A 71,888-nucleotide genomic window follows, 5' to 3' on the forward strand; every position below is an offset into this window, starting at 1 on the left:
CCCGAATAAATCTTAGATAGTTAAGCCACGGCACTAATCATTCCAGTGTATCATTGCCACCATTCCCTGGCGCAGTCGGTAGACGGCTACCTGCATTAAATATTCTAATTGGTGAATTTCATCCTTTAATCCCCTGAGTGTTGGTCGGACCATATCCCTTTGACAAAGATCATCTTTTTGGATTTGGGAACATCTGTGCCTGGTTTAACTTGATGCAAGGAAATTCCTTTTGTACATTATGAATAACCGTGAGGGAGTATTGAACCTGAAGTCCTCATGAAAAGGTTTCAAAGGAGTGACCAAACGAGCAAAAAGGGCAGCTCTTGATGCTATTCAAACTCATGTTGATGGCACTGACCCCTACCTTTTGGAGCTCAAACTTCAGAATATGAGAGTGGAAAGTCAATCGGTTCCAGGATGCAGAAGAGGCAGGGATGTTTCATCCGGATGCGGATGACAATGATATCGACAAGGACCTGGACGCCCATGAGGACAATTTCGATAAAGCGCGACTTAAAGTAAGAGGTTTTTGTCAAAATTTTGATCAATCTCTTCTGAGTTCCTAACCTCAAGCTTCGCTGATTCCGCCCTCTTAATCTCAATCTTCTGGTCTCCCCAATCTGAATGTGAAGCGTCCACCTATCTTGGAGGAAGACAAAAATCTGAGGTCATTTCTTCAATGGTGTCCTTTGTGGAAGAATTATTCCAATTTGATTGCCTTACCAAAACAAGAACACACAACTCAAGTATCCTTGTTGTGGGAGTGCTGCAGTCCCGGGTTCCTTCAGATTGTTGAACATTCCTTGGGCATTCGACTGGACACTGGTCGAGAAGTAGATGACATTTTGGGCATCATCGAAGATCACCTAAGGAGTCTCCGCAGTGTTCACTTGGACAAACGTGATCTTCTCCAAGTGAGACAGACGGATTGGCAAGACTACACCAGCCTGTGCAATGTGATTCGGGAATTGGCACAATTTGCCGATTTATTATGTTATATGATCTTTATTGCGACTCTTGGTCATGTCATGGCGTAAAAATAACTATAAAATAAAATCTGATGTATATACATTATACAAAGGTTTGTTGATAAAACAAGAAAAATGTCAAGAAGGTAAAGGCAATAAAATAGTTGACTAGAAGGTGATATCACAATGAGTATGACCAGATTTGGTTCAATGCACATGAAAAAAGGTAAGAGTGAGTTACAGATAGTACGACGACAGGTAGGTAGAGGTAAGTGATGAAAATCTTGGTTATTGCAGTAGATTGGATGGGCCAGATTGAACAGGTCCTTTGTCAACTCCCGCCGCTGATGGCATTTGGCTGGGAGACGGACAAAGGTACGTGACCGCCAATACTCCGAAGGGATGTAGGGCTAAGGACAATAAGGTGTTATTAAGTCCTTGACCGGGAAGGACAACTTGTGTCCAGACATCACCTCCCGACATATTTAGCCCATATCACTGAAGACCGACTTCTTATTGCGTTATTGCTCCAGGCCATGAAAAGTGAGTCAGATAGAGCCCATCTAATGGAGAAGAACTTCAAGACGTTCGGCGAAGCTCACCACTATATTTTGGAAATGGAAACGTCTCGTCAGGGAGCCAAGGGAATGACCGATTCGCCGACTTGCCTAAACGCTGTCAAGACAAAATTCAAGTCCAATTATATGTCCCTGAAAAACAAGAGTTTTGAGAAGGCTGTTGCTTGTGGATTTTGTCCAAAAATGTCCAAAAAACAAATGCCCGGCTCAAAATAGTAAATGCCGAATTTGTCATCAAATTGGACATTGGGACAAGGTGTGTTGAAGCAAGAATATCATGACAAATAAGTGCTCATCTGAAACTCGTGTTGGTTCCATCAAATTTCAAGTTGCTTTGAGGGGTGGAATGGATTTAAGATCCAATGAGATTGAAGGTAAAAGTTTTACCGTCTCATTGTCACGCCAAGGTGAACCCGGTCAGAGTGATTTTCTGTGCCGATACTGGAGCATCTCGGTCATGGGTGAGTCGGTACTCCAGAAGACCAAACTAAAGGATATGGTCGTTTTATCCGAAAAGTTCCATGATCATATCATTGGAATCGATAGAGAGCCAGTGAAACAGAGTAGAATGTTCCACGCTGACTTGGAGATCAATGGGATTTTTGCATCCAACGTTCCAATTGTGGTATGCCAGGATTTGCAGGATGCGTTCCTCGGTTTGAGCGCTTGCACGGCATTGACCATTGTTGATGACAATTTGCCAAGTCCGAGGTCTCAAATTGCTTCGTTGTTGGTCCCGAAATCCGATCGATCTCTTCATCCAATGCCTGAAATTTGGAAGGATTGCGAGTTATGGATTTCACAATTGTCTACGGAGGCATCTGTTTCCGATATTTTTGGAATGATCGAAAGCAAGTTGAGGACCATATACTCTCGCGCTTTTGAAACTGGAGCTCTTCGGCCAATGACGGGTCCAGTTGTGGGTGATCCCATGATCATTCGTTTGAAGGATAATGCAAAGCCAATTGCAATTCATGTGGCCTGAAACATCCCGTTTGCTTACAAGGATAAGACTAAATTAGCTTTGGAAAGTATGGCGGAGCAAGACATTATTGGTCCGGTGGGCGATGATCCTACAGAGTGGTGCCACCCAATTGTTGTTGTTCCGAAGGGTGATGGGGATATTAGAATATGCGTTGACCTTACCCGTTTCAATACCGAGGTCAAGAGGAGCGTACATCCCATCAAAACACCAGCTGAGGCTATCTCTGGATTTAACCTTGGACAGAAGCATTTCGCCAAGTTAGACTTGGTGAAGGGATATTGGCAGATGCCTCTCCCCATGGAATCCCAACATTTAACGACGTTTTTAACACCATTTGGGAAATTCAAATTCGTGGATAGAAATCCCATGGGTGATTCTTTTTCATATCGTCGAGACGTGGCCATAGCAGGTTGGAACATTCAAAAAGTGGTGGACGATATGGCACTTGGAGCTCCTAACATACCTAACCTTACTCAGTGTCAGTGATATTCTGGAGAGGTGTGTTCAATTTGGATTGACCGTCAATGCCAAGAAAAGTGCTGTGGCTGCTTCGACTATCAGTTTTGTTGGTTTCATTATTTCTCCTGGAACAATCACACCGGGCCCTGACAAGATAGAAGCCATCCAAAAAATTTCCATTCCCGCCACCTTAACCGATCTCCGATCTGTTCTCGGTTTGACGAATCAACTGGGTAAATTTTTACCAAATCTAGCCTGTCTGACCTTTCCATTGAGAGGTGTATTGAAAGCCAAAAATCAATTTCAATGGCTTTCCCATCACACCAATGTGTTTGAGGAGACAAGACAAGCATTGACGTCCCCGCCAGTTTTGGATATGCTTGATCCATCATTGCATGCCATTCTCCTGACGGATGCTTCGCGACTTGGATTGGCATATGCATTACTACAAATGCGAAATGAAGTCCCAAGGCTTGTTCAATGCGGATCACGTTACCTGAAGGATTGTGAAACGCGTTATGCAGTGATTGAACTTGAAGCTTTGTGAATTTATTGGGCGATCAAAAAATGTCATTCATATCTCGCTGGCATCAATTTCAAGGTGGTTACGGATCATAAACCCCTGATCCCGATTTTTAACCGACAAAAATAGGTCAAATAGCATCCCTGACTCCAATCGATTGGGTGGGAGAATTCAAACTCGATTACACACTAATGACGTTTAGTGGTTGTATCTCACATTCGATGCAAAATACCCATCCCAATGTGTCAAAACTACATACAGGTAGGCTTAAAAATTAACAGAAGTGATCGTAAATACTAAAAAAGGTGATTTAGAATAATACAAAGAATTATATTTTCTGCCATTTTTTGCCACTTACTTTGGACCAATTTCTGCCACTTACTTTGGACCAATTTCTGCCACTTACTTTGGACCAATTTCTGCCATTTTCTGACACCAATTTCTGCCAGGTGGTAGAAAATGGCTTGTAATAATTTCTCATCCCTGTCCTTAAGGGGACCTCAAGAAGGCTGTCCTTTTTGCGACGATCAAGGAAGCCAAGTCTGGTTATGTGGCTTTATTCAAGAACGTGGCCTCAAAATTATCAATCAAGGGAGATCTCGTTCTTCGAGGAAGAAGGATCGTCATTCCACCCAATGCTGTTAGGAACATTTTGAAGAAGCTTCACGCTGGACATCAAGGCGTAGAAAAGACGAAGAGGAGAGCTTGTCAGATCATTTATTGGCCAGGATTCACTTCAGATATAGCTAAAACTGTGGCTGCTTGTCCGGAATGTCTTTATTTCCGCCCTTCCCATCAACCCGAGCCCCTCATCCAAGATGATCTACCTACAAGACCTTTCCAAGTAGTTACTGCGGATCTTTTCACCTAAGATTGAAATGATTACCTGGTCGACAGCTGCAGGTTTTCTGTATTTCCAACTATCCTAAAATACGCTAATTCCCGTCTTCATCTCAAATCATGAGAGATTTCCTGGGAGTATTTTTATGGCGGACGCTTGGTCCACCATCTAAATGAGTCTTGACATGGTAGTTGACTGATTTATTACTAAGAGTTCCTAGCTATATATACGTATCACAGATAGCACGATGTGAGCGAGCACATGCTCGCCACATTTTCTACATTCGGTGTGCCTAACGTCCTACATACGGACAATGGACCTCAATTTGTCTCGTCACAATTCGATCAATTTCTTACCAAATGGGGCGTCCAATGGAAACCGTCATCACCATACTACCCGCAAAGCAACGGGCACGCAGAAGTCATGGTGAAGTCTATGAAATATATGTTGGCCAAGACGGGAGGAAACATTCATTCTGGGGAGTTTGCAGAGGCGTTACTCGAATTCCGGAACAGTCCTCAGAACGATGGTCTTTCCCCTGCTCAGAGTATTTGGTTGGCCCATTCGCTCTCAAATTCCAGTTCTGGAGGACATTCTCATGACAGCAACCAAAGAGGAGGATTTAGATCGAGCTGAAGCAAAACGGATCAAATTGGATCGAACCCGCAAGATCTCTTACGATCAGCCCTCGCACCATTTGAAGTCTTTGGCTAATGGGAGCTTCGTTTCCGTCCAGAGTCCACAATCGCGGCGGTGGGACAGATCGGCCAAGATCCTCAAATTTTACGGCCGGAGATATCTTGTGGAGGTCGAGACTGGCAAGAAATCTTGGCGAAATCGGCGATTCCTTCGCACAATTCAAGATCCGGCTTTTCCTTCGCAACCAGTTGGGTTCTCGGAAAGTCGCTAAGAACCTGAAAGTGTCATCAGAAGATCCACCGACCGAACGCGCAAAGCACCAGATCGTTTAGTTTATCATTGAGATTTTCAACGTTATTTTTTTTTTTATGTGTTCAAAATCTGTTGAAAATCTAAAATGGGGAGTTGGAGTGATTGGTAATGCCAGGTTGATTCACGATAGTCAATAGTTCCGATACGATTACTCACGACTCTTCTCCTTCTCCTCACGACTCCTCCATCTTAATTTCTTCCTTCCTACCGAACAGTTCTCTTCGTACTTCCCGAATAAATCTGATATAGTTAAGCCTTAATCATTCGGAGAACCAAAAGACTTTGCAATACTATCTTGACATACAGGGCAACGAAGCAAAATAAGAATAAGCTACCTCAAATCAAACTAGTAAACATACAAATCTAATATGGAGAGAGTGAACAAAAAATAAGGGACAGAGAAAAGCAAGAAATCAAGCACAATTGTTAACTAGGAAAACAACACTAAAACACAGAAATAAACTCAATTGGTTCAGCGCATATGAAAAAAGTGAAGAGGGGTGTTAAAACCAATTAACTCATCCAATCAGACCTACCACAGGCCTTGACGCGTCAATTAGTATGACGGTAGTGAAGTGAAGTCACGATACATATCTCCTACACTTATTTCAAGGGGAATAACACAATACAAAAACAATTTAGTAGAGGCAAGAACTCCTCCATTTTTGAGTTCTTCTTGGTAGAGGTAAGCGACGAAAGTCTTGGTTATTGCAGTAGAGTGAGTGGGGAAGATCAAACACATCCTTTATCAGCTCCCGCCGTTGCTGGAATTCTTAATATACCAAAGAATTAAATCATGTTTTTGATATACCTTAACCTTGGGAGAAAGCCAGTCGTGTACATGGAATGGGACAATATTTAAAAAATTCAATTAAGTAACGTTAAGTGATGCCTTACATTAACTTGGAGATTGAGATAGGAAGGGAAATTGGTCTGAAGTTATGTGGTAGGATTGCATGGAAGTGGCATAGGCCTGGGATGAGTCCCTGCCTATTCGTGCTCAAAATAAATTAATGGAAAATATTTGTCACGAAACTAAAATGTCATTTACATTCGCCCCCTTACCGACATACGACGTACTGCATCAAAATGTAGGGTAACGTCATTTTGACCGTCACAGATATTGATGTCAGATAATAGTACTTACTCTTAACAAACCAAGTTGTTCTGTCCCTATATAATTGATCCAGTGGGGCTTATTGTGCCTGAAGCCAAAATTTTGAGACAATGCCCGTGTCTTGGCTTTCTTGGAACAATTGTTGTAGTAACTGGCTCGATGAGGAATTTGTCATTTTGATAATTTTTGTTGCGACCCATTAGGGCCTGGGATGTTCCCATTTGTGTATGAAAAATGACTTTATCACATTCTTTGTCCAACACATTTTTATTCATCTTATTTGCGAATATTGGTTCTTAAATAAACCATTAATCAGATAAATCAATGTTTTGAAATTTTCACTACCAATAGTTTAGCCCTATCTTGGTGTGGAAGGTAACAAAAAATGTCACATAATGAGTGTATGCAATGTAAAAAGTGTTCGGAGCTAAGTAGTTACTAGTCAATGAATCCTTTTTCTAGGAAAAGTTTTCTTTGTGAAGGAAAATTAACCCTAGAAGCCTACTTCAGAAAAGGCAATCATCGGAATGATCTGGAAGTTGGAATTTACATGGTTTATTACATTTTGATAAAAAAGCTAAACGATGGCGGGACAAAAATGGGTCAAAGTTTTATGGAGCATTATGCATTTAAAAAGATATCATTTCGCTCCCTGCTGACCAATTTATCATACAAAACATTTTGACTCATTTTGATCTTTAAAATTTACTTCAGTAACAAGAAAACCAGATCGTGACAAGGAATTCGTCTAAAATGCTCTAAAATTTAGGTTTTGTAATCGAGGATTGCTCAGTCAAATGTTTTAATGTCATATTTTGCACAATTTGGAAAAAAATGCTCCATATATATCAAACATCCATTAAAGAGTTAATGTCAAAATAGCGGTCTATGAGGCTAGCAAAGGCCGGAGAAGGTTGAACTCAGTCTTAAACAACAAGTTTCTGACCAAATTTCACATGAACCCTGTTGTTCCGTCCACCAGCCAGGGCTGAAAGGTCCTAACTTATTGAATTCCAGTTGTGAATGGAAACATGGAACTCTTGACCCAAGCATTAGGTAGAAATGCCTTGATAGCTCTCAAAGATGGAGAGCACCTAGTACATGGGCTTCAATTTCATAGACCTATCTTAAGGCCTCCGGTTATAGCCCTAATCAGGGTATACAAGCAATCGTTCGAGCTTCCTTTATCACGGCCTCAAACAATCATCAAATGATTAAGGATACAAATCGCTAGTTACCTCTACTCCCCATTGGTCCCAGATCAATCTCGGTTGTCTGGCATACACCTGGGCCAATCTTCAAGGCTAACTATCCTGCAAAATGTGGTCACTGTCCTAGTCTAAATGCGTCTATCAAAGTCGACCTCTACTCTAGAGTCTAACAACTGATTTCTGCCACAAGAGTGATGAACTTTAGATACAGCTGTTGAAAACAAATCACTTGCTACCTCTACTCCCTATGATGCTAGCACAATCTGGGTCGTCTGGGAAATCTAGGCTACTCTTCAAGGCAAACTGTACAATCCAATCTACTTTATTCATCAAAATACACCGCCTATCAGCCGTCTTGCTCCGGTGGAAAAGTGGGGAATTGTTGGGCCAATAAAAAAGGGGATATTCACATCTGAAACAATGGGTTAATAATTACTGATCGATGTGTGGCGAGATAGTCCAACGGAGATGCTTGGATGTCGTCCACTCGACGGGATTGAAGGTCCACTTGCAGAGTGACGAAGTGCTGTACTCGGAAATCCAACGACTTCGCAGTTTTCACAAGACGTCGCGATACATAGTCTTAAAACATTTTAATGAACCCAGTTCCGTTAGCAATCATTCATCCCGTACATAATTCATCCATATCATATCAGGCTGATGTACTCGATTGTGCACGGAACACCTGTCCTCAATGGCTAGCTAGATCCGCAACTCTAATACGTGGGAGGTTTAGATTTATTTGAATTCACGGTTAAATGATAGTCATAAATGTTCCATCTTGAACGGCAGGCAGGGATTACATCCTCGGCCCAGAAACGGTAAGACAGTCCGCATAAAAGAGAACCACTATAAAGACACAATCCCAACATCACAAATTGTTTTTAGTTAACATACAGCCACATCCATCACATTTGATTGAGTAGCTCACTGAAATTGGATCACGGATTCCCCTTAGGAACCGGTTGCCAGAGGTGCAAGGTTTCGCCACCACTCACCAGATTTTCTCATGATCTACGATGTCTGATCTCTACCGTCACTTCCAACCGAACATTTTCATGGTCTCTGATCTGAATCCCTCATCTAAAAGTCGATGTGGTTCCTCCCCTTCTGTCTTCCCTGCCTTTCCACCTGTTCACAGAACTGCTTCTAGAACAGACACTGAACAGCTGAATAAACGGAGCGTCTGGTGTGTTAGGAAACCAGCTGAATCTCTCAAAAAGAGGCGTTTTCATTGGCGTGTTCGTTGACCGCTTGTGCCTGTCTGTCGGACTCATTCATCGGTTGTTGTACACGTTGTCACTCCCCTTCAGCATCGCTCCTTCTACACTCCCATTACAACATGTCGGTGGAGCCTCCCCCCCTGAATCCCATGGTCGACGAGGATGAGGACGACGACGACGACTTGTTTAAAAGCGCCATCTCGGGCCCCACCCCCGCCTTGCAGGTCAAATCCCAGGCCCACGAGGACGAAGATTCCAGTGGCTACCATACACATGCGGCCATGGAACGATCGGACACGCTGGAAGACGTGAATCTGAACGAGGATAGCGGGTCGTCGCCGGAAAAGGTCGAGATTTTGGCCACCGCTTCCCCTGGGCCCGTTGAGCCCGAGCCTTCGAAAAAGTTGGGCGTGGACTTGGCTCAGATTCGCTTGAGTGAGCATGAGATCGGGGCGAGCCCGGACGTGAGCCGAGAAGCCTCACAAGAGCCCGAACATTTTGGGCACGACGACGACGACGACGAAGAAGAAGAAGACAATCCGTTTCATGTAAGTCAACCCTGGCGTTTCAACTTTTGACTGAACAATGTTGTAGCATTAGTAAGTAGCTAGAGAAATCGGGCCATTGGTCACTTGTCCCATTTGCTAAGACCAAAATCAAAGTCGTTCAATTCGGATAGTAAATCATCTTAAGATGTGACTCCATTTAAACAATTTGTTCAGAACGAGCCACCGAAGTTAAGGTGTCGACGGAGTCTGCAATAGGTTTTTCCCTAAGACTTGATATCATCCCATCGGTCGATTCACTTACTCATGACGATGAAATCTGTGACCTTGGGTATGCGTACAAGGAACAAGTCATTTGAACTCGCAACAAACCCTGTTCATGATGCACTTGGCCTTCAATAATCCTGAAATACAATCTAATCTAAGGTTGACCTAATCAGTTGTTTTTTCTTTACGACTCTCTTGTAGCGATTTGTTCTATTTGCTTAACTAATGGGTGGATGGCTCCTAAACAAATGTGAAACATATATGTGAAACCATCGAACTCAAAATGTGGGAATTATTTATTGGCCTGAGTTTGAGAATATGAAACGAAATGCATTGGTCAAAAGTTTTGATTTTCAATATCACCAAATTACAAGAATTTTTTTTTGCTTCTTTCAGTACTTAAAACTTTCCCAGTATGTAATTTTTTTTTTTTTATATATATTTAGAAATGTGTTTGAAACTTTAAAATGTGCACCTTGTTAAACAATCAAAAAAAATATCTCGAAAGTCAATGTAACCTCAAAGATGAAGTAATTTCTCAATCTTCAATAAAATCTTGCGATACGCCTTAATTTAAAAGTTTGTAATTGTTCAACTTTCTTCAGAGTTTGAGTAACAACATAACTGAGTGCACTTTCGACTTTTACAAAACATAATCTCAAAGATGTATGAGATAAGAGCGTGCCTAACTTTGTGTCGACATAGTGCTTTTTAAAATTCCTCAGATCGAACTGAGGGCAAATCTTGGATATAAATAATTCCTTTAATCGTTGAGTTATGGTGTATACTTTGATTGTATTCCAGGATGTGTCCTACTTAGATGGTTTTGAAGAAGTCTCTTTGTCTCGACAGAAACACAAAATTTGATTTTTAAATTTTATTGTTTTCCAAGTACTTTCTTTCTTCAAATGTATTTCAAATCACTGACTGAGTCTCTTCGGATAATTTGGAAAGTAAATCAAAACCAATTTCCCTCAACTGTCGCCCTATTTCTTTCTGGTTTCTTTTGCTAAAGGCAAATTGGACAGAACCTTTTTGGTTAAGTATTCCTAGCCAACTGTCACAATCAGAGATCTATTCTTTCTTATTCGAATTCTGCATGCTGATAGCAATTGTGTACAGACTCGAGGATGTTTCCTTGAAAAGGCGGGTTTCGAACCCACGTCCTCTGGGGAATACAGCCTCGATCGGGTGCATTAGACCACTCGACTACCATGGTTTATGGAGACACTTTGGAGTTGATTTAGCATATTTATGGACCGTTGTTGAAGACCCTTTTAGCTCAATGCTAACATTTGAAAAAAAAACCCTGAAACTTTGTGGTGCATTTCTGGATCCAGAGAAACCACCAACTCAGACGGTCATATTCATAATGCTTCTTTCATTGCTTTGATTTGAAAGCTCGCTACATTAATCCACATTTTTTGATAAGAGCTTCCGGTCGTTTTGAAATCATTAATCCAAATTCAGGCGTTCAAAGTAATGTATCTCTTCTTTCAAATCAGTAGAATAGAACTCGAATTGTCTCAGTTTATAATGGAGCAAAGAAAAGTAATAGATCCCGCCCAAATAAAAACGAAACCACTGACCGACCTTGTGGAGTACTTAATAAAACGGGATATTTTTCGTCTTATAGGATACCCATTTAAACCTGTCCGGAGCTGTTGGATCTAGGTCTCAAGTGGAAAACGGTCCCACTCATGAAAGAAGCAATGGAGGTCAAGTGAATGGCTCCAATGGAGCTCAATCCAACGTGATGGAGCCATTGGACCCCACGGAAATGGACGAACTCGAAGGGGGCGATGACTTCATTCAAGTATCAGTAAGTCAGAAAGATATGTATATTAAGAAAGAGAGAGAGAGAGAGAGACTCCGCTTCGGTTAGTCAAATTTGGTCCTGGTCTTCCCAAATGTGTGTGAGAAGGAAGAGAATGAATGCATGCATACGTACGTACAAGTTCATTCCAATCCCAACGTTGTCACTTGCCTCGGTTTCGTTTCCTTATGGACCCTTCCGTCAAAGGTCCCTCGCTCTGGCCTTCTGTAGACAACAGACAGTGTATTTGGGGATGGGTGCTTGCTATAGAATAGCACATGATCTCTTGGGAAGCCAAGAGGAGGGCTTAACTTGATATGGTCTTATTCGTCATAGTGAGGGGACTTGGAACCAAATGTGGAATAGGAACGCTAGGGAGCATTGGTTCGACGGAAAATTAGTATTCTGCACTCTTTGGCATTGGATACCTCTTGGATATGGTTGAAACTTTTGATATGCAGGAAACCTCACAATTTCGAGTTTGAGGACACCTGACATTTGACGTTTCTGAGAAAGAGGCTCTTCTTCCTTGTGTGCTGTGCCCTAAATCCGTTGAGGATTCAATGGAATACAAGACTGAAGTGTCTTCTTTCTGTTTTTGACATTTAAAGTCCTTTTTTTTATTAGATAGGACGAGGCAAGTACTTTCCCACAAGATTTGAAGGGGAAATCCCTTACCATTGCTCACTTGACGACAAGTAATCTGCAGATCAGGAAATTAGTTTTGCTAGTCGGAAATAGAGTTTCGCACTATTATCCTTGGCAGAAGTAGATCGGATTATTTTTGGCTTCGACCAACTTTTTTGACTGTTCCATCCTCGACTTTGAGGAACCCTCCTGAGCTAGAGTTTTTTTTTCTCGTTTTAGGTCACCGAGCCTCACAAGGTTGGCGATGGAATGACTTCCTATATGGTTTACAAGGTGTCCACCAAGACCTCATTCAACTTCTTCAGAAGTAAGGAATTATCCGTCAATCGGAGGTTTTCGGACTTCCTCGGACTCCATGACAAATTGTCAGAGAAGTACCTTCAAAATGGCCGTATTATTCCGCCTGCCCCTGGTAAAAGTGTCATTGGAATGACCAAACTGAAAATGACTGCCAAAGATGGAGGAGCCAACGGTGAAGATCTGTCTACTCCCCAAAATCCCAATAACGATGAGGTAAGCGATCATTTCAGTGAAATTTCTTGTAGCAGAAGCATTGGAAGGCTACTACGGATGTGTTTGATCGTTTGAAAAATCTCCCCATCCCAACATAGCACTCACCAAAAATTTAAATTAAAAAAACAATATTGGCGTACGAAACTAGCTGAGCTTATAGCCGGAACGCACCTACTTTAAGCACTAACATTGGAACAAGAACCGTTTAAACCATCGCTACTTCTAACGGTCGTGTTATTGTAGTTAGTCAAGTACTAGGCACTTCCAAATGGCTCTCGAAATGTATCTGGCTCGAACGTACCTTACTAAGTGTTTTAACAATGATTTCCACATCCGCATGCTTCTGAACATACGAGAAGTATGTCAAGCGTACTCAATTGGATTCATCACTTGCCACCTTGATGCAATAAAGAGTAGTCTCAAGTACTAACATGCACTTTATATGACTCCAGGCTCATTTGCATTGGCGTGAGAGCCTTTCAAGGTGAATATAACCAGAAGATATTTTCCTTAGTCCTAAGGATGATTATCGGTCTCGGTCAATGCCTTCTAATAATTAGATCCAACCTTCTCTTGGCCTTCAATCACTCATTCACTTTCAAATTATTTTCATTTCCATAAAAAAGAAAGTTTTAAAAAATTGGCCCATATTTGAGAAATGATCCCTGTCAGTTTTAGCGCAAAATCGATGTTTTGCACCGATGCCGATATATGAGTGAAATAACTTTCCTTTTCAGTTTGTGGAGCGACGTCGTGCAGCCCTTGAGCGCTATTTGAACCGCACAGTGGCTCATCCCTCATTGCGGGCTGATCCAGATCTGAGGGAATTTCTGGAACTTCCCACTGAATTACCCAAGTCCAACCAGACGTCGACTTTGTCGGGAAAGAACGTGATGAGGTTCATTTCCAAGAGCGTGGACCGTGTGACAAACATGACACTCAAAATGGAAGAGACCGACGAATGGTGAGAACAAAGAACAAGTTAACTTCTTAGTTTCGAAGAAGATAAGGAACATTGCTTCTGACTTTCCTCGTGTTCAAGTAGTACAATTGACATCACATGTAGGGTGGGACATTGATTAAAACTAGCTTCCAAGTCCAAGTTCTAAAGCACGGATTTCCCATCTTAGTTATTTGAAAAAAAAAAGTTGGTAATAAAATTCATGCTCTTTAGTTTGGTTAACGTTACTGCACGCATCTATTCTTTCTCGGGTTTCTTCATTGTTTGATTTGGTTCCCTCTAATATTCGTAAGGAAAATGTACGCCTTGTTGATCCGGTAGCATCTTTCAAGTCAGACTTGGACAAATTTTTAGATAGCATTCCAGATCAACCATATATTCAAGGACTAGCTCGGTCTGCCAACTCAAATTTGTTGGTGGACCAAATATCATATGAAGATTGAAAGGTAATAAATAGACGAATTATAACCTTTCATTTTAATAGTACTGGGGATTACATTCCCTCTAGCGGTTAGAAAAGCCCGTGAAAAACCAAACCAAAAAAAAAGTACTCGATTTTTGTCGCAAAGCGTGTGACGTTTTTTTATTCTAAAGCACCGTTTAAAAATGAAGGTAAAAAAATAATAAAAGATGTTTTACATGATGGGATGAGTAGGTTTGCCAAACAAAATTGGTCCATCAACTGCCAAGTGTTCCAATGAAATCCAACTTACAGGACTCCCTTATTAAATAGAATCTTGGCCTGCTTTACTCACAACTAAAACGATACAAGTCCAAGTTTAACGAGGTTTTCGCGGGATCTTGTTCATGTTCAATGTGCTTGCATTTGGAAAACTCATTTCCCCAACATCTGCTCGTTAAAATAAGCCCCATCTTCCAACCTTTTCGGCTGAAACTGGCTTTTTATGTGTTGTGCACAAGGCTTGGATTTCCTTTGAACTCGAGAAATTCAAAGAGAAAGGGGGAAAAACGGGCCAAAATGACGTGGTGTTCACCGAGGTTATGATGATGTTTTTAAGTGCCCAAATGGATACATCAGACTTGGCCGTGTGGTCTCTTACTTTCAATCCACTCGAGTGTCTATCATTTCTAACCATTCAAAACACCAACGGCATCTGGTTCCCTTTAGGTTTGAGGAGAAGAACCACAGTATTGAGCAACTGGATCAACACCTGAGGAAACTTCACTCAGCCACCGAATCGTTGCATGAATACCGAAGAACATTGGCGTATCACACGGGCGTATTATCAAAGTCCTTGGCCGTTTTATCCGGATTGGAAGAGAACACCGAGCTTTCGGGGGCTTTGGCTCATCTATCTGGGGTCCAAGAAAAAGTGGAACACGTTCATGGCGAGCAAGCCTCTGCCGATTTCTACCTGCTCTCCGAACTCATCAAGGATTATATCGGATTAGTGGGCGCCGTCAAGGACGTATTTCAAGTGAGTAAACCCATGTTTTTGAGGCGTGATGAGCTCATGAAATTTGAATTGCAGTTCATTATAGCTAGCCTAAAAGAGGCTTGCAACATCTTGCTAAGGATCTCTTGAGCGTGGGATATGATCATTTCAAGTTCCACGTTTTATCAATAGGCGCTCAATGCTCTTGGATCAAGTCTTCATGTTGTCTCGAGATGTGTCTCTTTTTGATGTTCAATCTGATAAAGGGGTGTTGGTGGCGGTCGTCCAAAGATGAATATGGGTGGCTGGTAGTAATGGTGGCCTTCGTTTATCCCTTTGAAGTGCGAGAGCGGCCTTGGAAATTTCGCTTCCATTTGCCGAATCTTGCACGTTTCTAGACGAGTCCCCCGATTTCAAGGAGATGTCGTCTTTGGAGGAGAGAGTTTTTTTTTTTAACAAGAAGATTTGATGCGAATGTTTCACCTCGGCCGTCTAAAAATTTCATCGTTTTTTTTGGCGACAAATAGATTATTCAATTTTAACAGTATAAGCAGGTAGGATTATTTGTGCGGGAGGGACTGATGAATCATTCCAACCATGGTTAATATTTAAACCCAGAATTTCAGTTTCTTTTGTGGAAATGCACCACTAACTTGAAACAGACTTATCTCTAAGAGCATTACTTCAAAAAGTTCGAGTCGAACTTCTGTTTTTCTCATCTTGTCTAGATCAAAGAGCTTTTGGGGAAAACAAACTCAAGGCTTCTGGTCTGATCCTATTGGCGCCTTTGGGTTACACGCAAAGTACGCAAAATGCAAGAGCCATTTATGCTACCCGTTTCCAAAACTTTGAAGGAGGACCATTAGTTTGACTCGAATGCATCCATTTGAAAAACCATCAGTTATTTTGAACCACCCTAAAATTTCCAGAATCAGCATGACATTATTAGAGGCTGGTAAAAATGTGGCAATATTTGTAAAAGCTGCTTTCAAAATGAAAATGCGGTATTTGCTTTTTTATCTTTCAAGTAATTGGTTTGACAACTTATTTTCAAAAATCAGCTTTTAATCAATTCAATTTCTGCTAATATTGGCTATGATTAAGTTATGTTCATTTAAAATTTGAAATAGAAAATCATACGAAAGGCTGAATCTGCTTTCAAACAATTGCTATCAAAACGCTTCTGAACACTTTCTGGACGCCCATGTTGAAAAACGGCACGAAGCTTTAGAGAAAAGGTTAATGGATGAGACAGATAGGCGTCGCCTAAAAGCTTTTTGATCTCCTTGGAGTTCAGTCCAGCAGCCTTTGCGAGGTCAAAACACCATCACTTTGAGCTTGGCACGTGTGGCTTCGACATGCTCGAGGGAAATGGAAACAAATTCGTTATGGTTAGCCATAGCAGAAGTTGAATGTTACGCAAGGTGCTCAAAATAGGCTGCACCATATTAAAAAGATTGCTGCCGAATCTGGTAAACCAATAAGTTAACAAATGACACAAATACATTGTGAAGTAGAAAGCACATGCTACCATTTGATTCAAAACTCTGATTTCTATTTCAAGTTCCAAATTGAACGAAGTACCCAACCATCCAACCGGGCTAATCCTATTATTTTACCCATTCATTTAGGTCCAACCCCTCTCTCATGCAGATGATATTTCATGTTTCTTGCTCAAATTAGGACACCGTCCACCGCATTGGTGCAAAAAATAGATAGCACGATGAAACACCATAAATTTGCTTACTTATTAAAGGAGCGAATAAAAGCCTGGCAACATTGGCAGAATGCCTCTGTGGCTTTAACCAAGAAGCGCGAAGCCAAGGCCAAGGCTGAGCTCCAAGGACGCCAGGATCGCGTGGCAGTTCTGAGGGAAGAGATCGTCGACCAAGAACGTCAGCAAGATATGGCTCAAGAGAACTTCAAGACGATATCCCGCCTGATCAAGAAGGAAGTGGAGCAGTTCGATGTACGGAAGGCTCAGGATTTCAAGAAAGGGATCATTGGGTACTTGCAAGTGATGTTGAAGTCTCAGGAGGATATCTCCAAGCATTGGGAGCAATATCTGCCCGAGATCAAGCAAATCAGTCACAATTGATGACCCGAAACCGTTCATTCCATGTCCCATTGTGGCAAAAGTTTCAAAGGCAGTTCTATTCATGACTTGATCCCAGTCTGTGTTGATTTCCGCAATTGAGCGACACATTTTTTGCCTGCAATCCACCCGTGAATGATTTAAAGTTGTGATGGGAATTATGATTTATAAGAATATAGTCTATTTATGTATACTATGTCTGTGACCTGGTCCCATGACTTGGAGTATTTACGTGACCATCCATATTTCAGCTCCACATTTTTACCGACCATTGGTCTACTCCTATCATTATTACTATTATTATTATTATCATTACTACATTATTACCTCTTCCCCATTATTGTTTCACAATTGCGTTTTGAACATAACTCCATGATTGTAAGACCTTCTCCGTGGCCGGGACTGTTTTCAATACTGATTCAGATATTCATATTCATATGCATCTGTGATATTCAATACCCTCGTCGCCCTCCAACTCGTCCTTGATTCTTTCAATCTGACCGACTCGGATGGAGGCAATTCTGGATCCTGAAAATAAATTGTGCCACCAAAACGAAATATATTGCCTTTCTGAACATTTAAATTGTATTCCTGGGGTTTTGAAGGCAAATACTCCCACAAAGAGTTTCATTACTATCATGATTACTTCCTGTAATGATTGATGAACTTTCGTTGGGTTTCTCTTCGAAGCAGTTTCGAAAAGCAAGAAGTAGGAAAACTTTGAACACGACGATTCCCATTTTTGTTCGTTCTACTCGAAGTCTGAAGCCTGCCACGGAAATGGATTAAACTTCGAGTCGAGGCTTCCTCAGTTACGGAATTTCGGTTTCTCTGAACCAAACTTGGGGACGTTTCCTTTGATTTCCGTCCTTTTCTTGTTCATTGTTTCAAATTTTAAATGACTACCTTGAATCACTATTGCTTGCATATCTTCCATTTATTCACTGGAATGAACGTGGCTAGAAGCATAAGGTAAAAAAAAAGTTCACAACACAAGGCTAATTTCAAGGTTTTGAAGAATATTATAGTGAACCAGCTTGCTTAAAGTATGATAAAGCCACTTAAGCCGTCCAATTTTGCATCTAGATTCGAAAAGAACCTTGTGCAGTAAATCAAAAAAATCCAGTTCCACTTCCAATTGTTCAATCCTGTTCAATTGAAACGGTGTTTTTTGACACTAGATTCCATCTTTTGGCTTCACAAACGAGATAGAACACAACTTTGCCTTGAGCCGTAGCGTTGGATCTGGTAATGTAATTCTTTGACGTTTGGTTCCCGGCCAACCATCGATTTGGTATTTAATGCTTTTCTGCAATCTGCTCTCCACTCTGCGACTCATTAATTCGTTTAATTCGTCTCTTGTTGCTCTATTTGCTGGACAAAACTTACAGTGCATTGGAGCCAAAGTTTGTGCCCAAACAAGGGTTGAAGCACCTCACAACGGTGAGAAAAGTTTTTGATTCGAAAATTGGAAAAATGTTTTTTATTACATACCATCCATCCATATATAACATGGACGAGTTGTGTTAGCAATTTTTCGGGCTATGAACTCGTATGTAGTGCCGCACATTGATTTTGTTCATTTTGTGGAGGGAGAATTGAGACAAACATCACATGCACAGCCAAAATGCACAGAGAAAAATATTTAATTTGTCATTGATTTCACTTTATCGGCTCGTTGAAGTGAACAGACTTCTGACAATGAGCCAACTATTAGTAGAGTGATAGAAACACACGCACAAATGGCATTTTTGAATTATTAGCGCAACTCCCTCAGAAGGTGATGATTCAAATTAAATTGGATCGCAATGTACACGCTGGCTCTGATGAATGTGTTAATTCTCCTTCCACAAAATGGCCAAAATCAGGGTGCAGCGCGTCGTTTTTCCTCGAATTTCCTTTAGTTCACATGGGGAATTTAGAAGAAAAGCATCACCACCTGGTAATCATAAGAAATTGAAATATATTGCACCAAACCCCACCCACATTTATTTTCCCCAGTGAAACGCCGAGTTTTCGTTGCCATGTTACTTACAAGGACATCACTAGAGACGGCCAAAATATGCGTTATCCGTTTTATGTCCTAAAGCAGGTTGAGTTGCATGTAAAGTATACAGTGCTTTATGTTTCTGAGTGGAAACATTTTTTCTTCTTCATAACTTGTGCGACAAAAGGAGAAGGTGGAGTAGGATGGTCTAAAAAGCCAAGCCAAACAAAACAAAAATATTCGCCATAAATGGAATGGGTTGAAAACTCGACGTCGTAAGTTAACGTTTTTAAGGACGAGATGCGTTGTAAGAAATGGTGCAATTTTCTAGCGAAAGAGTGTCCTTGATTTGACTCTCCTCCTCCTAACCCGGCCGACAAAAAGCATTAAAACGCATTTTAAAGCATGTTTTGGCCGTCTCTAAACGTCACTCTCGGGTTTTTTCGCCTCCTCTTCCTGGATCTGATCTCGAGGGAGCACCAAATCTAATCACTGCGACAATAGCAAGCCCCTAATTGGCATCTCTTCTTTCTCTTTTGAAAGCAATGGGGACAAATGTACTCCCTTTTTCAACCAGGAAAAGTGGTGAGTCCTATCTCTCCTCTGCCCGATGCCATGCTTAGGCCCACCCAATGTTCCATTTTTCCAATGTAAAGGAATACTTTGCTCCAAGAACACTTGTTGTTTGTATCGTACTCCAGGAATAAAATACCTTGTACTTTGATTGAAATCATCTAAACGGTCGTACTTAAGGAACAAAACGTTGCAGGTAACAAGTGCAGCCACTTTGGTCAGTGTTGGTTTAAAGACACGGATATGTTATTTTTTTTATTTTTTGCTCGCTTCCATGGAAAGTTGCGAGTTTTCTTTTGCTTTTACCCAGTGCCGTTATCATCTTTACGGATCAGGTGAGGTTAACTGTAGTGAATCATTGGTATTTTGACCATTTTTAACCTTTATAGTGAATATACCTGGAACCTTTTTCAAAGTCCTTTGGAAATTGAACTTGGTTTTTCTATTTCGGAATCGCGTTGGTCATACAAACTTGGATAAGAATAAGATAAATGAAATGCTGCCAAGCCCATAAACACTGTTGACATGCAGGAAATAAAAATAAACTGCTCCTTAGGTTATGCAAAAATTGTTATGTCGTTATCTGTAGATCAGTCTAGGGCCAGGAATGTTACTCTACATACAGTATATACCGAAAGATATTTCATCGCCTGTACGCAGGGAATATCGTGTCATTAGTCAATAAAAGTGGTTGCTACCATGCCCAAAACCCAGTCTGACAGTTCAAAAAAACGTCACCCCATTTGGTTGGGTAACTTTGTTTTATAGCATTGTTACGAAAACAACCAAAATGGTAAGCATGGCTTTTTGTCTTGGCTCGACAATTTTATCGGAAACAAATATTTGGACTGATAAAGGGTCTCTGAATCGTCTTGCCGAAATTATGTTATTTTTAGAAAATTGTTGTCACCTGCATCTTGAAAGGTACTTAAATCTGACAGTTTTTAAAGTGTAATATTTCTATGACACCTTTTCCTTGAACCGAGATAAAATGCATCAACTTGTATAAACAGAAGGTATTCAATTCAATTTTATGTCTCAATGCCTTTAAAAGACGCTGAAATGACGAAATCAACAATACAACTAATTAAAGGTAATGTACATAGTAGGCCGAAGTTTTGCCGCCATGAAAAGCCTTATGTCGGTTTTGATGTAGAAAAGAAGCATTTGTACGTTCTTCGTTTTCATTGCCAATAAAATTTGGGTCTTAGAGACAATTCGTTCCGTGGCATTGACACAACAATCATTGCTATCAAATTTACGAGGAACTGTCCACTTTTTCTTCCAATCTATCAACAAACAACAACAACAAAATGAAAGGCTCCTCTAATCCTCATCCGAGAGAGTTTGCAAGAGCCTCAAGGCTCACAACATCAAGGCGTCAAGTGAACATGTGTCAGACATTAGTAGCTTTCAAGCCTTCGTATGATAGATCAACTCAAATCTGTCGGTTTTCCCACCTACAATGATCACGCGTTCTTAGGAGAATATCGTATTTCAGCTTTGACCTTGAAGGGTCAATCTGAAGTAAAAAGCATCTCTGAATGGACTCTAACCAAGGAGGTCAAAACGTATCGGCAAATCATTGTAAGCACTAACTCGCTCTTTTTCTTCGAAGCCACTGGAAACCCACATGAATGGTGAAAGCTCATGAAAATTGTTCTTACCAATATCCTTGTGAATAGAATACCGTTGTTCAGAGCTACTCGTACTATCTTAATAATAACAATAATACAAATGATAATTACAAAATTGACAAAGGCCTCAAAATGACGATTTACACAATCAATTGGGCTTTGTTCAAAACGCAATTTGGTGCCATGACAATCAATCTAAATAGACGTCAGAGCTTTTCTCGTAGGAGGCGTTACTACGGTAGAAATATATTCCCTGCTAAAAGTACTAACCAAAATTGGAGCAGCAACGACTCAAAATCGTTCTTCGAATCAAATTAACCCCTTCGATGGTGGATTCTGTGCCTCTCTATTGGCTATACCTGGTTATTCATTATCTATATACCCTGTGACCCTAAACCTTGTAATGTCCAGATTTCTTTTTCTTGTTACCTTTGACCCTCGGGTTTTTAACCGATACAATGAAATGAAATTCCCTGTAAGTCATGGTATGTCATGACCTGTAAAATATTTGGCCATGTCAAGAGTTTGAATTAGCCGTTCAAGGGCACCTTTGAATGCAAGGCTTGTTTGTCTTCGGTAGCAAAAAACAAGTCACGTTAAAAAATCAATAGTGGGTCATCTAAAATTTAGCTAAAATCGTCAAATAGAGCACAAGATTTCAAAATTCCGAAAATTGCGAACTAGTTTCCTGCGGTATTTGAAATTCCTTCCCCTTGGTTTTAGATTTCTCGGAGCCAGTTCCCAAAGGCCTTGGACTTTGACCTTGATGTTCATAACTTCATAAGGCAAGCAGCTCTGAGGCCTGACTCTCTGTACAGTATGGAGTATGCTGTACAGACAACGCATCAGCAGTGTTGTCTCAAGTGTTCATAATGGCCTTTGGCGTGGCAGCGAGTTTTGTTTTGCTGATTCTCTCTGGAATCGGCTTGTACACTTTCAAGGACGAATTGGAACCAACGCAGACCTCTCAGACCAAGCACCATGGAACCAAGGACTTGTACCAACTAATCAAAGATAACCCAAAGGGTGAGATGTGCTTCGCTCTTTTGTTGTGATATAACAGGCGTATGCATCAACGTTTCGTAAAACGTCTTTTACGAAATGTACTTGGGATGTTAGAACGACAGTTTGATGGTTAAAAGTTAGTGAAGCGATTTGAGTGGCACTTCTCTCAATTCCCCCTCGGATGAAAGAAAATGTTGCGTAGTTGGTCTTGGATATATTGTAATGACAGAGATACCGATTTATGATTTGTATGTTTACTGACTCCATATGGTCGGATCTTAAAACCTTGCGTTCCATAAGAATCATATATCAACTGTGTTGCCAAAGCATCAGATTTTAATCGTTTGGCGTGCAAAATAAACGTGTGTAAATTCATCTTCAAATAGAAATGGAACGATTGATAAACTACTGCATTGAACTCCTTTTTGGACAGATTGAATTTTTTATACGCATTTCCTTGTTCCTTCAAGCGAAAAAAAAGTTTCCAAAATGTCACATTATGATGGCATTGAATAAATGATAAAACGCATCAAACATAATATCTTTGCAAATGAAATAAAATGGGAGGGTTTCATCCCAACCTTTCGATTCACAGCACCATTCCCATTATGACCATAACTCCTTTTGGCACACTCACTTTCCGAAGTATTTTGACGTATCTGATCGCATTTTACCTTTTCAGTACGAGCAACTTTGCCAACGTCAAATTACTTTGCTCGTTAATTTGAAAGACAAGAGTATAAATCCACTATGACAGCAGTCAGGAACTTGACCGAAACGTGGGGACGTAAAACGTCAAGTTAATCAAATTGGATTTGTACTCAATCTTCTACAACAGGAAATCCTGAGCGAAACAGTCAAATGTTTCCAACCCTGCTTTTTGTGGCTCGTGATAAATCACTTATTTTTTGCCCAAATCCCCCTTTGGCCTGAAATAGCAACACAGCCCAAATTTTGGGAGGTCACCAGGGTACTTTTCAAAACAGTAGAGGTACTAAAAAAGCACGAAACAACACGCCATATCAGACAAAAAAGTTTTCAAAGGCTACAAAAAGTCTTTTATAAAAGTAGGAAATTCTAACGTAGGAAAAATAAGTCCAAAAACTATTGAGTCTCAAAAGAACGAGCGACCTCTCCAAATTTGATGATGACGTCATCTTCCTTTCCTGCATGCTTCAATGTCCCAATGCCTGTTCACGGCCTCCATTAGTATGCTGAATTTGGGACATTGGTTACTTATTAGGCACTTGATGTCATTTCGTCGCAAGGTCATTGAAGCTCGGCTATACTGTATATTCGTTTGGACGTCACTTGAATATGTTTGTTGATCGTTAAAAATAAAGGTTAAAAATAAGTCGACAATCTTTTTTGAGCGTGTAGGTTGAGTTAGAAGATACTGATGGGACGGGCCAAGCTTTTGAACCCTCAAAAACAACGGGCTGAATTACAAAGTGTGGACATGGGCCATCGAGCCAGTCTGCCACTATTAACATGGAACCCAGAACAGAAGCAAAACAAGAGAAATAACTGAGGAACAACAAGCTAGAAATCAACCAAGAGAAAAATCAATGTTAACACTTTGAATCCAATCATTCATTTTAAACAAATGATTATACAAGATGTGGCTATCAGGTGAAAAAACAAATGAGATCGTGCAAAACAATGCTGCTATTTATGCTCCATATTTGAATGTTTCATGTTGTGCAATAATTAGAAGACGCAAGTGATGCAATCTTTAAATGTTATATAGCTTATTGTCTTGAAATCAAGCGGAATAATCGCAAAGACCGAATAAAGATAAAATTGTATTTGGTAGATAGGTGGTATGGAATGAGGTCTCTATGGCAAGACGTGCAGTAGCAGAATGAGAAGGACGTGAGCAAAGAAGAATGGAGAACAAAGACATATAGGATATATGTACGCAACCTATATCACACAATCATTCCAACCCCCCTAGATCTGGAACACGACTGAAAACAAAACAATGAAGTTTGACAAATCTAAAACGGGTGTTGCGACACTGAGGTCCGTTGACATCGAGTGCTTGGAGGTCTCAAATTAAGATAATTCCATCAAGTAAATGATAAACGTTTTTAAAAAAGGATGATTTTTACCTTCTAACTCATTACGCCGTTGTTCCATTGTCAATAATTTATGTTGTGCTTCTCACAAGTTCGGTCAATGTTCCGATGTTAAGTGGGTTTTTGTCGTTAGTTACTTTAGTAGCCATAAATAGTGATAATATGGGTTAATGCATAATAGTAATGGAATGGGCTATGGCTTATGAACCACTTGAATATGAAGTAGAATGCTATAGTCAAGAAAATTTTACCATGTTGGAAACATGTGAACGCATTGAATTTCATTTGAAGTGAGACTCGTCTCCTGCCATTTCAAAACAATCTTTCAAATTTCAGTCTAATTGAACCACTGGGTCAAAAGTTACGCCCTCTCAAAGCACAGCACAAATATGATGTGCAGAATGAATGATTTACCCGTGGTAAGTAAATAACATAAGAGGGTTAAATCATTCATTCTGAAAGGAGTTAAGTAGTGAGTTGTGAAAAGCCATACCTTGTCATCCAATCGTTTGATTGAGGTGATAATTGAAGTATCAAGTTGGTTGTAGCGTCTTGGCTTCAGCCTCATACAAGGCATGTGAAGCAAAGTAAATTCAAGAAAATTGTAGTGCAGCAACACCGGTTTTCAGTATTTTCAGCAGGGAGAAACAAGACAAACATTGTGGCCAACCTACACTTTTACTCGCTCTTGAATCCGGTTGAATTTTTAACAATCGAGTGTGTTGTGCTGCATGCAAAATTAAATAATACATCATTTTTGTTCAGCTCTGTCACTGCACTAAACTCTTGGTTCAATATCAGACCACTGTTTTGCTTCAACGAGCCGGGAAACTGAATTAAAGGACAAATTCAGTCTGTGCCTGGTAGAGGTTGGCTGCAATGTTTGTCTTCTTCAAGATACTCAATATCAGGGTTGCTGCACTACATTTTCATTGAATTTCCTTCACTTAGCATGCCCTATCAAGATGTACGCAATGCGTTTACTCACTTCCAAATGTCAATTTTCGATCGAAGCATCTCCGTCTATATTCCAGTGGTCAATGGTTCGGGAAAAAGGACTACTCTGAACTGATTTAGAAATTATATATGGCAAGTTCTTTCAAGATTGTAGATTGTGAGGTGATCCTGCAGCAAATAGTGCGAGTAGTGCAATATCTAACCCGTTAAGGAGCTGGTGTTCTCCGGCAATCCCTTCGGACTGGAAACTCCATAACTGTCACTGCCTAACAAAAACTTGTGAGGTATCTGACCTCAAAATAAGTCAAGATAAATTGACCTTCATCCTTTCAGCCTTGGATTTAGAAGATTGGCGTCAGGTCCTAGATTCTGAGACATTCCGCGTTACCCGGGAATTTGGGACGGAACGTGCCTTCACTAGTCCTTTGAACAACATCAAGAACAATTCCGGAACGTTCCAATGTTCAAATTGTGGTCAAGCATTGTTTCATGCCAAGGCCAAATATGAATCGGGCACTGGATGGCCTTCGTTCTTTGATGTTATATCTCCAAAAGTCATTGGCTTGAGTACTGATTTTAAGATCGGGTATCAAAGGTCAGTGGTCATCACCTTTAATTTTGTTCCAAAAGTTGAGAGAGAATGATGTTGTTGGTTTTTTATTTCCCTCTTCCTTATCCTTGTCTTTCAACTTGCAATTCATTATTAATAAGCGACCATATAACTCTACTTAGGCTTTGGTAGCAAGTTCGGCAGTTTGGAAAAGGAAGAACTAGGTGAAGGCCATAAACATGCTCACACAGTTAGATTATTCATTTACATCCGTTTTCAGCTTGTACTGCCACTTTCGTCGAAGATGACCCAACAACTTCTTATATCCCGTATGGCTTTCTCTAAGACCAAAGTTGTTATCAAGTCAGATGATCTAGTCTTTGGAGGGTTCCTGTTTTTTCATTCACATAAGCTTTTTGGTGGTGGAAAGTGGAACATTCGTACGTTATAGAGTAATATGTTAAACCTACTCCTAAAGAGAGCTAGACTTGAATAAAGATTTTATGACTCTTACGAGTGCAAAAACGACTTAAGAACTGGGAATGATATCCCCTTGACCCAAGATTCACGTCCGCAAAATATATTTTGATCTTACTCGTTAGTGAAATAACAATCAAAACGCTCAGACGCTTTTTTTCTAAGAGATAGAGTATCATCGATCATAACTGAAACTCTGGGTCGCTCAAAGTAGTGCTTCACAAAGAGAGCTGTTCAGTCCATTAACGTGCCATCTTTTTCTCTTTTTATTTTAAAGTTGGGCTGGCAATTTGGCTTGGTCAGAAAAAAATTGACATGTTTGTAGTTCTGCAATAATTTCAAGTTCAGAGATGAGATCAATCGGAAGAGTATTACAACAATTTACATTTCGAACTGAAAAAACAGATTTGACTCGATAGTCGTTGCTCTACAAGTTTAGTTAAGATGGGAACCATGAGAGGGTTCAAAACTTTACTGTCACACAGTTCCAAATTTTCGACGAACCTGACGTCATTATACATCCGAGCACAACCCAGCTCTTGAATTTGATATGAGCACTAAACATGAAATGTGGAGGAGAACTTGTATTGGAGAATAACGCTTCCTTTTAATAGTATATAAATACCTGACGACCATTAACATGGAATATTTGATCAAAAACCTGTTAAAACAAACAAGGCAGAGTTTCTACAGTCGACAGAAGATTACGCATAGACTCTGTTAAGAAGAGTATTAAAATCTTGGCTGAAAAAACAATTTCATCATTGAGTACAAACATCGAGGATTGGATTTTAAAATAGGGTACTTCTGATGAAGGACAGTCTAGAATCAATGAGTATATGTCCATTAATAAGAAATTATTGAAAGCCACTTCGGCCACTTGGCAGAAAATGTGACAAAAGCATAAAAAAGTCGCAAAAATGGCAGAAATGGGCTGAACACAGTAGAAAATAACAAGCTATAAGCACCTTTTAATGTTTAGTTAATGTTTAGGCCCAAGTCTTCGCTTTTTAATGCCAGGTATTGTCTTTTGCCTCGATAGACAAGCCAAAAAATAATAGTAAAGTCACTAGAATTCGGCTTTGTTTGGATTTTGGGCCAATATGTGATTGATTTCATGATCGCCAGATATCTAAATAATTTTCTTTCTTTTTGAAGGTATGCGTTTGACGGGTAAAACACGTTGTCTAATTGATAAGCTAGGTTGAAAAACCATTATAAATAGCAAGGAACACTTCTTAGCCATACCATTGATTTTACAAAATCGACAAAAGTAACAATGAAACATCTGCTTTTTGTACATGCTTTGATTCATATTTTCTTTCAATTACAAATAGCATTAGAACGCTTCACGAAGGGGTCGATCAAGAGAATCACATTTTTCCACGAACTTCAAGCTTAACCTTATTAACTTAATTGAAAATCTTGCACTCATTAACATTTATGTAGTCCAGCACTTTTCCATTTTATATATTAGACACGTGTGTGACGTAACTCATAAACTAAGCATTTAACGTTGAAAGAATCTGACACGTACATTACTTTAAGAAAGACTTTTGATTAGTCGCTCACAACTTGCATCAATGAGTTTCTCTGTTTCCTCTAGATCTGAGGTTCATTGTTCACGATGCGGTGCTCATTTGGGACACGTGTTCAATGATGGGCCCCAACCAACTGGATTGAGATATTGCATGAATGGAGTGGCTCTCAAATATAATCCTGGTTCGTAAGCGATCTGCAAGTTAGATGCTACTTGGAGGATAAAAATCAACCGCGACTTTCGAAGTATGATGTACTGTTCGTTTGGATTTACTTTACAACTTCGCACAATTATGCAGCGGAATGTGTCCGTCCATCTTGTCTCGTTCATGACTGTCGAAGAGCATAACCAAAATATGTTTTTAAAGATGTTTCAAATCATTTAGAAAGATAGCATCCAACGACATGTTCATCATTTACTGTACTTATTTCAACCCTTGGAATAGAGTGTAATGAAAAAGGTGGAAGCAAGGGCTACATAGTATCCAAAGCACCTAATTTAGCCGAGATCTTTAGGAGACAACCCAAACATGTAAAGATTTATCCCCCGAAGGGCGTTAGAAGTTGACCTACACTGTACTAATAGCCTTTCTGGTGTTGCTGGCCATTGATCATCCGCAAAATGTCTCGTTTGTCTTGCTTGCGTCAAGACAGGTTGGAAGTACAGAGTAGACAAAAGAACCAAGATCAATCAATGTGTAGCTTAATGTCAACATGATTGCAAAAAGACATGAAAGCCAAAGGGATGAGTGGATAAAGAGCCAACTCATACTTAAACCTGACTTTTCCATAATTCATCAATGTACTTATTCTGCGTCTTAAAATATAAAGATGGAATCACAACGGTAAATTATTTTAAAGGCTCCCTTAATGTGGCAAATTATGAACTGCCATGAGTTTGGTTTTGTTATTCTTTCAAACCAATAAATGTGCGACCGGCAATTATAATCTAACATATGAATTTCTATGTCTTTTCGTCCCAATGTTATGGGTAACATTGGAGGATGTTTTACTTCTTCGTAGAATAACCGAAAGCTTTCTTTTTAAGGGTTGACAAACGAGACTTTCATTGTCTGCTAATAAAACAATACATTTTCTTAATGTGTTGGAACTCGTATAGCCGAGAATCAAACCTCATGAATACAAATATGTAGAGGATAAACGACTTGCTCTCATGCCTAACAAAACAAATGTCATCACTTCTCACCAATTTTCAATGTTTTTGGTTCGAGTTTAGTATTTCAAATGAACAAAGAAAAGTTCGAACCCTGCAATGGATTCAACAGCTGTAATAAGATATTAGATTAGGAGGTGATTTTCACCTCTAAATGCATGGGTAAAACTCTCATTGTTAGAGGGACACCTAAAAACCTACTTATTACAAAGGACCCTTCTGAATGTATACTTTACAACTTCGATTTAGCTCATCAAGGTGCACAATTATTTGTATTGCAACATAATGACCAATTTTTTTTCAAATCTTTAGCATTCATCAAATCGTAACAATCATTGTGTACCTGCCGTTACATTAAATCATACTCTATCCCACAAATGCCGAAAATGAAGTGTTTTGAGTTGATTGTGACTTGGACGATTCCACAGATATCTTTCGGATTCTTTTGTCAGCGTGAACATTCTCCGCATATCCAATGGTAAACCAGTACAGAATCTCAATGCCAGAAATGACACTGAATCCGATGAACAAGCCCAATAACCCGCCCACACTCGACACATACTGGGCCCATGTCATGCTTGGAGCACTGATCAACTCAATGGCGACAGGGTGACTGAAAAAGAAATTAATCACAGCGATATCACGATCAAAGGCGTTATAATTGCCGGGAAATTCCCGGGTTTGCGCCTCCGAATGGAAAATGAAATCTTGTTTTGTCGTTCTTTGTGGGGACTGCAAATCCAATAGATAGTCAGGCATATCCCGACCTTCCAGCCATTCTTGGTATTGCTCCAAGACGTTGTCGGCCCATTTCTGAGGCTTGGCTCCATATCGCTCCAAAGTACAGAATCGAGTAAGGCCGAAATTGGCATGAGTGCAAGGTCGAAATGGAGCAGAGGAAATTGAGGTTGTATATTCGGTTCCACCACAATTTGGACGGCAGACCTCGGTTCCAATAATCTAAGAAAGGCATGAATAATGGGAACATAATTGAAGGAGTTTGACATTCGGCTCACTTTAATTAAAGAGCTTTTACAGAACGAATCAATGAGGGAAAATCTCTGTTTTGAATGTGATCGTTATGCAAGACCATGCCTAAGATATGCTAAATTCCCTTTCAAAATCACTTGGCACAGAAATGTCCTTCTCGTCCAATCTAATCTGAATATTGAAAACTATTTCGTAGTTGGAAATGTCAAAAGTTTCAATGGAAAGAACTTCGTCTGCACAGAAGGGGTGCAATGGAACTACAATTTCAGATCAAAGTTTTGATGAAAAGTAACGTTACCCGTATCTTTGATGGAACCAAATTGCAAATCCACAATCTGATAAGTTCTCCAATAACATGCATGTTGAGAAAGTACGTACCTTATTCATGTCCAAATAATTGAATTCCTCGAGAAACAGCTGATGGGAAATGGGCTTGCAGGGAGGTTCGATCTTGGTTGGGAAATTCCAGGGAATGCACGTCTCATGTTGTCTTAAAGCTTTCTTACTCAAGTTCATAAGACACTCCATCCAACAATTGGTCATGGTGTAATTCGAGAACAACTGAAGTGGGTACTCGTCAGTGAAGAAGCAGTTCCTTTCAGTCGGATCCAATGTGTTCCTCAGGGTGGCCGTTGCAGATATTTTTTTCCCGGTAATCTCCACTTGAGTCTCCATCCCTGGCGAGACCAGGAAGCTGTTGCTGTTCATCATGGGAAACTGGTTTTTGGGTGTGACAGAGGCGTGGATCCCCAAGAAATCTTCCATGACCGAGGTGGACGTCAAGTCATGGGACTTCATGTCCAAAACCACGAGGAGTCCATTGTGCTTCCCGGCCTGAGGCGAAAATGAGTAATTGATATACCGTTTCTGATGGCGAATTTGAGCCCCGGGTCCCAGATCCTGGTACTTGTTCTCGATTCTTTGCAAGATATTGGCAAACGACGAGTTCTTAAGCATTACCACCAATGGGTCATGATTGAAAGAACAACAAAATCCAATATCAGTGGGAATTAGATGGAACAAAAGGGAACACGGGATCTTGCGACCTTTCCAAACGCAAGTCTGAAGAAGCTTCTCACAAGGCAGGCCAGTAAACCACAGCACTCCTAAAAGGATTTCATGCACTTGCTCAGATACAAAGTCCATGGCGGAAAAAAGTTGCTTTACTTTTTCCTTAATATCGGATTGGACTTGTTCCATTTCATTCGCCCGAGCAGGATTCAACAAGATATCGAAGGCTGGCCGTTTGTCAAGTGGATCATTTAAGTATTTGGCGATGATGAAGGTCTTGATCAACGCATCATGATCAGTGGTCATGTGAAGTAAAAACTCCTCCAATGTTAGCTCCAAAGGCCAACCCGGGACCATTTGGATCATAAACTCCGTGAGAACCAAACCCTGAGAAGTCCGATCCATGTCTTCAAAGGCCATTTCGTGCTCTGAGTTGTTCCAAAACTCGGTCCAAAATCCATCCAAAATCAGAGGCAGTTTGGTCAACGACTCAATGTCATTGCCGGGACTACACAATGTGATGGCCGGGAAATCCAAGTTAGTGATGGGCAAGGAGGCCGTGGCAATGGTTGTTACCACAGGGTTGGATTGCCAGTGGAGCCAAAGCTGGGCTGACATAAAAAGGCCAATTCCCGTGGCGGTCACACAGATCAAGGTCCACAGCAAGCGGTCCAAATAACAAGCCTTCCCGTTGAGAACGTAGCGTAACCCGTGCACCGTCGAAACATCTGACAGATCGCGGACAGTCTTTGGAAACGGACCTGACATATTTTCACCCGCTCGTTCCATTTGGGACTGAAGGCCAAAACGAGAGGGCTAAGATGTGAGTGGTAATTTCAAGGGCAATTATGTTCATTCTCTTAGCGTGTGGAGGTGATAAATATATCAAGAGCTTACTTACCTTGCTGTACTTTTTCTTGGCCATACAAGGCATTGCTTAGCCTACTACCGAGAACACCGCGTAAATTCTAATATCTCTGTTCCCCTAACCATTCGAGCACAAATATTAAATTGTAACAATAGGATGTACTCTTGGGGGACATGTATCAATCTGATCTTTCAAGCTGGTCGCAAATAGCCTCCAGATTGATAGACAGCGAAGTAGACTGTGGTGTGTTGGTGGAAAGTGTTATGCCTCGCTTTAATGTTAATTGTTTCTCCTATTGGCTACAATTGAGTCGTAGCACGGAATGTAAGCCGCACGTAAATTAATACTTAATAGTTTCCACTGTCAAGGCAACACTTAGAATGGCCAGACTTTCTATGTTGTGTTCCGTCTATAATTCCTAATCAAACGTTACGAGCTCAGGCACTCACTTAGTGTCAAAAGAGAGCCTCTGGTGGCATTCCTGCCCATCAAAGGATCTTTCGACTCCAAACGCAATATACAATACCCAAGTATTAAAGAGTAAATGAGGGGAAGGCGATGTTTTTCGTCCGTTGATTGTCACTTCGAGGCCAAAACCCCTTCATCAGATCTGATGGATGTTGCATTTGGGCTCAAGCCAATTCCGGGGAAGCAAGTCAACCCATTTTGACGGAAGAGATACGATAGGGTTTCAATTAAAAAATACCAGACTTCTAAAAAAAACGAGACTTTGAGGAGTCCACAAATTATCCATTAGACAATTGGATGAGTGGGGTTAATGGTGGTGATTATAATGACGGAATATCGAGAGGGTGTAAAAACTTGCATGGGAAAGGGAATTATGGATATTTTTGGTTCTTGCGTCAGTAACGATTTGTTTCAATGGGAGCAAGAAGTGGTTTTGCTTGTACGTTGTTTAATAGACGGGCCTCACAAGAGTACAAACCTGATTAATTGTAAGGTTGCGAGAAAAATCGCCACAGAAGCCCGTAGGGAAAATTGAGCGGAAAAGAGAAGGGAGGCATTCCGAAAATAACTGGCCCATGATAACGACCCCAAATGCGGTAAAGATTATGATCGCCAATCCCACTAATGCTTTTGGATTTGATTGTACCTTTTTGCAAGTACCATGCTCTCATACACACACTATAATTCGTCTTTGTTATGGTTTTTGTTCTGGTTTTCGGGAGAATTTTCACAGAATTTTCCAGAACTGTCTTTATAATGAGCACGCTATTAGTATGGAATTTGTATTGGCTTCAACATTTGACACTGTTGATCTAGTCTAAGATCTTTTAAACGAGTAGCTTCAACATGTGGATATGTCAACGATAATGAATAATATAAACATTTTTTCAAACTACCGCATGCTTTTGAACTTGGATTTTTATCAACAGTGGAGACAAACCAAATATGAAGCCAGTCGAAGCACACAAAATGGAGATGGGAAAAAGACTATTTAATGAAAACTTGGCTTGGGCTATATATCTTGAAGCAAGCATCCTAGGATAGAGCTTTGAAGATAAAGGAGGAGCAACGCTTAAAGTCGACAGTCTATGCTGAGATTAAATCAGATTTTTCTTTCTTAATTCCAGATTGACTTTAAATTCCCAAACAATGTAATGCAATTTTCTCTGATGGACAATTGTACGAGACGACGAGAATTTCAAATCAAATGCGTGGCAAAAACTGTTTTGGACTCCAGGTGACAAAAAGGGTCAATTATTCTTCAAAAGACGCATGGAAGGACTTCTCAAAGTGGAAGAAACATCAAAAAGTAAACACATCACGTCAAAAACTAATTAAAGTTGAGCAAAATGAAGATATTCAACTTCCATCTTTAACTTACTCCACTCACTCGGTGAATCATCCAAAATATGCAATCATTTAATGATAAAACCGTAATCTTTACCTATTGTTACACAAATATGAATAGCAAATAAATTTCGTGAGGTAGTAATGATGCATTTGACATGCATTCACACTAGCAATACATTTTGGTATGAATTTAGTGTGTGAGTAATGGTAAACAGATACCGAATAGCAGGCTTCTCCAATGTTCTAACCATAACAATGATGATACTATTTAGCAGACGTGCCCTTTTCAACTGCCTTCAGTTGATCCCAAAGCTGACCTCCATTTGACCACAATAATTTACGACCATCCACAAAAAGGTGTTTCAAGTGAGATTGGCACCCTCCAACCTATACGTGTAATTACTAATTAGTGTTAAACAGGATAAGTGACCGTCCTGAATTCGATTTCTTTTTTCTTTCCTTCAAAAATGATTCGTAGTGCTTGAAAAAGCTTTGCACATTTCGCATCACCAACTCCGAAGAGGTGACTTGTGTCTTTTGTTTCATTTCGCTCTAAAAGACATTATTCAACCTTCATATGACAAGCCAAATCCTGTAGAGGACTGACGAGCTATCCTAAAACTCATTTTCATGATTAATTATCAATATAGCCAAGCCAGCTAATCCCACCAAGGTAAGCTCTTGGTAGCACTCGCTTCTCCCAACCGCTGGGACCTGCCTACGACAAAAAAGCCCTTGCTCCACTCTCTCTCGGATGAAGCTAAATGCTTTATATTCCCAGCAGGTCCCAATTTCATAATTAATTCTCCTAGAGAGCAATCCAACTGCAATAATGGCCCATCCACAATTCCACATGGTCCCCTCTACTTCTCCTCCTCCTTCTCCTCAGGTCTGGATGGATAGACCTTCAGTGCGAAGAACAGTTCTCCAAATGACTTTTTCTTGATCTGCCCAAGGATATTCAGGAGCTCATTTTGCGGCCATCTTTGAACAGCTGGACAGTTAAGAGGTCCAGCACAGACGTAAAAACTCCAATTCCGCATCAGCACCGTCTTCCAAGCTTATGCTAGCTTGCCCCTCGCGCTTTAGCTTTTCAAATCGGTGGGCACTCTTTTTGTTTACATCAGGGTTGCCACCATCAATGGACGAACAATCCTACCGGAGAGACCCGAAAGAAACATTGAATTTACATTTACATCTATGGTTACCGTTGGACGCACCTGGCTTCCCATGGCGTCAGAGGTAGACGATCATCTTCATCATCGAAGCAGAGGGTGTTGCTCTTAATGACTTGGACAAGGTGTTTTTCCAATCTCACCCGAACTCGCCTCGGATTCTGCCACTATCTGACATGTCATCTTAAATCAATAAACTGTTTATCAATGGCCCAAGAATGGAGTGGTGAGGGTCATCCCGAGAGATCAAGACGGATGATGGGGAATCAATTGAGTGTCCATATTCCTTGCCTTTGACTAGAACGGGATGGGTCCAAATGGAGTAGCTCTCCCTCTTTGATGCTATTCAACGGGATTCAAAGCAGATTTTCAAGGACGCTTTCCTCTCTTTTAGCATCTTATTGGACACTTAGACACTCAATGTCCTGAGGCAATGTTTTTGAGTTGGCTATAGAGATTTGAAATGACATCAAATTAGCTAATGTCCTTTTTGGCCGCAATTGGTAGGGGGAGTTGCAAGAGGTTCATTTTATGTCTTGTCTTTTGAATGGCCACATTTGTCCAAATTGAGGCAAATTATGTCAAGATGAGCGCACGATGATTATTGATGAGCCTGAAAAATAGATTGGTTCAAGCCATGGACACAAACAGCCAGAAGGCATTTTGAAATGCTCCTACAACAAGTTAAGCTTAACCTTCTGGATAGAGAGCCTTAATAACTGAGGGAACCAAAGGTGCGTTTCAAAACCACGGATCATTCTCGGTTTAGCTTAGAGGATAATCATTTTGCACAGAAGCAATCATCTGTTTAGTGTGACCAATTTCCAGGTGACTGGTCTACAATTGGTGCTAAATTCTCATGACAAAGATGACACACACACAAGCCAGCAACACTGAGAAAAATACATTTTTTGGACAAAGGCGGTTGAAGATCACATTAAGTACCAGTGATCATTTAACATTTGGCGTTATTCAATCCTCAAATGCCCCCAATGTCCGTTAGGTTATTTCCACTATTTATTAGGTGCCCATTTTTCAATGTGTTTTCACTGGCCGTTTGTGGAAACCATTTTTGGGGCCTCAACGTCCAATTTTGGCCTTGATGAAGCTTCTGATGATCTGGGCTAAGTAGTGGAGACAAGCAAACAATTCTCCACTGTAATAACTTCAGGTTGGGATGATGGATCATCATGATCAACTTGTACGAAAAGAACCATTTCTGGGGGGAAGGTAAAGCGCGGGAAAACCCGCCAACCATAGCCTCTCATCCACCTTCCCGTTCAAGTTAGTCGTCCTATTGTTTTCGAAAGCCATTCGGGCTCTAGTCAATTAAAAATAGACGATGGAAGGTACCTCCAAATACTGGGTTCGCTTTTTTTCGACTAGATATATGAATTCAATTTTTGAAAACAAGCCTTCGGGGAGTGTCGATAGTACATTCAACTCTCATATGAAACAAAACAACAACAATATCAGCAACAACAACAACCCAAGCTTGTCGCTTGGTCTGAACTGTTCTTGGATTCGTCATATTCACCCGCCATCATAACCAATATTCTGGCCAGAAGTGGATATCCTCGTCCATTTATTTGACATTTACAACCATTAAGTCATCAAGCTGTATGCGCTTATAAAATAAGCTTAATGTAAGCGATCATGAATTGATCGTCTACTCACTATCCGTTGTACCCACATGTTACATAGGCATCATTTGATCCTTTGGGAAATCATCACATATTTGGACGAGGATTCGGTCTATGGTGTCCTCAAAGCACCCCTCAATTGTTGGACAAGTTGCCATCTATCTCTTGACTTTTCACCCGCCACTCCTCAGCTCTTATATTGTAGATGAGTGGCAATAACAATAGAGTAATGGGGATAGACATGATCAGAAACACTGAGGCAAGTTGCTACATAAACCGACAATTTGAACGCACAGAGATCCAGCTGCTTATGTCGAGGCCACCACGAGTCCACGATGGAGTAGTTTTTAATCGAGAAATGTTCAGTTTCAAGAGCCCTAATCTGGGATAAAGCCTGATTGGGGATGGTTAAGGCTATCGCAGATTAGAAGAGAAAGAAGGGATTAGGGTTGAATAACTCATGTGATCGTTATTCGAGCATTGAAATGTTTGCCCTTTTCGGGAATTCATCCCTTATTAAAATCGTGGCATCATAATCATCTTGTCTTTTTGTTTAGTTCCATTCTTTCCACTGAAGGCTAATAAAACATGCCAAGATGTACATGGGTTCGAGCTCCATTTGGTTGTAATTGCCATCAAAGAAAATCAGGATGATCATGAGGATAATCATCATTATCTTTACTCTTACAAGTTCTTTTGGTCTCCGGTGCTCCGGTTAAATGAAGAGGCACATCCAAGACACTCGCACTCCCTCACTCACACTCATTTATGGGTCCGCGGTAAGAGTAATGAGAAGCAATTTTCTGGTGCTTCTTTTGGAACCTTATGCACCTAAGCTGGGGTCCGTCTCCAGAAAACCGCTCGTTATAATCCAAGATTGTGCTTTTTTTTCTTCAATGGACTTGGGCTCTGGGTGTATGTGGGGGAAGTTACCTAGATACCTCTAGGAACAAAGATATCGGAGATGAATCAAGAGGCGAGATTAAAGTGTGACCAAAAAGTGGCCGTGTTGCTCATAGACACATGAGCTGTATCGATTTTCATGATGGAGACAGGCAGGCACCCAAACGCAATAAATGAGCCTATCATCAACGCGATCAAAAGACGTTAAATAATGATCGAGAAATTGGGATAATTTGGTAAGATAAATAATGAGTCTAGGTGAGAAGGGAAGCGACGAAGAAGAATGGAAAAACCGGTAAAGAAGTCCATTGTATCTGGCGACCCCAACAAAATTCTCAAACACGTTGATTGCTATCAAGATCAAGATCATCTGGAAAAGATGTTGATTGAGTTTGCCAGGTCAGATCAAAATTGATGGCGGTATAAAGCACACAACCCGCTAAAATGGGAGGCGAGAGCATGAACCCTTGGAGGACGCAAATTCTCTCAATAATTGCGATGTCCCAAAACCCCATAAAAAGGAAGCAATGAGGAGCCCCCGGGCTTGACAAAGAAAAAAACGGGAATGAATCAATGAAAAGTGAACAAGAGATGATATATTTATGATGATTCTAATTGAAACCCATTCAATGATGACACTGCATGAAACAAGAGATTGAGAGCTCGGTGAAAAACAGGAGCCCAACTCCACACGAAACCCTCATTATTAGGAGCTCGAATCACGCAATCGCCGATTTTGTTTCACTCCGTATCTTACTTGGATCAAGGAAGCCTTGCCATTGATTTATTGGAGAGTAGAGATGATCCATGGAAATTGTCTCTCCATGGGAGATGAGTCATCTCCAGTAAGGCCATTGCTTCAATTTTACATGATATACCTGACATACACGCATAGAGTAAATGTGAGTTAACCGAACAAATCCTTCTTTTGGGAGATCCCCGCTGAGAGGTGGAGAGATTTCAATGGTGAACCACAAACATGATGACAACCTCTATTTTTCGGATGGAAAAACCTCGTGTTTCCCTATACATGGTCATATCATTAACAAGTTGTACAACAGAGCAGGACTGACTAACGAACGAAACGAAACGAAAGATACTCAAAGTCCCACTTGACAAGCAGAGGACTTCTGAATGCTTCAATGTTGAGATTCAATTTCAAAGGACCCTCATAGTAGAGGTGACTCTTTTGTTTACAAGATTGCCTTTGATCCACAGGCATTGAATAACAAATTTATCATATTATATCATTAATACCAAGAAGTCCATGCTTGATTGAAGTAGGACACAAAGGCCGCAGGAGTCGTTCTCGTTCTCTCTATATCAACCCGCTTTCCTGCCTTGAAATTGTCATCATCGTCTATTGAGAGCGGGGCTGACAACGGGTCTAGGTGGTAACATGGTAAACGATGTCGATAAAACATGGTGTTGTGACAATAATTGTCATGATTTTTCGGGTTACGGACCAAATGAGGATGATTCTCATCTCGTAATAGTGACAAATCATGGCTGACAACCTGCTCTTTCATTCAATTAAATGGTAAAAACTCGATTCGGAATGAATGAATTCAACCAGACCGATTCCTTTTCGACTGTAAATCAAATTACTCCCCACATTTGGCTTTCGAATTAACACCCCAGATGCATGGCTATCCATATCTTAGCACTTTAACTGAATGGTTTTTTTTACAATTGTTGTACTATTACGATTTCATTCGAACGGCGTCAATGGCCAATGCCATTTTATTTATTTGTGACCTTCTTTAGCTTGTTAAATAAATGTCTGATAATGCTGTTTCTCCAATCTAGGTTTCTTCTCTTGCTTCTCTTTTGTAATTCAGACCTGTTCAAATGTCAAAATTGCTCTGCTTCCTACCTCAGGGTACATGTCCCCTTTACTATATTATTCAATCACAATGGATCATCGTCATCATAATACAATTCAAATCAACAAACTGCCTCAAAGCAATCAATCGGTCCAAACTAAACATATCTGGCAAAGATAAAACACATGCTGTAGACCAGGGTCTTTCTCAACTGGGCGATATAAATTCGTTTGTGGCTTAGTTCATGAGAACAGGGGAGTGATTTATACTTCACTGCAATTTCAAGTCAGGTCTGTGGAACCAGGGGTCGCGGGCTTCTTCCACTTGTCCATGATGATGCGCTTATTGTTCAAGGGTGTTTGTGTGTTGCAAAGCGCTCTAAAGAGAGGGTAGACAAAGGTTGCTCCCAAACAGATGAATGTGCTTTTGCTTTCTGGGATTTTTCTAGGCCCCCACTGGGAATGTAATACCCAATACCATCAAAACGAAAAGGTATATCTTTGGCTAGATTAGTTTCACCGAAAATGCCTGCCAAAGTGCCACTCTTTTTAGAGGTCTCTACTGATGTACCACAAATATAGGGTAGGGTAGAGGCTACTTTTATTGTGTACTGTATGTGTGCGGCGGTGCCATCGTTCAGCATTATCATCATCAGACGACATGATAAATAATGGAGTGGATAAAAGTCGGTTAACTAATTTAGACAAAGTGGTCGGAGATGATGCAGCTCAGGGGGTGGGTTGGATCGGACGGAGAGCCATTCGTTCACTACTCTCTTGAAGCAACAAAGTGCAACATCAACGTTCTCACACATGATACTACTTATCAAGGTCACTCGATAAGCGACGAAAATCGAGCGGGAAAAGAGTCTTTCCCTTTGATCAACAGATGACCGCGGTGAATAAAATAAGGATGAATCGGTCCCCAACAGAAGACCATGGAGTTCATGAAGGCCACGGGGAATTGGGGATAGGATTGGCAGTGGGCTTGGGTGGGATAGCTGAGCAATGTCGGTAGGACACAAGAGTGGATATGGCTTTGAAAAAGATAGCAGGGATCATTAAAACAGTTGTTGATGCATCATGGCTTATCTTAGGAACCGAAAATTGTTTCGCCGTTACCACAATTAACGACCACCCCAGAATGCCGCTCCAAATAGTGGGGGAACAATAGAGCTATTCCCGTACCCACATGATACGCTTTATGGGAGACAGGGAGTGGCGGCAAATTGCAACACTTTCATGGGTTTACACTAAAAGGGGAAAACCAAGGCAATTAGGATTTAATATGAAATCTTAAGCTGTCAACGCTAGTCGGCCTCGCCCTGCAATGAATCCATGGCAAAGAGAAAGAGGAGAAAATCGTTTTCAGTTCAACTTTGGTTTTTTTTTAAATCCATTGTTTCCCAAATCGAAGTGCCCAGTCCATTGCTAAGTCAAATACGGAGCTTCTCGCACCATTGGAGGTAATCTCGTAAATAACCGGGAATTGGATTTGGAGATTGAGGATATGCCTGATGGCCGGTTTGATCGTGTATACTATGTGTTTAATGATAGCCCGCTGAGAAAATGAGGTAGAAATGAGCTTCTGGAATTGACGACGCCTTAACCCTTTGGCCTTCCTCCCAAAACGAGTCGGTCCGTACTTGATCATTAGTCCGACATTGCTTTATCAACGCCAAATTTATCACCTGACCGTCATATCCCAAAACAGAGAAAAAGCTGATTTACAAGAAGCATAAAACATCAACCGGGCTGAAATGATCTAATCTAGCGTGAAAAAGACACGAGTTCTTAATATAAGGCTAATGCGTCGTATCTCGTATCAAGTTGTCTCAAATGGATGTATTTTACAAGATCCATCCTCACCAAATTCACCAAATCAGAAACCCCCTCAAGGTAGGTTCATGGTCATGGCTCTGAAGTCTGTCTTTGATTACTGTGTTGGCAATGGTGGTTACTGGTTACGATTGAACCTGCGTCCCCCCTTATCTGAACAATGCTCAACACATTCGTTCGTTCATATTGTTCTTGACTATGATGATCATGATCAGTGGTGTGTTTTTCATCCGTGGGAAATTCAAGGAAAGCTGGCCTTCAAACCTGTAGCCTCCAGACACTGAACAATGACTCCAACTTCGTTGAACTCCATCCATGAACACTGAACAGTATGTATACTACAGCAACCGCCACATTACATTCAAGCACAAAAATCAAGACAATGACAAAGTGTTAATAAGAGGCCTGAGAGGCGCCACTGTCGCGTTTTTCAAGGTGACCAGAGTTAGATTCACTAATTTATCTTAATGTTTTTTTTTGTTTACTTTTAGGCTCTGCTCTTTTAACGTGGGGCTTAATCAGTATTATGAATGAGGTTTGTTTGCAGGACATGAACGAGCTGGATTCTTCTCCTCCAATCCGTACGTTTTTTGCTTTTTTGCCCACTCCATCCAATTTGAATTGAAACGAAGGGGACTTGAAACTGGGTTCGGCCGATAATGCTCCATTACGCGATTTGCGAGAGGATCAATTTTGTGGTGAAGTGGACCGACTTTAACAATGACATCATGGTGATTCATGAAACAAGGGCACCGCATACGAATACACTTCTAGAACAACGGATCACTCCCTCTCAAATCGTTATGATTGTTTTACTGTATTCTGAGAATGCTTCCAACGATTGTCTTCTCACAGAGATTTTGCGATTGTATTATTTTTATTACTTAACTTACCTTTGATTTGAGTAGCATGTCATAATCGTTTTATTAGTCTTCGACACTTGATGCCTAACAAGAAACCTTGAATTTAGTCCTGGAAGAATAATGAATCTGACCATGAAAGGTAAATGGCAAAGTTCCAAATGTCTTGACACTTATCGAACGATGTAAAAAATCACGAACTTGAAGTGGTGTAGCATGTTATGGTAGATAGTTACGTACATTTGTAATTTCAGGTTGACAAATGTCATGACGTTTAAAATTAACAACCATAATTTAATTTCTATTCAACAAAAAGCTTGATGGCTGGAGAGCATATGCTGAAATATTAAAAATCATTAACTTGTAGATATTGCACACTGTATGAAACATTTGCCGAAGTAATAACACATAAGTGAACCTCAGTTGCAATAACATTGCAATCGATATGTCATGCAAGAGAGAAAAATATCAATATTTCATACTATTTAAGAATATTTCACGCGATTCAAACGAGTCTTTCTGAACATCTAAATAATCTCGAACTGATTACAGAACTACACAATCCTAACCTTTAGTCGTTTCAAATGTGTATAATAAATCAGTGAACGTACTGTACATAGTTGAAGATCAAGATTCATGCAAAATGTTTTAAAGCATCTTCATCATTTCTTAGCAACTCGGACCATTATATACAAATTGATGCCATGAAAATGTTGCCATTTTCAGGCCCTTGCATCATATTGAAATTGGCTTAGAATTTTAGTGCCAATGGCCTTGAATTCATCCAACAAATACGACAGTCTGATGATCTTGAGGAAAGCGGATGAGATCAAGATTTGATTAATCATATCGTGTCAGAAGTTGTGAGCGTGCGATATTGTGCTTGGCAAGACGACCCCGGGAACATTTCCGCGTCTTGAATGCTGAATAAATTGAACAATGCCTATCCCTCCAGGGGTTGAAATATAAACTTGAATCGGCCTCTGAAACACCCTGAGGTGGAGGCGGAAATCATTTTGACCACTAGTACAACATCAAAGATGCTTGCTTAGTTGTTGGACATTTACATTCAACCACCATCCTCCAAAATAAACTAACGACTCTCATCGAACATTTGCAGAAAAAGGTGAAAGCTTCATAACCTTTCGTCGACAAGCGAGTGAGTTGATGGCTTGTATAATGGCTCAAATACCAACGACTGAAGCTTCACTTTTCGCATTTTATATGTGAAAAGTCGGCCCCTGGAATCTGGACCTATTACATAAGATGTAGTCTGCTTCACACCTCACTGCACTTTCCTACGTGCTTCAAATATCTTTTTTCCAGGCACTCCTGTACAGTACGAGTTTGCGAGTGTACGTACGTACGTACGTACGTACCTACGTACATAGGTATACTGTCAATTGTCGATTGGAAAGAACCAACTCATCATGATTGGGTTGGGTGCTCTTTTTTATATAACCACATGGTAAAAAAATGTCAATCGAGTACTACTCTCCCTGATGAACCTGTTCATGGTACAATGGATGGTGGCTTGTTATTCAACCCCGACTAGTACAAATGGAAATGGATGTTATACTCACGTTTTGGGGGTTGATTTTCACAAGATGAGAACTAGATAAGATGCCCCGAGGTCTTGAGAAAATGTGTCACTCGGGGTGTAACTCGACGAATATAAATGAACATCAGACATAGTAGCTGTCAGTTGGAGAAAGGGGTGGCGCAGGGTAACACCTTCGCATCCTTGTTCTCGCTTTGGGAAGCGATCATTTCCACATTCATTTTTCCCCCATGTAGTCAATGCAGTGCAATCTGGCTTAAACCCCAGGAAGGATAATAGCGGGCCCGGATTATCAAGTCGACAAGTAATCAAGCAAGCAATGAATTGTGTGATTGCTCTGTTGAATTGTTTTGTGGCATCATTTGGCTATTGAATGACAGTAATGACACAATAAAAATGCTTGCGAGTGGCAGACAGAGTGAGCTCACCCAATGACCTTTGACCCGCTCCCAAATTCTCCCGGACGTTCCTGCGCTTCCGCCAATCTCATTTGCAAGCAAGCTTCAATCCAAAGAGGAAGAAGAAGACAGGGGAAAAAAGATAATTCACGTTAGACAGGTTTTGTCTTTAAAACGAGAACTGCATCAAATCGACTCTGAAAATGCCAATTTGAAAAGGAGACGACGGCAAACCGGGAAGGGTTACAAGGAAAGCGATAAATCTGGCTGCATGAAAAATAGGTTGAATTTGATTCCATGCCAATTTGGGGCAGCACGAAGGGGTTCCAGCCCACAGTCAGCGACATGAATGAGGAGGACACTTTTTCTCGTGCTTTTTTAGGTCACCAAATGCCATAGCGTGTCAAGTCCAATGAATTTGGAACGGCTTGCCGGTCTGTCTCGGGTTCCGTTTTTCCGAGCCTCTCTTGTTGAGGTGATTTTTTCCCTTGAAATTGAAGAAGTGGTCTCAATAAATGTCTAATCCTATTTGTCTGGCTCGACAGAAGCGGGATTTATGGTTTGTGTCTTCTTTGAACATGAATGAATTGTCTTCAGTTCGAAATTCAAGCTACCTACCTAAGCTCAAAGAACTGGGACGAGACACAAGTTTTTACGAACTCTTTAAAATACGAATCCCTCCATTCATTGACGGCTCCAACTTGAAAGGGTAGCTCGTTTTGTGATATAAGTATGGCTCCACCTATGTCGGTCCAATAACCTCTTTACACATATCTTTCGCACATCACTTCAAAATCGCCAAACTTAAGCATACCTTCTGGGACATTTCTCATAATTCAAATTGATTTTCCAATGTCCACTCTTCTCCTGGAGATGGAGACCATTAGTCTTTCCGGAAACCTTCCATCGAGCATTTTCCCGGATTGTTACACGTTCAGGTCAAAGATCACCTCGGGCTACAATTGGCCCATAGGATTGTCACTTATCCTTTGAGTGTCGGAAACGGACAGGCAACCCGAAATCCGGGGATGGACCTTTTGGACCGGCTATTCAAGTGTTCCAGAGCATTTTGGGGTTAATCTCACCATAGCATATGTCAACCTTATCATCAACGAGCACCTACATACAAACGATCTTGGTCCCACAAGGGTCAGCATTCCAAGGAATCCGCTTGGCATTCCTCTTCCCAGAGGAAAACTGTGTAGGTGGGAAACTGGGAATACCATTTGTACGTATAGCATAGGGACACATTTGCCCTCAATTCAGCACTGATTCGGGTGATCTGACGGTCCAATTTATTCCATTAGAGCTTCAACGAAAAGCCAAGCGCTCATCCAGTTTCGCATGTGGGTTTCCACTCACGTCAAGAAATTGTGCGCGGAGCAGAGGGATCAGGAGTAATAGGACACTTGAATTGCCCCCGAGGCGAAATTAGTTGTAAAGGGCAAAGGACATAAAATGAAGTGAAGAATGAAAGAAATATATGTTCCTTCCATGCCTGGTTCATCTGCCCGTGGTTGGGTTTTTGGGGTACCAGATGTCGGCTTGCTTCCACGATTGTGGCGCGTGTCTCGTTCAAGTTGTAAATGCAATCCTCCAGCCAGCCACTACATATAGTTTACTATACTGAACGTAGATATTACTCAAGGACCATAGCTCATATGGTATTCGACTTCTAATCGGAGTAATCTTGAGGACCTGGGGAGGCCCACGTTATCACTATAATGGAACATGAGTACGATTAAGTTAATGCCGAGTGAAGAGATTGTACAACCACCCAGGGGGGGGGCTTTTTCCATATGCTATCGCCCCGGCTTAAATCAATTTGGGGAGGAGTGGGTGACCCCAATCACATTTTATGTCTGTTCGTCTGTCTTTTGTTCCTCATTAAAAGATTTCCACTGGAGGGAGGTCGACCCAGAAATCTTCTCACCCAAAGTCACTTTTTGGAGGTCCTCATCGAGTATTGGCTTTGACTCCTAAAATATGGGGGTCGTCGTCTTAAAGCAAATCCTTTTGTGATCGAGCACAGGAAATTGGTTTCTTGGGGATCCATATAGTGCTGAAACCGTGAAATTCGCTTGATGGTTGAGCCAACAGTGGACCAAGGCCCCAACACAACACCAGCCACTCCATTCTCATGACCTTTGTCAATCTGGATTTGGTCTATTATGAAGGCAACAAATAGCCGGACCCAATGTGTTGTTCAGATATGATGGCCAAAGTTCTCAGTGTGGCGCTCGCTCACAATTACCCGCTCCAAGTTTGACTGGCAATTGATGTCATTACCCATCAAGGGCTTTTGGTTAGTGGCCACTCCAGTGATGCCAATACCGTATGATGGAAGTACATTATGACTTCTGGGGTCACCCACCACCATCACCATTGCCATTGCCTGTCCAATAACAACGCCGGCAGTCAATTGGACATTGTTCTTCTGCTCATGAGAAATGAAGAAGAATCTGTTTGGAAATTGCCCTCAGGCCAGTTCTCACCATACAGATCATCATCCATTTCGAGGGGGAAGAAGGTTGACTTTGGGCTACCAGATCCCATATTCTGGTGCACTCACTTCTCGTCTCCAAGTAGCCTGGCAGTTTTTGCCGGCTTGCAATGGGGTTTTGACAGGAATTTCGCCTAGGTAGACACCATGTCTGAAGTGGTTTTGAAGCCTTAATGGCATGACATCGAGTTTGGCAAGCCGAGTTCTCCCTGGCTCACACAGGGATAAAACTGGTAGCAAGCAATCCAATGCAACTTCTAATTCCCTTACATTCTAATAACCCCCCCATGCCATCATTCCAGTACTGTATTTATGCGTTATGCGGTAGGTAGTCGCTCTTTTGGGGACGAAATCTGGATCGTTGGATTGAGATTCATTGGCTCTAATGTGGCCAATTGTCGTCTCTCTCTCTTCTCCTTGGTGGTGTCTTTCGTTGGAGGCAAGTCTCACGCTTGATAATGACCATATGATGATGGGAAAAACATTCTTCGAGTAGCTCAAAGGTCAGCCGGGTCAGAACCTGGATGGACTCAATGGTGGAAAAGGTAAACCCAATGCTACCATGTGCTCTCCATGGGAAGAGGAGAGTTTTCACCTTTGCCTAGAGGAGTGAGAAATTGTTGCCGTTGGGAGTGTTGTTGGTTGTTACTTGGATCTACTTAGAGAAGTCATTCTGAACACATTGCATGGACAATGAATGAACCCAATCCTCAGCCTCGAATCTGGAGGATGATGACATGACATGAACTATTTGATAATGATTGTGATATCGTTACTCAGCCAGGTCCAATCGTGAGAACTTCGTACTGGTGCTACTTTAGAGATATGGTACATACGTCTATTTCTTACCCGCCTTGGTGAATGTTAACTCGAATAGCAAAGTTAGGTCGCTTCTTCCTGGTTTTCATTGCTTACTATAAATAGAAGGACGTCCCATTTCAGTGTTCATTTTTTTAAGGAAAATGATATGCTCAAATCAATGAACAAATATGCTCCTGCTAAAAGAATGTCTTCTGAAGGAAAGGGTTATAGGATCGTCATGAAGAAATGCTGTGAAAATTAGTCCATACTTTAAGAAACTGTGATCCATTCTAAAATGAAGCTGAAATTTTGGACAACCCTGTAGATGTGCACTACGCCGTAAGACTTTCTTGCAATCATTTCGGTTCATTAATTTTTACACAATAGCTCTTTGTAGGGCCCAATCAATAAAACAGCAATTGAAAATTGCCTGATTTTCTATCCATATTTCCCTTGCTTCGAAGCCCGAATACTTACTAGGTTGCAAATACATATACCCAAATTGTTATATTTGAACGAATGAAAGAAAACATCGACCTTGAACAAGAAACCTAATGTCAAGATCTCATTCAAAGTCACATAAGCGTTGACTATTTTAGAAACCAGAAACAAACAGACCTGTGTTGTTTTAAAGGGACCTGTGCCTGGTCCGCTTGGTCAATGAATGAATTGACATAACGGGTCGGGCATGTTCAAATTACCAGTATTGATGGACTATCCGTTGTAAATACGGTCAACATTGGCCCACCCACCCACATCCGTTTAAAACTGCCCGAGAATGAGCATGTTTGCTTTCGGAGGGCCACCAAATCTGGCCCAACGTCCCCGAGATTAGTCTACGCTAGCTACAATCCACTACATACGTACACCGGGGACTTTAACGTTGGCTGGCCGGAAATACTCTTCAGCAATTTGGTATCAGAATCCCCGACAAATTAGGGAATCCAAGAGGCCACATCTCTACCATGGCACTACACACAAGCTACTACTGTACGTGTTGTGTGAAGAGACCCAAATGACCGGGGAAAATGAATGAATGGCGACGACGAGCACGACAGAGCCCTCCCCCCTTTCCCTCAACGAGTTCTACTACACTAGTAGCAGTTGTTGTAGTAGTGACAGTGTCCATGGGTAGAGTGGTGTCTGACTGGCCCTTTGGCCCCAAGTTCTGGGAATCTGGTCTCGTCTCCGAGACATCATCACGGCATTGGACAGCCCGACATTGGCTCAAAATAAGGCAACGTTTTGCATCGAGAGGGTTCTTAGCGAGCTTATATGAGTTGGATGATTTACTCGAATGGAAAGCTAAATAATCGGTACGAAGAACTATTATGGCAAGGAGGTACACACCTTGGTGGACTGATAGAGCGGTTTTTTGAGTGGATGTGGGACTGTTGTTTACCGGACCTTTCCAAAGCGGATGAAAGAGTTTGTATTTACTCTTGACGAGTGAATTTGGATGCTCTGGAATACGTACTACATACACCTACCTTGCCACCTTGGCCAGTCAATCGGAAAAGACTCATTAGAGAGTCACCTTCGATCGTTCACTTCATACCTGGTCACAGCACGAACCATACTGGATGCTTTTCAGTTCATTCTCAACGAGTCAACCCACATTTTTCTAATGTTCAATTTCACTCGATATTTGGATTTTGGTTTATCTATGTTCCTAGGTTGGAACGAACGACTCGGATGAAGTTTTTGAGCTTGTGCTCAAGGTTGCCCATTTTCTGCTCTGAGTCTCATTCATTCTCTGTCCTCTGCCCAATTCCATTGGGATTACCGATGATTTGTCTCAAGTGTTGATGGTGATCTCAAATCAATCATAAACAGCGGAAATAGGGAAAAACAACGGTCCCTATAAGACAGAAGACAGTTTTTTCACCCATCTGTTCCCATTGTGTCATTGTCAGTGATTCCCATGCAAATAGCCATTCATGAATGGAGCAACCACCGGACCCAAGCACGGTGGATTGAGTCGTTGCTGACTTTTTTGTAGACTTTTTAATTGCCATGTTTCATTTTGACACTAACGACTTCGGCACATACACACCTGATCCCAAAAATCATTTTCAGGCCTCGGGGGGCCAGTTGAAGGGAAAAAGACCGTCTGGAGAAAGAGCCATTCCAAGTGTCCAAGTCCATTTGAGATGGGTCTGTCTCTACAGATGCTCAGGGATGGTTGGGATTGGCGAATAGAGCCTGATCCAGGAGCCATTTGACAAATGGACAAATGGCGAGTGCGATTACGTCTCAAGATGCCTCGGAATCACGAGATGCTTGGCCGCCATCGTCCACTCCATCCTCATCGCCAAAGGATCTAATTACCCGTTGGCTGGACAGCTCATTAAGATATACACGGCCATTCATTCCCAATGCCTGTCGGGCTCCATTGCTGAGGACAGAGAACGTATCTCGTATGCAAGCCATTTAACTCAACCACAGACAAAAGACTCAAAACGATGTTCGCGTAGGCCAAGTAGCCAATTGGAAACAGACTTGGGCACACATCTGACCCAAGAAATGAAGCTAAGCTTTACCTCATCTGTAGTGTTTGTTGGAAGGTGGATGGACTGATCATGTCTGGCGGTTTGGCAGACCTGAGAAAGACTTTGAGATAACTCCAGTGAGCCTGACTCAAGAATCGTGGCTGGACGAGATGGCGATGAGGGTGATGATGAGGATGTCTCGACGATGGTTGCCCGTCTACTACGTAAAATGAAGCGAACGAGCGAGCACTTGGTAATGGCACAACGACTGGCCTCGATTGCGGCCCTTTTGGGCGGCAAACTCGTCGAGTGAAAAAAAGATAAAGATGTTTCAACGCATTAAACTGGTGACCAAATGTGACTCGAACATGCTCAAGTTTATGAAGCAACCAGAAGCAATGATGAGCTTGTGGTTTTTTTCGGGAGTCCATGAGCTTTACGTCCTTCTTCATTCCAACTTCCACGCAAGGGGACCGCAAAAATTGTTGGGAACAGGGACCGGTGAGAATGGATCTCGATTGCACCGACAACTATTACTATTACTATTATTATTACAGCAACTAATCACCCCCCTATGAGTGAACATTTCAATCATCTGGTTTCCGACTTGGCAGACAAACTTACCAGAATCTACAAGAAGCTTGATATAGCATTGTTCTCCCAGTAGCTTTTGAATCTGAATCGGCTGAAAGCATCGGCCAAGATGAATAGTGAATAGGGCATTCCATCTCGAACCTCGACTTGACCGCACAAGTAGCCAATTCGTTGGGCGGGAGAGAATTTATCTTGGATGCTTCATTGAATGAATCGCACCTCTTGATGGTGTTGGGATGATGATGATGATGATGGAGCTTTGAGCCCCGTTTTTTTTCGAGCACCATGATTGAACAGAATTAGACCAAACGAGGGTGGGAAACATGACTGATTCGACTCATAGACTTATAACTTACTTTATATAACAAAAAAAAAGATAGATGAATGTTTACCACACGAATGAAATTGTTTGTTCGGTAACTATCTAAATAATGTGGTTAAATTAGACTGAATGGAACAGAGGGTACTCGATGTCTGTGGCTCTGAATAGGTGAGAACACGAATCAAGTTTGAAGCATTGACCACTGGGCTTTTTTTGAAGGCATCATCCGAAAGCATGGCCAAAAAGGAAGGACCCCCAACATTGCAAATGAGACCGGGATGATTTCAATTTCAACCTGGAAAATCCCAAGTGAGACCCTGGAATGTTATTCAAACACCTTCGAGTCAATTTGAATGAAGAGGACTCACGTTTCGTTCCAAATGAAGATCATCAGATCCGTTGTTGAGCACTTTTTGGCTTCAGTTCCGTTTGAGCTTAGCTCCATTAGTCAAAACGTTATTATGAACATCCTCGAATTTCTCCAATTCTAATACCTTTTAAACGGAATTCGGTTTGATCCGCAGATAACGAGAGCCATCATAAAATTCTTATTCACCGCTCTTCCAATGGCTACACCAGCCCAAGTTATGGAACTCTTTTTACAGAACAAAACGATTTTGCGGGACGTTAGGTATTCTAAAAGCAATTCCTTGAGCACATCCAACACCGGATTTGGGTCGTTTCGCTCATTGTGAATGCAAAGTTCTCGTAAGACTCCAAGGAAGAAGGTGGTAGGGATTGCGTCCGGACAACAAAAGAGAGTTTCCGTGTTCACAACACCAACGATGGCTGCAAACTTAGCGTTGTGGTACGTAGTACTTACTTCATTTCAAGGCGACGACTCAAAGCCTCAGAGAGCCTCAGAGAGGTGAGCCCCTACTCGGCACATGGTGTTTGAAACCTGATCAGTCGCCTTTTATTCCTTGAAGTTTATGCAAGAAATTAGAAGTCCGAGCAGGTTCACAAATGAGCGTACCACAATCCTCGGAGCAGCTGCATGTCCACGTCAAAATTACACCCAAATCATTGGATATCGCCCGTCTTGGTCCTCGGCTCGTCTCGTTTACTTGAGGGCTTTACGTTCTACTACTACTACTACTACTACTAGTAGTAGTAGTAGTAGTAGTAGTAGTACTGTGGTAATACCATGGAGAAGTGAGGAGGTCAAGAGCAGCAAAATTTCACTTCCAAGGGTGTGTGCCCGGATTTGCTGTGTTTTGGTATTGTTCCCTGACCTTATCGAATCGTCAATTGTCATGTTCACCTCGTGCAATGCTCCGACACTTTTCGGGATCTTTTTTTCCCTCCTTCACTCCCTCTTCTTACATGTGTAGGGGAGCAGGTTCCTCAATGGTGCCTGTCGTCGTCTGCGGTACTTGAATTGGCTTTTGGAGAGAATTAATCGATTACTCAATGTCAAGCCAATTGGATAAACCATGTGTTGTTCAGGACTCATTTGCTGCTCAACCATCGTACAGTTATTGTAGCGTGCTCAATCGCTCAGTTGATACTCACTCACTCACTCACTCACTCACTCCCCAAGGTGATTGGATGGCAACTCAGATTGGACCTGGAACCTCTTTTGGTCTGTCCAGTTCGGAATGATCTAACGATATGCACTCCCGTGGACCGGGGTCTAAATATATATAAAACCCGAAATCGAGGAGTTCATGGGAGAAACCGAGGAAAAGTTCATCATGGCTTCAATCATCTCGGCAGGGCGTCCAAAAGGTGCAAACAGTCAGACCTCACAGGAGAGTGACACGATATCCCGCTGGAAAATCTGTCAACCCTGAATTGAGCGCCCTTGTCAAGGCGTGTCACACCCCCAAAGTGCCTAGCCACCCTCTTGGAAATTCGAAAGGAAGTGAAGCACAAAACAATTTGCTCACCTGAGTTATCCCTCAGAACATGAAGATCATCATGGCTCCTTGAATTGCTCCCTCAATTTGAGCTTATTTCATGCGATTTTAAAACCCGAGACAAAGGCGGCGTCGTCATAATTGTCCGGGCCATTGTTTCGAGACACGGGATGCAAATTCCTTCACCCCATCCAATAATTATCATGTACATTGTGTGTTGTTGTTGTTGTTGTTGCTGTTGCTCAATTGTCACAAGGACCAGGAAGCATTTGTGACAAGTCCAATCAGAGGTCAACTAATCGGCCAGGACCACAAGAACAATCGCCAATCATCCAAGATCGGTGGGAACCGACGGCATTCCTAAATCCTAATGGGTTGTTGGCTTGTGGGCCCCGCCTCAAGAACACGTTTTCGAGCCGGGATCGCGTTTGTTGTCGGCACCTCTTGAATTCGAAATGAACTCGGTTCCGTTGTTGTGTCCAATCCAGTTCGAGCAATCCAAATGCGTGACGACGAATCCCTTTCATGCTTCAAGAGCTTCTTCGAGGGCCAAGCCCATTTCAAATATGCACAATACACCCACACTTGACGATTGGGGTCCGTCTTAATGGGCCCTGTCATTGCACCATATTTGCTATCAGTTTTCATTTCCGGCCTGAGTCAAACTTAAGCAAATTGATTGAGCCCCCACTCACAGCCCACCCAAGTTTCGTCCTCGTTTTCCTCTTGCAAAGCACCACCCAGAGGTGGTTCTAGTAAGACTCCTAATCACGTGTCTCCATACAAACTTGATAAACATTTCACACTATACATGAGTCACGACTACTCTCTTTTTCTTTTTTTTAATGACCAATCGAGATTCCGGACTCTAAAATCTGTCATATCTTGGAAGTTGGTCGGACTTCACCTGTTTTGAGTGGGCCACGACAGAGTTGTGGTTCTGTTTCTAGATGTCACAACAGGCTATGGTGGATCCGAGATGTCAAGTGGATGTCAGAAGGGAACAATTGATCTGATGAGCTCACCCATAAAAAAATTGGGATACACCACCAGAAGATGTGCCTGGAATCCGGGGGCAACAATGGGGAGATTTAGAAGGGGTCAATTACGTCCCAAATCTATGTCATGTCCTGGTCTATTTTTTTGCCTGTCCTCGAAAATTTTGAGCCTGGACGTTTCGGAGGTTCACATGGTAAAGTTAGAGTCTCGAGTCTGCTCCCATTTTATGGGCTGCCCCAAGTAAAGATGCATTGAAAAGCTACATACCCTTTCGAAAAAAAACCGCACAGGATCTGCACTAGAGACCGACCCAAACCAAACACGATTGACAATAACCATCTCGTCACCTTTTCCAGGACAGGACGTTATGAACAACGAGACCTTGAGGTTGTATTTCACTTTTTCACACTGGCTTTACAAGCGGTTTTTTCCCTTCACTGTTCCTGTCTCTCATAAAAGTGGATTTCTTTGCTTAATTTTGGGACCACCTACCGGGCATTCAACATTCAGGACTCTCAGGATCAGGTTAAGAAGTGCCAGACCCAGAATTGACACCCCGACATTTGTTTCGTGTTTTATGGTCGTCAAGCCCTCAAATGTGCAATGCTCGTCTTTGACTGAGAATGCTACGTGTTCGCTCCCAATCTCACACCAACCAGTGGTCAGTTCGACTTCATCCCTAAAACTATTGGCGACAATTGTGACCAATCAACTATGGAAAAGAAAAAAACCTTGAGCAACGTACGTTGTCGAGAACATCGATTATAGTAGTCTTTAGCATTTCTTTTTTTAAAACCATTACTCTTCTATCACCAATAAACAATAAATGAACAATAAAAATGGCATGCAATCCAGGCAATCCTCTAAAAAGCATTGGGAGTGACGAATAAGTGAAGAATCTCTCGGAAAATGGGGAAATTTCCACAATTTTCGTTCATGAGTAAGTGTCTCAGCCGTAGGAGGACTGTTTTCCAACGTCACTTTTTTGAACCGGAAATCGCTTGAACTCTTCAGAGAGCTGCCCGAGTCTCGTTGCTTTGAGCCCGGGCGGGTTCCTCCGCTTGGATGGGCCGTCGACATCGGTTCTCCAATCTACTTGTACGTACGTTGTCGAGAACATTGGCTATAGTAGTCTGTTCGAGTGTGGATGGAAGGTGCGTTGTCGTTGTAGTAGCTATAGTAGTAGTAGTCATCGTCAGTTCTGGGTTGGGTTGCTTCTCCGGCTGAAACTCAGAACTTGGTGAATGAATGAAATTCTCTGGCTTGACGGCCTGCACCTCCGCGTCTTCTTCGTCTTCTTCTTCATGGACTCATGGAGAGAACTCTATGGAAGTGTTTTGGTGGACATGGAGAGGAAGCCGATCATACACGGGCACATCCACACCTCGGAGATCTATTGCCATGATGACTAATGCCATTATAATCCGATCCAGTTATTATCGATTACTTTGAGGGTTTTAGTGGGATCTAAGGCCCGGACAACTTTCTTCATAACCATATTGTTGAGCATGGCTCAGCATTACCAGAGCCTGTGCTTTTGACTGGATTGGTGTTGGAGAGTCTGAGAACAGTGTTGTTCCTCGTTCTGCTGAAAGCAAGTACAATGGACCCAATTGAAAAAGAGACTCTTAACAACAATCTGGCATGGAGTGATATTTTTCAGAGCATTTTGCCATGACCGTCGCCAACAGGGCGTAGAACTAGAAGAGAGTGAGAGAGGGAAAATATCTGGCACAAAACTGAAACAGATCATGGATCATGTACGGATTATTGTGTCCCCTTGCCCCTCTATGAAATCGGTCACCTTGATGCTATTTTTCCAGGGGCCTGCCTTGACCCATATCTGTCGGACTTGGTTAAAGATCAAGTTGTCGGAGGGTCCTCATAAATTTGTTCCGACAACGAGGAGCTAATAAGCGGCTTAGGAAATAATCGAAGTTTAAGATCTTCACTAATTTCCTCGGCCACAAGACATTCAACAACGCCAGAGAGCAGATGTCAGGTTCAGCAGAACATGCCTCAACCTCCAGCCAGATCTTGGCCCAAAACAATCACTCGGGTTGCGCCAAGATAGAAGCGGATACCTCTTTTAACTAAGCAATCATGTCTTGGCCTACCAAGGGACCGAGTAGAAAGTGCCCTCCCTGCACCGTCCTCGTTCATGGTTCATGAACAAGGAGAAACATCTTGCGAACGATCGGTCATTCAAACATTGAGCTACCTACTCTTGGTAGGGTCTCCAATAGCCCACAAGTGTCAGTTGATCCCCCAAACCGCCCTTCTGAACCAACTACGTAGACTAAGAAGAAGTCAGAAGCAGTGGCGTAGCGTGTAGTAAAATAGCGACCAACACACATGAAATACAATGCCATGTCAGGGCTGGAATCCCCTATTTTGGGCCAAGGTCATCCCAACCCAAAGTGCATCATAATCCACAGCATCTTCTAGAGTGAGGTGGTTGCAACTCTGGAGTAACAACGGTTGGCGTTATGTCACGGTTATTCATCCACACATCACAGATCTTGGATATATCATCACTTCATTTGAGGATCTCAAGACCGGATACAAGATCAGAACGGACACCAAAGGCCTTGTTAACGAATTGGACGTGGCTTCCCAGAATTGAATGAGAGAATCAGATCGTAATTGGGAGATTCAAGATTCCTCTCTCTCTCTCTCTCAGGATGTCCGCTTGGGCAAGGATTTCAGATTTGAGTACACCGACAATTATGACCTAAGAAGATTAATTTCATCAATCCGTACTTCCAAGCGCTCAAAAGTTCGTTTGTAGTGTTTCGAACTTGGCTTTTGGGGGGGAATCATTCATGAGCTTTGAGGGGAGCCTCCAACTTGTCTACGAGATAGATCGTGATGATGCTGGGATGTCCTAAAGGTAGCATTCGGTGGTTGAAAAAAAGCCACAGATCGCCTGTCCTAATGAATGACAGGTGTTGAGCGTCCCCACAAACCCTCAATGTTTCTAGGGGCTTCAATACAACAGTCATTCCCCATACTATGTACTACAGTATACGAGTACATACTCGAGAAAAGGCGAGAGGCTCAAATGAGTCCAGTGCAACACTGACTTTGGCGGGAACCCGAGATCTGCAGCTCTGGCTTTACTTTTGGCCCATAAAGTGCTTCTGTTTACTTTTCATACTTGAAACTGACCTTGACAGTTGACACGATGATGGCTTTGGTCTCGTCTGTCCAGAAACCATCATGATTGTGGTTGGAGGTGCGTAATTCCGTCCGAAAATGGAGCCACCATGTTCGTAGCTCGTCCATCCACCGACCGTTGGCAATGGCCAATGTCTAATGTGCGAGTTTTGTTGAATTTTTTGAAGCAACATGTGATCATGACAACGGAAATAGAGGAGACATCAAGGAGGGTCATCTCATCTTCATGGAGGATCTCCTGAGCTTCGTTTCGCTTAAAAGACTCTTACCATACTAGTTGCTGGATGGAAGTAATGAGGACCAAAGACAACGACCCGAGTTATTTCTGTTCAGTATGCAGACCGCCTAGGACTACTTAGTAATAGTAGTAGTAGTAATAGTGGTAGTAGTAGTAGAGCATTAAACAAATGCTCAGTAGGATCATACATGGCTTTGCCACTGAACAGAGCTCAGAAGGAAGAAAGATTTGGTCGAAAGAGTCGAATCCAGAGAGACGATTTAGATTAGTCAAGCCATTTTGGTGCACAATATTCAATGATGTTTTAAAAAAAATTCGGACCTGAGTCGATTTGGAGAAAAGACAAAAATATGTATTCAACGTTGATTTGTGGTAAGTGCAATGGAAGCAATGCTAAAATGAAGACGCATGATGAGACAGGAAGCTAGTCACTCTCTTTGAGCCAGATGAAGAGTGAGTGAGTGCACACTGGCTGAAATTCTCGGAATATTCATTCCTTTACTACATTAATTGAAGCAGAACCTGATGAGATCTAAGCTTGGAACCTCCCGACTTCTCATGGCTTGTCAACTGATCACTGAATGAAATGCTCAGATTCAACTGACTACCAAACGAGCGAACAGAGAGGAGAGTCACTTTGGTGTGTTGTGGTTCTTAAACACGCCACATAATCCGACCAATTTGAATGGCGAGGAGTCAAGTGGTTGCTCTGGAATTTGCAGCTTGCACGGGACTCCTAACAACTGATCTGGTGCTCTCCTACCTATATATCCAAAGCGAGTCAACCGAGTCAAGCGAGTGAGAGACAAAAAGGTCAAAGTAATTACTCGGTAGGTCTTCAAAGACAACATTGCGCACATTCAAGCGCCTCTGTCTGACCCGTCTCGAAATAGATGTGAAAGGGGGTGTCCCGATCATTATATCTGCATTCGACTCTTTCGGAACCATTTTCCTGGCACGGGTCCTCCTCGTCGTTCGTCGGGACTTATTGAGCTCTGATGAGACGGTTGATTACCATCAGAGCCGTTGTCGTCATTGCCAATATGACGTTATTACCAAATGTTTCTCCTTCAGCCCAATTTAGGTCCTCGATCCTCTCTTGATCTCCTCTTCAACCTGGTGCCACTAATCACAAGGGGTACTGCCAATACACCAATGCAGCTTGGCTGGCAAGGTGGTCTTTCTCTCTCTCTCTCTCTTTCTCCTGGATCCAGCTTTAAACGTAGATAGATGAGCGGTTCAAGAATCGAGTTTAGAGGACCAACCAAGGGGTTCGACTGTCATCGGCCAGGGGTGCCGATAGATGTGGTGTCCATGGTGCTTGTCTGGTAGAAGAGCTCTGTGGATTGAAGGTGAAAGCTGTTGTGTGTCGACTCAACAATTAGTAGTCAAGCACTCGTCTGACTTGGGCAGATTACGAGGGATATTTTTAGTGGAAGAGGGTGGTACTTATAGTACATGGCAGAGTAAATTGAACGACAAAAAAATGTCTGCAATTGCTCTTAGATTTCTGATGAATCCATCTTTTCATACAAGCCAGGTGTTTAGAGTTACCACAAAGCTGGTTGATTATCTTCATGTATATGTAATAATCTTAAGGGTTGACACAAATCTCGCCGTTTATAAGATATTTTGATTCTCGTCGAGCAGACACTTTTCTAAATTCTCAGTTTGGTGTTTTGTTCAATTTCAAGATCGACTATAATAAGGTGCAACCTGTGGCTGGGGTCAAGACTCCTGAGCACGAGAGGGGACCTACAAATGGTTTCTAAATGAACAGCAAGAGTGTCAGATGGTGATTTCACAAAACCCCATTGTTCGGGTGATTGGTTCGCAATGGCCAAGCCCTTCACCTTCAATTTCGAGTATTGTGTACCGATGGTCTCGGTACAACCCCAGTTCAATCACACGAGTTTAGTGGCTTCTATATTGATATTGCATTTGATGATCAATCTGTAATGAAAAAATCATTAGCGGTGAGCGAGAGGTTTCCAACTCGACCCCCAAACATCAACCCGAATGCCCAAGTAGTCCAAGTAAACCCTGGATTGGGTTCAACTTGGACAGTTGGCAGACCCTTCTTGTCCATTGAAAGGTGCTGTCATTGTTGTTTGACAATTCCTTGGAATGGCAAATTATAATCTGTTTGCAGAAGATTGGATTAATCACGTGTTGTTGGCTGGGGGATGGTACACAGGTTGAGTGGTGGCTCGAGATCGTTGACTTTTGGCTGGCTCCTTCCAGATTTGGACTGAAATGAACCTCAAAATATCGTTACTTTCTGTGCTAGTTGAAGTGTTTCGTGGAAGAGAAAAAACAAAGGTGCCCCTGAAATTGCGTCCAATGATCGCTGGCCTTTTGACCTCCAACGCTACTGTTGTTGAAAGATAGCACGCTCTCTACCAAATAATGATGATAATGATGAGCCCAGCCAGTCCGCTTAGATTATAAGCCACCAAACAGCCACTCAAAGCCATAAACAATGGACTCCGACCAACATGGACCAATCACATCATCAGGTCTAATCGCGCTCTAGAGGATTTCGAGTAAAAAAGGGATGGGAAAAGGTCGTTTTGGCATGTGTGACGTCACTGAATTAGAGCTAACTGCTTCCGCTCCATTCCACGTGAGGTCCCCATATGAACCATACAGGTTGGTTCTTGTTGTTTTTTTGCTATCTGAGTTTGCAGGTACCAAGTAGGGTTCATATAGTCGTCGCGTATATTGCTTGTCTCGAGCAATGAGATAATACCAAACCACGCCATACAAATGTATTCAGTGCCGAGAGTCGCAGACCAATCCAATGCGTCCGATAAGCTAGCAGCAATACGTGGTAGTGGTAGTGGTGGTACAAAGTGTACAGTACATAGCTGCACAGTCGGCATTGAAGAGTATTGAAGGAGTGGATGGTAGGGCTCGGCTCTTTGGTGGGGAACAAAGGAAACTAACAACCGTGCTTAATGAAGGCATGTAAATTGAACCGAGGTACGTGAATCTGGTTGCATTCAATTTGGAACACATGTACATCGGATGGATGATGGGCATTATTGCTGATCGCGAATGTACAGCGGGATGCGTGGACACGATTGATCGAGGAAAGAGAGCTGTTTTCTAACGGATGACCTCTTCAACTCTCCAGTTGAAACTCAATATGGCTTTGACAACGAACGACGAATGGCTTGACAGAAAAAAACAATATCCACAGACTTAGGGAAGATCTAGATCTAATAGAAATGGTTTTTGAATTACTTGTTGGGAGTTGCATTACTTTTTCCTAGATCTTTTTGTTCTTTATGATCAGACATGCCGGTCCTGCCGGCAAGTCGAGAATTTTGTTCAATAGGCATCTTGCATTGAAATCTATGGTTCCTGTGGGGAGGAAATGAGTATATGACCGTTTTTCAGCTACACATTTTGACGGTTTTCCAAGCTTGATGACATGATGAGTGGTACATTGACGACTCGTGCCATAAAGACAACCAAAAGTGACGACAACAGCTTCGAAGTCGAAGACTTTTCACCCGTGTAACCTCAAAATTGGGATGTGTTTCCTCTGCTTTTTGGGGCGACGAGGGGTCCTTCAAGGAGCTAAGCTGGCGCCCAAAGCTTGAAAACTGGAAGAAAGTAGTCATCTGGGCAATGATGAGTTCTCCACTCCTGGAGCATAATTTAAGTGTGAAAACACTTTTATGATGACTCCACTCCAAGCCATTAGACAAGTCTTTAAGTGCCTGAAGTCTTCCATATTGCCAACGAAAGACGAGCAGCATGATCATTCAAGCAAGATTTGATCAGCAGACCCTGAATCTTGATCCATTCATCGTGACGATTTGCGTGGGAATCAAAAACTGTCTTAAGATTGTTTTGATTGATACTCCAATATTTGCACACTCTGGAGCTTATTTACCCAGTCCTGTCATCCATTTACCAGCTCCGACCGACAAAGTCGTCATCGGGCCAAAACTCATTCATCAGTTGACAATGAAATTGAAACCACTTGAGGATTGAGGATTCAAACCGATCAACCGATACTCTGCTTGGTTGCTCCTACTTGCCAAGAAAATCCAGTCCGACCCAGCCTTCTAATTCATGTTCAATGAGAAACGGAACGAAACCGTTGGCAAAAATGTCCAAAGAATTCCTCTAAAGATGAGAAATGATCATCCAGATGATCCGCCCCAAGCGCCATTCGTTCATTCCTCCATTCGTCCCTCCCCCATTCTTTCTCTTTGGAGCTATTCATTTTCAGCCTCCGAGCGATCCATGCATATCTCTCTATCTATTCATGGAACACAGTGGCTACATGAGAAGTGCATGTGGTCAGAATGTGGTGGATAATGATGATCATCATCATAATATTGGCGATGGTGATGATGATGGAGAGCTTCTGGCGGCAAAATTAACCTTGTGCTGGTGGGGTTGACTTGCAAATGATCTGACAAAAGGAGCTCAAATCATAGACTGGAAGGCCGTAATTAAACGGAGAACTCACACTCGGATTACATACCTTTCAAAGAACGGAAATCAGAGGTGAAGCGTCTAAATCGGTCTCTGTTCGGGAATGAAATATAAAACCTGTGATAGCTGTAGGCAGTATCTCTTGGAGTATGTGTCCTTGGAGACCCAATGCGGGTGTGAATTGCTTTCAAGACATATGGGGACAGGATGTGTATGTGGGTCTTGGCTAGAGAAAGAGAACCTCTTCATCCACACTTTGAAGCACTTTGGACCCGTGAAAATCTGTCTCAAGGGAGAGTCAGGTCCTAAAAGCTTTTGTCAGTTTGAATTAAACACACCACGTCGTTGGATGTTGGATGTGACGAGACCTCGATAAAAAAGGAGACCCCGGAGGTCATGTCTCTACAAGACAAAGTTCCAAGCATCGGACAACGAGCTATCCAGAGGATATGACGTCTTATTGGCGCCACGTGTTTTCATGATTGTCGCGTGATTTGGATTGCCTTGGCATCGCGCAGAATGATCAGTTGAGTCATACCTCATGTACATACTAGCCTGAACAACAACTCCATGTTCTATGTTCTAGCCTGCAGACACTTCAGTGGCAGAGGCCCATTATTTGAAGGGGAATCCCTCCCTGCTTATAAACATGGGCAGGAAGTGGAGAAGGAGGTGTTAATGGTCATGTCAGAAGATAGAAACACATGAAATGACACAAACACACCCAGAATAGAGCCAACCCTAGATCATTCATGATGGGAGATGGGACTAAAGCACTTTAGATCGATCTGAAGACCACCAAAGCACCTTGAACTGTTTCGCCAGTGGAAGTTTGCGGTGAACAAATACGGGATATGTCACATTTTTTTCCAAAACAAAAATGAGATCCAGCACTGAACTTTAGTACATTTGGCGCTTTAAACGGGGACGCTTTGTGTGTGGGAGGGAGGGGCATGTCACCAATGGTCGAAGACAAAGTTTTTAGCTCAAACAACAGTGATAAGGGGATCGTGCTCTCGTCGACCACATGCCAACATAATCATGGCATGCTTCGAAATTTGAACATATCTTGATATGGAGATTTGGCCGCACCATTAGGGCTTTTTCATGATAATTTTCAATGATTTGATTGCCCCTTCGCATTTGTTGTTAGCAACAACGTCATATCAACTGAGTCATATCTTCAGGTACATGAGACACAGAGGCTTTAGTGCCTTTATTTTACCTCGGAATTGAGACAAGGCGAACGTGCGTCAGCTTGTTATGGCGGTAGACTTCTGAAGTTGTCACGGTGAAATCACGACCTAAAACAAGTACTCCCCCCCCCCCATTTCCCTAGTCAAACCCGCTTTGAGATGCCTAGAAAATTGAAATCGATCCGTTCCATGGGCTCGATTGTTTTGACTAAGCCCTGGAGATTCTGAGGGTTCTTCTAGACAAACAAGTCCTTCCCTGGACAGAGGTCTACTTCTATCACACAGATTATTATGTGAAGGTTTTGAGGGGAACAAGAAGAAGAAGCAGTAGCTTTTATGATCATAATAGAGGCAATCAGAAGGCTCTCTGTATGTAAGCTATGCCTAACTCTCAAAATCAAATCGGAGCCCAAGTTGTCGAGGAAACATCAATGGCGCCAAGCAAGTCAATCGGCCTGATGGCCTAAATCCAAAACGTGCTCGTGAGTGCGCTCGTTATTGAATGAGTGAGTGCCCGGTGAGCACACATAATACACCTTTTTTATGGCTGGCCATGAATGATGTGGATGATGAAGACGAAGAAACAGAATTGGAGCTTCTGGAGAGTGTTTTTGCTCATATTATATCTCTTTGTGTTCCCACCGGAATGAATGTGACTTTCAAGCTTTTCGAGCTTTCGAGCTTTCCAGGTTTTACGTTGTGCGATACCCGTGTGTGTGAGCATTGAGCTTTCCCGGAAAGTTTGGTCACAAATAGAGATTTATTTTCAAGATAGATCTGGATGATTTTGTGTCATATAACAGCCACTAATAATAAACAAGAAGGTTCTTTTGCATATGGTTTACTTGAGTGATGTCGTCCGTGGTTGGAGGATAGGTTGTGTTTTGATAGAAAATGCCCAAACAATTGAATGAGAATGGATGGCAACCAGAATATTGATGATCATCACTGTCGCTATGTACAAAACTAGTAGATTTGGTATGCGCTGCAAATTCAAGAACTTGTGTTCTTGAGAAAACGAAGGGAAAAAAAGATGAATTTTGGGAAGGACAGAGAAATAGTTAACTACTACAGGAATATCGAGAAGAGGGAAAATCAGCGGTTAGTAGGAGGGATATGCTTCTTCATCACAATAGCAAAACAATGGGTGGTTGACTTATCATCATCAGCAACATCATCAGCATTGTGACTACTATTATTACTTCTTATACCATGAAACGTGTTTAGCTGTCGGATGCAGGGCTGTTCTAAGATCTAAAAATGCAGGTTTACGTCAAATTGCCAATAGTTTGGGGATGTCATCACAGTCTTTTGAATAACTTTGTTTGTTGGTTTTTTCTCACGTGGAATCGATCGGTTTTTGGGGGGGTTCGGGGGTTCGAGGGTACTCTGAAGTGACCCGGAATGCCATGGGTAATTCGCTTTCAAATGCACATACGCTCACACATTTACGAACAAACTTTTACTCTGTTTAACACCAGGTACGACGTCGCGACAAGAACAAGTCTCAAGTTTGTGTACTCTCTGTACTCGACAAAAATAGTCAATCAATGGACTAATAATAAAAATGATAATTGTTGCTGCTGCTGCAGATTCGGTTCGAGGAGTTACTGTTGCGCTAGAACGGCTTTCGTCGCACAAAAAAGCGAGTTACTTGAGATCCATGATACGAGCGGGAAGCGAGATTCTGACCGACGACAACAACGACGACGATGTCTTCTTCTTGGGCCGTTTCTCCGCTCTTGTTTGTAGCGAGGTCAGCAGTCAACAATCAAAACAATGAAGGGCTGAGGAGCCAAGGAGCCAAGGAGGTTGACTCGGGATGAATAAACAGCCGATTTCGGGTGTTTGGGTGTGTGTGTGTGTGTGAGAGTGAGTGAGTGTGGGTTCCGCTGTTCTTTAGTCTTCCTCTTTCTTTTCCATTTTGAGGTCAACCATCTGGTGGATTTCCTCGGGGCTGTAGCCCAGAAGCCCTTGTAGATCACAGACAAAGCGGTAGACGTAGCGTTTACCGGCTGTTTTTAAAATGATGTTCTTGTCGTAGTAATACCTGCAACAACAAAAATGGAAACCCATCAAGGTTTTGGCGGCTCACACTCGTCCTTGGAACTCAAAATGTTGTGTCTCGATCATAGTCGGGTTGGTCATGGGCTTCAATCAAATCAACTCACCTCAACCCGCGAGAGAGCTTCTCGTAGTTCATCTTTGGCTTGTTTTTCCGGATTCCCCATCGACGAGCCACCTCATCGGGATCGGTCATCTTGAACTCCCAGCCATCGCCGGTCCAAGATATGAAATGCTGACAGTTTTTGTCGGTGAGGAGCTCCAAGAGGAACTGCCACAGTTGGATGGGTCCGGATCCGGTGAAACACGGTCCGGACGGTCCACCCGAGGGATTGGCACCGTAGGAGGTGAGCATGGCAGCCGGGATGAGAGGTTTTTGACTAATGACATCCCCGTTTCCAGAGAGAGACGTGATTTGAGGTTGGGGAATGCCAGGTGGAGTCGGCTCTCGGGCTGTAGTGCTCTGTGAATCAAAAATAGACGGGACAAATTAGTATCCAGTCATCGGTTTACGATCCCTTTCGGATCATTATGAGAGAGTTCTTTCTTCTTGCCCCGTTTTTTTAAGGCTAGTGTACATGCTGGGACTCGGTTATTCGCCAGGGGAGGGAATGTTTTCCGAAGATAATTGGTTTACAAGCAGCAGACCCGTTGTTTCAGGAGAGATGGCCTCAAAAACATGTTTGAGATTGAAAATCGGAGTGAAATGAAGACAAATGGGTGAGATACAAATCTTCTGTGAGTGCATTAGCTCCACTTGAAGTCGGTGCACTATGAGTGGGAAAATAATGCCGCCGAAACGACAAGTATTTTTTTTTCTCTAAGCCAAAAATTGGACTGCCAATCAGAGTGAAGGTTCTCATTCTCCAGATACAATGGAGTCATGCATGATTAGACAGAAATCGGCTTCTTTTTATGACATCCAAAGATCAATGTGTGACATTTGGATCTGATGCAGCACACACTTGTGCTATAGTTGCTAGACTCAAGATCACTTTGGGAACCTTCAGCAATAATGAATTTACTTGCCTTGATGGCTATCTCTTTCTCTCTCCCTCTCTTACCTGTAGAAAAGCTGGGTGATGGTGCATCCCCGGAATGCCCACGGACGAAACGGCGGGATGGAAATCCGGAGGCTGGTGCCAAGAGTCATGCTGGGATGAGATCGGTGGGTATCCAGTCACATTCACTGAATTCCAATCACTGAATTGGTCGCCATAGCCACCGTGGTAGGACGGGACTCGACCACCAACCATGGGCTGGCTACTGTACTTGTGCACGCCACTGTCCATACCACCATGGTAACTATATTCACTGCTCGTGTCCACGGTAGATCCAGCCGTGGACCCGTTGTAAGGAATAAAATTGGGGTCCACGGCGTAACCTGAGCTGGGTGGCATTGTTCTTTGATGATGGGACGGAGCACACGGAGGCGAATTGCTAGTGTAGAGAAGACGGTTGCCGTTGATTGACATTGCACTAGTTGACGAGGGGTTGACTACGGACTGAGGATGGACTTGGTGTTGTGGTTGGGGCGGGCTTTCCAATTGAGTATAGGTCCTCTGGTGATGTTGTTGCTGTTGCTGCTGTTGTTGTTGCTGCTGTTGAGCTTGTACCATATTGTTGTGGTGTTGTTGTTGATTCATTTGTTGTTGCTGTTGTTGATGATGTTGCTGTTGTTGATGTTGTTGCTGTGAATGTTGCTGTTGTTGTTGTTGTTGTTGTTGCTGCTGCTGTTGGGATGCATAGTTGCCATTTTCACTGGTGGTGGAGGTGGGGACAGTGTATGCCTCGGAGAAGTTCGATGGGACGTTTTCAATGTTCTCCCGATCCTTCTCCACGTCTTTTTGCAAGATCTCGAGGTGAGCCCACAGAATATCACCCATGAATGGCGGGGCTCGAGCCAAGAACTCCTCCTTGGAGAGAGAGCACACCTCGCGGCCGGTCATTTGGAATTGCTGAGCAAAATGCGATGAGTTCGGACCTGCTAGGGAGAATTCTCGGATTGCCCACGAGAGCCAATGTCCCACATGGTCCTTGCTCCACATCTTGGGATCTCGAGGGACAGCTAACCGCTCTGAATCCTTGTCCCAAGACGCGTACGTTGTCTTGAGCACCTCATTCACCTTTTTGTTTGTACTGGGGGTGAGTGGAGGGACCTGGAAAATAGGGGAGGAGAAAGAGATAAGTATGGACCGTCAAAATTCTTCCCCCAAAGCAGGAAACTCGAGACGTTGATGATCAGGACACGAAGTTTGATCAAAAATGGTGGTCGGCTCTCTCTCCCCTCAAGAAAAATAAATGTCGCCTTCCCATTTCCCATAGTGACGTTCTTCATCCCTTGCCTTCGCCTTTCATTGCTCATTTCAACCCCTGAAGAGATGTCAATGGACAGATTGCTGGCATTTTTTGGGTGAGCCAAGATGTAATTTGACTCTTGGAGTGTTAAACATCCAATATCTCCCATCTCTTTCCTGTCGGTCAGGTCCGCTCCCATTTCCTCTCGCTCAGAGCTCATTCATGAAGAATTCATAACAAAAATAATGGCATGAGCTGAATACCAGTACTGTTTTCCAAGTGAAAAATGTGGCTATGAGTTTTAAACTCATTTTTTCGCAAACATCCTCGACCATCACTTATTCCTCCATTCATTGCTTACCTGTTGTGGCATGTCTATGCTGGATTCCTGGTCAGAGAGATCACTAATGGAGGGCACTTTTTGCATCCCATTGACTACACTGCCTTCTTCAGGCTCATGTTTGATTTCCAACTTAAAGTTTACTCGGCCTTTGGTACCGGATCGAACGTTATTGTTCTTGTTCGTTTGTTGGCACGAAGAGCCGTTTCCGGCAGATCCGCCTGATGTTGAGGCGTTACTGGAGTCCGAAGAGGTGTTCATCAAGGAGCTAGGGTTGCTCCCCGACAAGCTATCCTTGTGAATGAGAGGTGGGGGTGTGGCTTGGTGGAGACTGGTATGGGCGTAGAAGTCCATGTTATGCACATGGTGCATAGGTGGTAAAACGGATCCCCCATTGGAGGCCGGATTCCAAGGATCATGCCAAGCTGAGACCATAGAGGCAGGGTTTTCCAGGGCGGACATCATGAAGATCGCTTTGGGCTCTTCTTGGTGTCAGTGAGGACAATCGTTAAAAGGGAATTCACTGGATCTGAACTGATGCACACCACATTGCACTTGAGATTTAGCTTAGAGATGGGAGACGTGTTAATTGAGATTTAGCAAACAATCTAATAACGACACACTTCAATGAGTAGTAGTAGCAGTAGTAGTAGAAGTAATAATAATCTAGTCGCGCTTCTGAGGGACACGTCCAGTTTGTCAAAGATCCGAACGAGTACTGAGTATGAAAGTCCGTGAGAGTGGCCAAACCGATCAATTCCCCACCCAGCTTTGTCTGTCGGTCGCTCGGTCGATCGTTCGCTCTCGTCGCCACTCGTTGAACAACACTTTTTCCTCCCCCCCACCCTCCCCAAGACAGACGATGAATTGAGGAGCTTTGGGATATTGGTGTTTGAGCGAGTCTCACGCGGTCTAGAGGCGAGAGAGATGGATCTCTCACACTCAACAGTAAACCACCGCGTGATCTGTTGTTGCCTGGGAGTTCTCAGTAGCCAATGCTAGGATTACTACTGCTCCTACCACCGTCAACCTGCCATGATTATGTCGAGCACCTGGGACTCCATGAACGCCATCGTTGCCTGAAAAGTTAGATCACGGTGAGGAGAGAGAGCCACACAGATGGAAGAGTACGAGAGACTCTGGCGTTGAACTCTATTTGCCTCCGCCTACTTTTTGGCCAAGCGCACTATGGGTCTTCTTTTTTCCTAAGCATACGTGAACGGGAGCGATCACCAATGGAAGCTATCCAAGGGCCAAAGCTCAAGAGACAAGAGGCCAAAAGCACCGGTCGAGGGTGGCGGAGGAGCGTTTTGGGGACTAAGATTCCCACCCAAGCGAGAGTGGCGGAGGCCGAGGAGGACCAAGGGGAGAAAACGAGCAGCAAACTTGGAATTGACGAGGTTTTTTTTGGCGCGATGCTCTCCAACTTGAAGTGGGGATTTGGTGTTTGGAAGACTCGTTCGCTTGGCCCGAGGCTTGGTTGAATGCGAGGAGAGGACGTACCCTGCGTATATAGCGCACACATCCATCCATTCATTCATTCAAGTCAAGAAGACGTTAGAGAGGCAATTGTGAAGACTTGAGAAGAAGAAGGAGGAGAATTACTCTTGAGTGTAGTATGTAGAGTCGTAATACGAACTTGAAGTGGAAAGTAGGTGCGGATGTGCCTCAAGCTAGTAGGCCATAAGCGGATCGAAGAGCATCCCCAAGCCCGCCAAAACTCTTGTTTCTTTCGCGCATAATAAAATAAACAATACTCGACATTTCTTCAGACAGGAGAGGTGTCACAAACATAGCTAGCCTCTCAAGAGAAAACCAATGCTCAGACGGCGCCTTGAAGGACACCTTTTTGTTTCCCTGTCCATCTTTGAGAAGAGTGACGATTGATATTAATGGCTTTGGGAAGTGAACGGACGGTGGGTGGACGCACAAACGGACACCATCTTCAGTTGGGAATAGGAAATTCTTTCAATAGGCACATGCCAACAAAGAAAGGTTGTACGTATGTACCTTCTCTGTGGAAGAAAAAATCCATTCCCGGAATTCAAACGGAAGGGAACCAAATAGAACTTTTCGTCTTTGTCTGCTTGCTTCACTGCAGTCATTACCAAAAACAACTCCTCCAACCAGAATAATGCTCAAGGCAACAACTTGGTGTTTTCTCACGCTTGAAGGACAACCTCGAACAGGTACTTGCTCCTATCAAGTCCTCCAGGTTCGATTATAAATCAGCCTATAAAACCGTTCAAACATAAATAACGTTGGCCGTTTTTTTTTTTGCACATCCACTGATGCTGCCAGCAATGGCATCTGGTTTTGAATACGAATAATATCCGAACTGCCAAAATGAACCCTTTTTGCCATAATGTACACACGGACATACAATATCCAGTACATCATGATGAGTCTTCAGGGCAAGTTCACAACTTCAAATCATGAAGGTTATTTACCAAGAACGCGTCACATGAAATGAACCTGCCGAATTCGTGGAAAATGGTGATCAAACGTGTATAAACATCAGCTAGACTACAAATTAAACTTAAAAAGTGGTTTTGGATGCGAATGGTAAACAGGTTATTTTTGTATGGTATTGGAGTGATACAGCGGGGCCCACGAAGAGCCTGGTTTACTATGGCTCGTTTGTAATGAGAAAGCTCCAGATTTTTTTTAGGTTAATGAGCGTTTTATGTGAGGATGCTCGTTAGGGATGTCTGCCTAAAAGCATAAGCTTGTCAATGAAATTCCCATTTAAAGTGACACTGATCCATATCTTTGGCATCTAAACTGGTCAACCAGCCACAACACAAACACACAAACGTACGCTCATTCGAACCTGAAAAAGAGCGTTTTCGAAGATGCTCCCATAAAGATTAATTAGAAGAAAAACGCGCTCAAATTGACGAGGAAGAATTTTGATGTGCCTTTAACGATGCATCTCCAAGTCGTTTTGGGTCCAAGTCTTGGATTTCTGTATTGATCACTTTGACTGTGTTTACCAAATGGTTTTACTCTGAGAAAAGAACTGAAATCAATACCTCTAGTATTCAATTCAGTAGCAGATTGGGATAAGTAGCTTGTAAATGGGACTTGCTTAGTTGAAGTGTGAAATCTCGTCGGCCACACTGAACCGAATATTTTGAGTAGTCAGTTGTGGTGAAAACCACCGAGGTGAAGCTTCCAAGAGAGCAATGCCGTCATTTTGAACAGTGATCTCTGGTTCTCACTCCTCCCATCATCACCTATACGTATGAGTGTGTGTGTGTGTGTGTGTGTGTGAGTGTGTGTGTATGTGGAAGAGCTCTTTGAAAGATGCTAATCTTGGCCTGAGCTCTCACCAATACTGAAACTTTTGACTCTCAACAAAGCCCCCCAAAAAAGTCTCTCGCTCACTTGAATGGGTTTTAGTGTCCAAGCGTCGTGAGACTAACACCAATTCATAGATTGGAAAGGTCACTAGAGCATCTTGGTCTGATTTAAATAACAATAGCTTTCGTTCAGCACGGATTAATCGTCGATACATCGCTCTAATTGAGTTGACCTTTTGCATCCCATCTCGTTCAAGCACAGAAGCAATGGATGAAAGAGACGTCAAGCGTCGGATCTAGCTTGCTGGCTTACGTCTGTGCTGTTCAGTGTTTAAGTGGCATTTTCTGAGGCATTCATCACTTTGAGTGGGCTCCACGGTAGCTGATCCTCTCAGTTTGTGTGCTTCTTCTTGTACTAAGTCCCATGAATCGCTTGGTTCGTGTGCTGAGATGGTCCAACCAGATAGTGTCATCGTCGATTAGAGATGATAATGGGCAAACCATTGAACAAACCAGACTTGCAAGATAAATGCTTATTTTCTCAAGCGCCTTGCGTCAACAAGTTTCTCCGGAACGATCATGAACAATGAGTTTCTTACATTCCATCGTGGATGGCCTCATGCCAATTGGCATTCTCTTCTTTGAAAGGAGCGACGACAACCAAGAGAAAATCCTACCCAAAAGGAGCTTTCTCAAGCGCGAGATCATTTCTAGAACTAGGGCAAGAATTTCTCCTCATGATCAGACTGGGAAGCACATGTACGTACACTATACTTAATGACTACCAATCCGACAGCCCATTCATTCGTTTGACCAGGATTGTTCCATGTGCCTGTTCCTTGTTACTGAGTGGGCAAGAGGTTTTTTTTTCATTCAATCCGGACTTGTGTTCACGATCTCAAGTGGCCGAGGGTGAGGTGGTTGTGCTCGCACTCTCAACAGATTTATGAGACAGGAACCCTAGACACCTCGATGGGTTGTAGTAAGTCCAGTAGTTTCGGTGCTGGTGTGTGAAGCGTTCAACAGATTACTTTATTGGATTGAACATTTCATTGAGCACGCCATTTGTCAGATCACACAATAGGCAATTCTCAGCCTACATTGAATTTGATGTAAACAAGCATATTTTGTGATAACTTTTACAGAATTCTTCCTATAGTAGGATTACCCAATGTAATATGAATTCTGAATCTTGGATGGAGTTGAATATTTCTGCCAGATAGATCCTTACATACGTACACTTAGATCTGGCATGCCAAGGTTTGTCCTCTTTTCAGGCTTTTTGACATGTGAGTATTGTGTGGTG

General features: G+C 42.3%; 4 protein-coding genes across 4 annotated transcripts; 2 read left to right on the forward strand and 2 right to left on the reverse strand.

Moving 5' to 3' along the window:
* Nucleotides 1-8,786: 8,786 nt before the first annotated feature.
* On the forward strand, nt 8,787-17,636 carry LOC131879989 (sorting nexin-2-like). The gene is made up of 6 exons (XM_059226479.1): nt 8,787-9,404; nt 11,266-11,451; nt 12,313-12,606; nt 13,344-13,570; nt 14,697-15,006; nt 16,721-17,636. Exons 1-6 carry the CDS (start codon nt 8,976-8,978, stop codon nt 17,060-17,062), a joined length of 1,788 nt encoding a protein of 595 aa, XP_059082462.1. The 5' UTR covers nt 8,787-8,975; the 3' UTR covers nt 17,063-17,636.
* A 4,401-nt stretch (nt 17,637-22,037) lies between these two features.
* Nucleotides 22,038-28,332, forward strand: LOC131879991 (peptide methionine sulfoxide reductase MsrB-like). Its single transcript, XM_059226482.1, has 3 exons — nt 22,038-22,282; nt 25,633-25,894; nt 27,933-28,332. The coding sequence occupies exons 1-3, from the start codon at nt 22,129-22,131 to the stop codon at nt 28,054-28,056; spliced, it is 540 nt and encodes a 179-aa protein (XP_059082465.1). The 5' UTR covers nt 22,038-22,128; the 3' UTR covers nt 28,057-28,332.
* Nucleotides 28,333-29,211: 879 nt separating this feature from the next.
* LOC131879988 (uncharacterized) lies at nt 29,212-31,895 on the reverse strand. Its single transcript, XM_059226478.1, has 2 exons — nt 30,408-31,895; nt 29,212-29,999 (listed from the first exon to the last, which is right to left on the reverse strand). Exons 1-2 carry the CDS (start codon nt 31,827-31,829, stop codon nt 29,406-29,408), a joined length of 2,016 nt encoding a protein of 671 aa, XP_059082461.1. The 5' UTR covers nt 31,830-31,895; the 3' UTR covers nt 29,212-29,405.
* A 31,411-nt stretch (nt 31,896-63,306) lies between these two features.
* LOC131880933 (ETS-like protein pointed) lies at nt 63,307-68,001 on the reverse strand. The gene is made up of 4 exons (XM_059227665.1): nt 67,299-68,001; nt 65,704-66,798; nt 64,747-65,102; nt 63,307-64,625 (listed from the first exon to the last, which is right to left on the reverse strand). The coding sequence occupies exons 1-4, from the start codon at nt 67,740-67,742 to the stop codon at nt 64,475-64,477; spliced, it is 2,046 nt and encodes a 681-aa protein (XP_059083648.1). The 5' UTR covers nt 67,743-68,001; the 3' UTR covers nt 63,307-64,474.
* Between the last annotated feature and the right edge of the window lie 3,887 nt (nt 68,002-71,888).

This window comes from Tigriopus californicus, chromosome 5 (genome assembly GCF_007210705.1).
Source record: "Tigriopus californicus strain San Diego chromosome 5, Tcal_SD_v2.1, whole genome shotgun sequence".
Classification (NCBI taxonomy): Eukaryota; Metazoa; Arthropoda; class Copepoda; order Harpacticoida; family Harpacticidae; genus Tigriopus; species Tigriopus californicus.

Excerpts from the sequence above, each read along its gene's own strand:
- LOC131879988 (XM_059226478.1), bottom strand. The coding sequence starts at position 31,829 with ATGGAACGAGCGGGTGAAAATATGTCAGGTCCGTTTCCAAAGACTGTC. Across the intron at positions 30,000-30,407 it reads ATTATTTGGACATGAATAAG|ATTATTGGAACCGAGGTCTG; the intron begins GTACGTACTTTC and ends TGCCTTTCTTAG.
- LOC131879989 (XM_059226479.1), top strand. The coding sequence starts at position 8,976 with ATGTCGGTGGAGCCTCCCCCCCTGAATCCCATGGTCGACGAGGATGAG. Across the intron at positions 11,452-12,312 it reads ATGACTTCATTCAAGTATCA|GTCACCGAGCCTCACAAGGT; the intron begins GTAAGTCAGAAA and ends TTCTCGTTTTAG. Across the intron at positions 15,007-16,720 it reads CCGTCAAGGACGTATTTCAA|GAGCGAATAAAAGCCTGGCA; the intron begins GTGAGTAAACCC and ends TACTTATTAAAG.
- LOC131879991 (XM_059226482.1), top strand. The coding sequence starts at position 22,129 with ATGGCCTTTGGCGTGGCAGCGAGTTTTGTTTTGCTGATTCTCTCTGGA. Across the intron at positions 22,283-25,632 it reads AATCAAAGATAACCCAAAGG|CCTTGGATTTAGAAGATTGG; the intron begins GTGAGATGTGCT and ends TCATCCTTTCAG. Across the intron at positions 25,895-27,932 it reads TTTAAGATCGGGTATCAAAG|ATCTGAGGTTCATTGTTCAC; the intron begins GTCAGTGGTCAT and ends TGTTTCCTCTAG.
- LOC131880933 (XM_059227665.1), bottom strand. The coding sequence starts at position 67,742 with ATGATGTCCGCCCTGGAAAACCCTGCCTCTATGGTCTCAGCTTGGCAT. Across the intron at positions 66,799-67,298 it reads GCATAGACATGCCACAACAG|GTCCCTCCACTCACCCCCAG; the intron begins GTAAGCAATGAA and ends CCTATTTTCCAG. Across the intron at positions 65,103-65,703 it reads ATCACCCAGCTTTTCTACAG|AGCACTACAGCCCGAGAGCC; the intron begins GTAAGAGAGGGA and ends TTTGATTCACAG.